Here is a 72,089-nt window from a genome sequence, read left to right on the forward strand (position 1 = left end):
CTCCATTAGACTTGGTCTAATGGGATGCGTAGTTATACGAGGACGTCTAACTCCATTAGACTTGGTCTAATAGGATGCGTAGTTAGACGAGGACGTCTAACTCCATTAAACCTAGTCTAATGGGATTCGTAGTTAGACGAGGACGTCTAACTCCATTAGACTTGGTCTAATGAGATGCGCAGTTAGACGTGGACGTCTAACTCCCTTATACTTGGTCTAATGGAGCACATCTAATGCCTTGCTTCAACAGCCGTCTAAAAAAACATACATCTAACCACAATCAACTAGTTGTCTGCTACTCCTTCTCCACTCACTTCAGTGCAGTCTGACAAGTCAGCTAATTGTATCAAATGAACAAACGTCACGTTCACAAATGTCCTTCCAATGGGTTGTCCAGTACAAGACAATATTAGGATGATATTCGGTGCACTACTAGTTCGGTACGGTCACGATCCATTTGCTCAGAGTCTACTAATTTTTTGTACTATGGGAGGCCTTCCAACGGACACTTACCACGTGTCCATAAAGAAGATTCGACCGTTGGTATCCTTCTACTAAAAATAGATGCTCAAGGACAATGGAGAAATCACCGGTTACCATTCTTACTTGCTTACAACCTTGCCAGTTTACTGAACTCACAAGTTTACTCTTGCACTTACTAATTTCTATCATTCTTCAAGTTTAAGAGAGAAAGAATCAATTACTAACTAGCTGTGAGAATATTGTTGAGAATATTGTAAGTTGAATAGAGGTTGTTCTGTTCAACAGAGAGTTAGCTAGCTCAGTAAGTTGTATTTGATTCAAAGTATTTAGTGGATATCCTTCCGGTTGTGGAAGAAGGGATGATGTGAGAGGGTTTGCTCCGAATATCTATAAACAACTCCATGTGTTCTTTACTTTATGTCATTCATCTTCCATTGGTTCAAAACTTCAAATCCGACGAACATTTCCACACTTGAATTTGTTTCAAGAGTTCGAAGAATTTGTGAAGAATATAAACAGATATTAATCCCTCACAAGATTATTATCGAATCGTTTATCATAAGTTGTTATCAATAGTCAGACCTTAGACCCTATTGCTAGCACCGATCCTATCAAGTGGTATCAAAGCCTCGTTTTCTATTCTTAAGCACCAACAAGAACCTGAATCATGACTAAAGATGTCAGCTCCTCCAAGATTCCTATGTTTTCAAAAGAAAACTACATCGTATGGAAGAAAAGAGTTCGTGCTCATATTGTGTCAATAGATGATGACATGTGGAGTGTTGTCACAGAAGGTCCTATCAAGATAGAGAAAGACATATCTGAGTGAACAAATGAAGACAAGAGGAAGAACAACCTCGACAACTTGGCCATGGATATCTTATACAGGTCTCTTGACGATAACATGTTTAATAACATCATATCTTGCGAGTTTGCCAAAGAAGTTTGGGAAAGACTTACTCAACTCTATGAAGGCAACGAGCAAACCAAAGAAAACAAGATTACGGTTTTCACCCAGCAGTTCGACAACCTTAAGATGCATCCTGGAGAGACGATGTCTGAGTTTGATGCAAGATTCAGCAAAATCTTCACCACTCTCTCTATTCTGGGGAAGACTTACAGCAACAAATAGATTGCTATAAAGGTCATGCGAGAATTGCCTATGGAGTGGGACATCACGACTATGGCGATGAGGAAGTCCAAAGACCTCAATGAGTTCTTCGAATTGCTTGTCGATCTGAAGGCCCATGAGTTTGAGTTGAACCCTAGGATTGAAGAGGAGAACCCCACATCCACCATCATAACCAAGGCTTTGGTGACTTCTGAGAAGCCACCAGTTGCCACTGAAGTAAAGACGGCTGCTCAGCAGCGACGCGATGTCTCTCTTCGTGAAGAAATTTGGAAAATTAATAAAGAAGAGCAATTTTAACTCAAACTCATCAAACAATAACAATGATGATAAGACTAAATTTAAAGCTAACGTGAAATGTTTTAACTGTGGTATACTAGGTCATTACAAATCGGAGTACAAGAAGCCAAAACGCGATGAGAAGAAGAAATACAACGAAAATGAGTTGAAGGCCCTCATGGCAGATGACAGCAAGGCTAAGTGGATGCAAAGCGACTCATATGACTCATCATCTAGTGATAGTGATGATGAAGAGGTTGCTTGATTCATGGAAAAAGAAGAGGAAGACTCTGAGGTATTTGATTTCTCTTCAGAAGAGTTTTCACAAGATGACTTAGTTACTGTACTCAATGACATGGTCATAGAGTACAGAAAGTTATCTGAATCTCAAAATGAAACAAGGTCAAAATCTGAAAATGATGAACCAAATTTTTTCTCAAACTTTTGAACCAAAAGTTTTTGAAAACAACATGGATGTGCTCTCATTTGAGAATGAGAAGCTCGAGAAAAAGATTCAAACTCTTTCTTCTGAAAATCAACGTTTAACTTATATTGTCAGTTCTTGGACAAGGTTTAAAGAATCTGTCAAATATTAGATTAGTTTGTTAAGGCCTACCGGATACAAATCCGATTTAGGATTTGACAATGATGACTCAGCAACAGACAAGCTTAAGCCAATAAGCTTTGTCAAAGGGAGTCTAACTGATAATGGAACTAATTCAAGTTGTGAGGGTTTTACTTTAAAGGATGAGTTATTTATGTTCCGTCAACTGTAAGCTGGTTAAAACCTAAAAAGGAAGCATCAGATAAGTCTGGCATATCAAAACCTGACAAGAAGTTAAGAGTTTTATACAAAAACTATCCTCGAAAGTTAAGGGATAAGCTGCTAGCAGGAAGACTTCTACTAAGCCTAAATCATACGCACTAATCACAACACAAAATGGGAAATCCATCAGAATAACTCAAATATAGATTTCTAAGAGACTGATTGACCGAGGACCCAAGTGAATGTGGTACCAAAAGCTGTAAATACATTTTTGTGTAGGTGATACAAGACAGCTGCATGGAGGAAACTTGGAGCACACTCTTTTGAGAATATGCTCCAGAAGATCAACAAGTGGCACATTTTCCACTCCTATGGACTAAGTTTTTCTTCCTTAAAATTATTTTTGGGTCTTGAGGACCTCAAATTATTTATTTGCTTTAAATATGCATAAATTGAGGGGAAATTTAATATTTAAAATGTTCAGACATATTCACGCGGACAAAAGCTTTAATCGGTCCATTAGACGAGAGAAAATCTAAAAGAAAAGCAAGTACTTAGACATATATTCGCTTATGGAGTCTGTGCTTCTAAGTTGGATAATTGTCTTGGTTTATAACCTACGCAGGTTAGACGTTTGAGTCTAATAGATGTTTAGACGTCTATAAGACAAGCGTAGTTAGACACTCACGTCTAACCAGACACACATCTAACATGTGTTGTTTAAGCGTAATTAGACGTCCACGTCTAATAGACGCTTGTAAGATAAATGTGATTAGACGTCTGCGTCTAATAGACTCTTATGTCTAATAGACGTCCATCCAACATAACGCTAGAATGTAGAAGCAAGTTAGACGTCTAACTACGTGTGCAGTTAGACGCTTCATCTTTGGACTAATTAAGGACAACTGTCAATATGCGTTGTCATCCAATCTTTCCCGCCCAAACATTAAAACCGTCATTTTCCAATTAGAATAACTTGAAGACACGTGTCTTTCAATGTTAAAGAAAATGACGTATATACCCTTAAATAGTAAGATATTTTTGATAAAAACTCAGTTAATAATGACTACTTTTGGGAAAAGGCGTCTAAAGTTAATTGATGAGTTTCTTTCTCAAAAAGTGACGGTTAAACATGTGACTGTTCGAATTCTATTTACAGACATTTTGCATGTGTTCTGGGTTCTTACGCTTCATATTTTCTTAGAACCCTAGTTTTCTCTCTACTTTCTCTCTAAGAAACTTTGATTATTTCCATACTAATCCATTTCCTACTCTCAAAATGACTGACAAGAAGCTTATCTCTCTTGCTCACAACACCCTGTAGGTATATTTTGATTATGTTTACTCTTTCGATCAACGGGATGTCGTGGATCTGTTTCGTTCTCTCGAGTACTCTGCCTAAGGAAATATCTCGACGGTCCTTATGTTTTCTATGAAAAGGAGGTCCGTGAGTTTTTCAAGACGGCGAATGTGGTTGGAGATTCGATAACAGTGACGGTGAACGGAAAGTCTACCTCCTTCGATGAATCTGTATATGCTAAGTTCCTTGAACTTCCATCAGAGGGTCACACCTTTAATTCAGCGCTTCCAGCCAAAACTATTTCAGAAATGTAGATCGTCTTCTAAAACGATGGGAGTTCTATCAGATTAAACGGGAAGAAGAAGGCCTTGAAACCACATTTTATTCTTCCAAATGACATTGTGGCGAAGACTCTTCGGGGCAAGGTAGGTTCGTTCGACCTATATAGTCAAGACCATTTCGATTACATGTCGGCCATATCAAAAGGTATGTCGATCAATTAGGCATCCACCTTATTTTCTAATCTCTACTAATTGGTTTATTCAAGGAACATGCAGAGTGCGGTCTTCGTAGTGCAACTCGGCTAGTTCTTGAAGCATTTGGGTGTTCCTATGGGCGAGGGTGAGGCTATTAACCTTAGTCGTATTTTCACTAACTTCTCCGTGAAGAGCACCCTTCCAAGACTGAAGCTCTCAAAGGAGATGAACTCTAGTTCATCTAGCCAACAAACGGGTGGCCAGTCGGTCACTTGGTCTAAACGCCAAGCTACATCCATCCTTTCTACGGGCGCTAAAAGAGCTAAATCAGTTATGAAGTCTACGGCTAGCGCAAATAGCTAAAAGAGTACATCGAAGAAGGATTCTAGAACAGTTGACTCTATTTCCGGAAGGGCAAGATAAGGAATTCCTCCCCTTGTCGCTATTCTAATATCGTCTCTTTCGCCCTCCCCTAGCCCGATGAAGAAGCATGTTAGATCTTTTGGTCATGCTGTTGATCAGACAAAGGCGTCTAAGGTGTCTAAGGAGTCTAAGGCATCTAAGGCATCCAAGAAGTTTACAAAGGTAACTTCTTGTATTCCTCTAGTGTAGTGCCTAGTATTGATGTTCCTGCGTTGGAACAAGCTGAAGGACCGACTGTTGAGCCAGTTGGTCCAATTATTGAATGCTTTGACAGTGATTTATCGTCTGTCCTTCCTAAATAATCAGTAGCAGTTGAGGCTACTAATAAAGGAAATATTATTGATGAAATAGAGCGGGTAATTGCTCCAACTCCTGCTGCTCTTATATGCTCTGAACAAGCTCCCATTCAGCCGAATTTTGAGCCGCCTATAAACAAAAATTTTGAAGTTCAACCCATTTCTAAGGGAACGGGAAGAGTGTCTATACTTTCAGAAGGGGCCATTCCGAAGGTTATGTCCTCTTTTGAATTATGAGAGCAGTTAGGGGGCTCCTGGCATAAACATCAGAGAACTTTTGCCCACTCCCAAACCATCCATAGTTCCTAGAAAGGGAAAAGGCATTGCTAAAGAAATTCCGGAAAAGGTTTCAGAGGCCAGTTGCATTGATAATCTTATCATGGAGCAAGTGGATGTGAAAGCGGCTGAGAAGATTTAAATCTTCGATACTTGGCTGAATCATAGGTTAGTCACTCAATTTAATAAAATTATCTCGGAATGCGAAATTGAGAAAGAATGGAAGAAAGGCAAAATTGAGAAAGAATGGAAGAAATTGATTAAGATGGAGAAGAGAGTCCTGAAATGGGCAAAGACAGATGAGGTCTTTGAAACCCTCAAAATAAAGGATCTCATGGTGGTTAATATCATGTGTCGTGCTCTCTTTCCCACGCTTGAGGCAAGAAAGGCCAATTTTAACCCGCTTGACAGGTATGCTCTTGCTGAGCAGAATGCTTTGAAGCGACTCGACTTGATTATGAACAACTATTGCTCAATAGTCATTAAACACGTTCACTGCACCGAGTCTTCCATGTTGAATTTGTTTTATGATATATCTTCTAGTCAAGACGAGTCGATGCAGATCTTTGAAGGTGATCAGACTATTTCTGAAAAAGAAAAGTAGGTTGTTGCCTATCTTGTTGATCTGGCCAATGTATCATTTGAAGAAAAGCGATTAATAGCCCAGCATATTTTTGAACAGACTCCGGTATTGGTTCAATCCGAAATCAACTTAGAAGAAGAGGTTATTGCTGTTGAAGCTATTTAGACGCCTAGTCCATAGAAGGAAACATCTGAAGTGGCTCCTCCTATTCTTGAAGCAGACAAATCTCCGCTGGTCGAGGAAGAATCATCTAAGTTAACTGATCAATCACCAAGGTAACAAGCTGAGGGGGAACCCTTGAAAGAAGTAGATTCTGAGAAGATTCCCTCTACTGAGGGGGAACAATGTGATAAAGATGAGTCATCCTCATCCTTAGAAGAAGCACAATTGGAAGAAAACTCTATTCCTTCTCCACATGTTCATCAATCATCCCCCATCAAGACACCGACTTACATTGTTGACAACGTTGCTGATTTACCTCTTCACTCTAAAGATATTTCAGAATATATTCATCGGGTATGTGCCGACATTCTAAATGAACAAGATCAGTCTCAGGATGCATCAAAGGCTCCCAATTCCCCTCCCAAAGATAAAGAACTAAAGTGTTCTTTACAATTAAATGTGCATGCTAGTCCCATTCGCACTGCTCCAACTTGTTCCCAAGCTGTATCTTCAGCTGCTTGATCTTTTGAAGAAGCTTCTCCTGGAGGAGAAAACTTTTGTAATTCTATCTTAGATGCGATGAATTCTATGCAGTAGAATATGCTAGACATATCGTCCAAATTGGCTCATCTTGAGAAAGGGTCTACTTCAAGTAAAGAAGATGTGTCTTTTATTCTTGCTACCCAAAGAGAAACGGAGAAAATCCTGAAGCAAAATACATATGAAGTAAACATCTTGAATACCTAGCACAAGAAGTTTGAAAAGAATTTATTTAATCGACAATCGAAGCATCATGCTGAAACCAAGACTTTCACCCTGGAGCCTCACCAAGATATTACATCAGCAATGGAACTTATTCGGGCACAAATGATGGAGATGTCAATTGCATTGAATAGAGCAGAGAATGAGCGACTGGAGTAGGCTGACACAGACGCAAGGCAATTTCAAGCTAGAGAAGAAGCTGAAGCTGCTGTTGAGAAGGAAAGAGCTTTTGTTGCTGCCAAACCTGATAATATTAAAAAAATGGGAACGAAGCACAAAAAGGGGGTCAACGTTTGCTAGAGGAACTAGAGGAACTCGATCGAAATCAAAGCGAAAAGTTATTACTACTGCTGGAGATGACGAAGACGGTTGTAGACCAATAAAAAGAGGTTCAGCACGAGGAGGCAATAGAGGTGGTGGCAATCGAGGCCGTGCGATCACTCATTTCTATAACATCCTAAATGGAGAATCAATGCTTGAAGGCGATGCAGATCTAGTGTTGAAAAGGGAAGGACCCTAAATCTTTCTCTCTGTTTTTTCGTACTTTAAATTTATGCTTGAATACTTTGGTGAACTACTTTGATTTCAATTTTAGTTTGATGAGTGTATTCTGCTTTATTAAGGTTGAATAGTTTTAACATCATCTAAAAAAGGGAAATTGTTGGGAAAAAGTAAAAACTAAGTAAACAAAATTGTTAATTAAGTGAGAAATAATTAACTTAGACATAAACAAAAGCTATGAAATATTAAACAACAGAATTCTAATGATGTTTAGAACGAAATTTTAATGATGTTTAGTTGTGAATAAACTTAAGTTGTCTATTTGGTTTTGTGCATGTGCATTATACTATGCTAACTTACACACGGTCTAAGAAGGCTAATTAGACGAAGTTAGAAGTGGTAGTCTAACTCTATTAGACTTGTTCTAATGGGATGCGAAGTTAGACGTGGTAGTCTAACTCCAATAGACTTGGTATAATGGGATGCGAAGTTAGACGTGATAGTCTAACTCCATTAGACTTGGTCTAATGGGATGAGAAGTTAGACGTGGTAGTCAAACTCCATTAGACTTGGTCTAATGGTATGCGAAGTTAGACGTGGTAGTCTAACTCCATTAGACTTGGTCTAATGGGATGCGAAGTTAGGCGTGGTAGTCTAACTCCATTAAACTTGGTCTAATGGGATGCGTAGTTAAACGAGGAGGTCTAACTCTATTTGACTTGGTCTAATAGGATACGTAGTTAGACGAGGAAATCTAACTCCATTAGACTTCGTCTAATGGGATATGTAGTTAGACGAGGACGTCTAACTCCATTAGACTTGGTCTAATGGGTTGCGTAGTTAGACGATGACGTTAACTCCATTAGACTTGGTCTAATAGGACGCACAGTTAGACGAGGATGTATAACTCCCTTAGACTTGGTCTAATGGAGCACGTCTAATGCCTTGCTTCAGCAGCCGTCTGAAGAAAGCATACGTCTAACCACGATCAACTAGTTGTCTGCTACTCCTTCTCCACTCACTTCTGTAAAGTCTGACAAGCAAGCTAATTGTAGTAAATGAACGAACGCCATGTACGCAAATGTCCTTCCAACGGTTTGTCCAGTACAAGACAATATCAGGAAGATATTCGGCGCACTACTAGTTCGGTATGGCCACGCTCCATTTGCTCTAAGTCTGCTGATTTCTGGTACAATTGGAGGCCTTCCAACGAACACTTGCCACGTGTTCACAAAGAATATTTGACCGTTGGTGTCTTTCTACTATAAATAGATGCTCAAGGACAACAGATGAATCACTGGTTACCAATCTTACTTGTTTACAACCTTGTCAGTTTACTGAATTCACAAGTTTAGTCTTGCACTTACTGATTTCTATCATTCTTCAAGTTCAAGAGAGAAAGAATCAATTACTATCTAGCTGTGAGAATATTGTTGAGAATATTATAAGTTGAATAAATATTGTTCTATTCAATATAGAGTTAGCTAGCTTAGTAAGTTGTATTTGATTCAAAGTATTTAGTGGACATCCATCCAGTTGTAGAAGAAGGGGTGACGTAGGAGGGTTTGCTCCGAATATCCATAAACAACTCCCTGTGTTCTTTACTTTCTGTCATTCATCTTCCATTGGTTCAAAGCTTCAAATCCGATGAATATTTTCGCACTTGAATTCGCTTCAAGAATTCGAAGGATTTGTGAAGAATAGAAACATATATTAATCCCTCACAGGATTATTATCGAATCGTTTATCATAAGCTGTTATCAATAGTCAGGCCTTAGTCCCTATTATTAGCACCGATCCTATCAAAAGTATTGTCTTTGTTCTATTGTGTGCTTCTAACTATTAAATAACGTTTCAAATCAATACATGCATGATTAATAAGAAGTGTCGCATCTAATCATTAGCATATATATATTAAAAACTGTGAATAAGATTAAATTTTGTTTCTTAACGTGTTATTGTCCAACTACATTCGAATGAGATATTTTGGAATATATATATAATAAATATTAAAATGACTTTTTGGAGGTAGCATATATGCACTCATGAGAATACCGGGTTTTATTTGAGTTTCTCGCGGGTATAATAAAATTTTGTTTCTATATCATTATAAAATTAAAATTTGGATAAGTTCTTTTCTCTAGATGCAGACTAGGTTTTATATTGATAGTAATAGAAAAAGATGGAGGGTGTCACCCACCTTCTTTTTCCTATTCCAAAGTAGCAGACATCCCAATCATGTTGGAAGCTGACGATATTGCATATTCTTGGGTCGGTAAATCGTTTCTCTTAGATCTTTCTATGTTTCTAGATTTTAATCTAAATGAATGTAAATTCACATCAAATTCAAATATGAATTTTTTGAAATTTTAATCCAAATGAAGTTGAAATACCAAGAGGCGAGAAAGGGTAACAGTTGGTTGAATGAATTGTTGACAGTTGAATTAATAAATGAATTTATCATGATAATATAATTTTCAGCTATATATATCTATTCACTCTAATTCTTTTAATATATTTTTTCATCTATCTCATTATCTCTCTAGATTTCTGAAAGTCCTTTCCTTATTTATTACAAATGTTCATTGAGTTCTTCACCCAAGGTTTTCCACTTAAACCTGGTGATTGTGATTCTGATATTTTTGTCTAATTCGTTATGTAGTAGTTTTATGTGCTAAATCATTGTAGGTTTGAACCTCACTATCAATATATTTTTTTTCTTAGATAATGTTGTACATGTAATAAATTCAAACCATTGATGTGGTGGTCTACTTAATTCTACAATGGCGTGGATATGTTTGTGGTTATGGAGAGTAGAATACTTGCTTGAAATCATTAGGCATGGTCCATGCAGGTTCAACACATGTTTTTATAATATTTTTTACAATTAGTAAGTTTAAACCGTAGACCTAGGTTCACCTAAATTATCAACATTGTTGATTTGTCCGAGTGGTTAAAGGGACGGATTTGAAATCTGCTGGGCTTCGCCCGTGCAGGTTTGAACCTTGTTGTCGACATTTTCCTTTATATTATATATTTTTATTATTGTCTACAAGGATATATTAGAGTGAATAATGTGAAAAAATTAAAATCTTGAGTGTGACCGCCCACTATTACTAAGAGAAAAACCTTCCACCTTTTTCCTTCGCTAAAGTTCAGTAAGCAACTTCTATTAGTGTCGGATCTTGAGTCGAATCTATCGTGTCATGTGCAATGTCAATCAATGATAGTTCATTAATGTCCATACTTTGACATGAGACTTGGAAACCTTCCAAACAACTAAAGGGGATGCTTTAGAATGTTCTCTTATTGTACTCCAATATATATATATATATATATATATATATGTCTACTTTTAGGAATGCCCTTATTTAAGAATCACGCACTTCAAGCGTTGAAAGGATAAACAAAGAGAAATAGCATCATCTATCTTTGAAAAAGTTGAGATCTTGATGCTTTTATGTCCCCTTTGGGTAAGGTTAGTTCACCAGGAGGATCGTCCTCCCAATTCTATAATTTGTCTTGGAAGTTGAAACCGACTATGACATTAGACGCAACAATAAATAGACTCGCAATTATGACAGGCGGTAAACTCTGCTCTCTTGTGACCCCTACTTTAAGAAAAAGACTAAAGTCTCCTTATAAAGATAAAAAAAAAAAGAAGCTAAAGATTCAGGTTGATTCATAAAGGCTTGGATTACTCTTTGTGAACATTAGGGAAAGGAGAGTGAGGGAAAGATGGGTTCCTTGTCGAGGTTCAAATTCTATTGCTCTTGCATATGTTGAAGTGGCTAAGGTGATAAATTTGAATATGTTGGGCTTTGCCCTAGAAAATTTAAACTTTGTTGTTATGTTTGATTCTTTTTATAATTATATGTGAAGGGCAAACCTTTGAGTTCGTTTTACCTAAAATTAATTAGTTATCGTTTTATCCGAGATAAGGATATGTCTTGAAATATGATGAATTTTCTCAATATGTCCGAATTATTTTATTGATAGCTAGATTAATAAATTAATTTATTATGTTAATTTAATTTTTCGTTATATATATCTCTATACTCCAACTCTTTTAATATATCTTTTTAATCCATCTCATTATCTCTCTAGATTTTTTAAAGTCATTTCCTTATTTTTTGCAAATGTTCTTTGAGTTCTTTACTCGATATTTTTCCTCTTAAACACGATAATCGTGATTCAGATATTTTTGTCTAGTGTGTTGTGTAGTGATTTTATGTGCTAAACTATTGTATAAGTTTGAACCTCACTATCATGTGAGGGATTTTAGGATAAAAGTAGGGGCAAAGTTAAAAACATTGTTTCCATCCGAGTAATATTCTCATAAATAAAATTGTGGTCCTCACAATGACTTCAATTTAAGAGATATCAATCAAAAGCTCTTATTCGTTTGTAAGCGATTATCCAAAGAGTAATCCTCCATAGAAGGTTTTTGTATAAAAGAACCGGAATAAACCCCTTAAAAGCAAGTCCCAGAGCCACAAATTGAGAAAGGACACTTCATTGCTACTTTTTTTAAAGTAAAAGAGGTTTGAAACTCGATGTTTGGGAAGAAAAAAACAAAAAAATAAAATGCCAAAAAGAAAACCAGAATAAACTCCAAAAATCTATGAAAAAATTAGAAAAATATTTTTGTGTTGGTTGAGGTATTGAAATCACCATTCGTGCTAACTAATACTCTAGTCTTGATTGTTATAGCAAAAAATAATGTAACGATTCTACCAGATACATCCCATAAACAAAAAAAAATTGCTCAAGTAGTTGAGGCATTGAAATCACCATATGTTGCTCATTCAGACTTTAATCTTGATTGCTACAATAAGAAAATGACGTATCGATTCTAGCAGATATACCCACGAGTCAACAAAAGAAAAAAAATGACAAATAGAAACCCAAATTAGAAAGTTTATAAACCTCTTTAAAAGATATTTTACAATGAGTGGAATTTCAAGAAATGTGGTTCAGGGCCGAGCAACCAAAAATAGTTACACTCTTGTCAAAACATCGATGTTTTGACTATCTTTTTTGAGGGTTATGATTATGGAAAATATTTTGTACACGAGATCGAATTTATATCTAATATCTCAAAAATTAGGGAAGAAGAAATCTTATTCCTTGATGAAAGAAAAATCATCACAAAGGAAAGGAAGAGATGTTCAAAGCCTAACCCCGAAGAAGTTTCGAATCCGAAAATGTCATGATTCATTTAAAAGAATCAAGGTTCATTCCAATCTCAAAAAAATGAGAAACAAGGATAGGAACTAGGGAACAAAAAAGTTCCCTTTATCCAAAAACAGGAGTCATCTGTTCGTAAAAGTTTGAAATCACTGTCTAACAGATTTCAACTAACTATGAAGATCATTTTAACAAAGTAATAGGGAAAACAATTATGTTGAAATATTCCCTTAAAGGCCAAAAGAACGAAGACCGATACTATAAAAGCAAATAAGCAAATCGAGTCTCTAAAAACTCTATATGTTGATAAGTACAAGAAATCGTTCGTACATGATTCTGTTTCAAAACCCTATTTGTTAATAGGTAACCTAAACCCTATATGTTGATAAGTATGAGAAATCGTTCGTACATGATTCCATTCAAATCCTTTTTTGTTAGTGGGTAACATAAACCCTATCCGTTGATAGGTACAAGAAAACATTCGTACATGATTCTATTCAAAACCCTATTTGTTAGTTAGTAACATAAACCTTATCTATTGATAGGTACGAGAAATCGTTCGTACACGATTCCGTTCAAAACTTCATTTATTAGTAGGTAACATAAACCCTCTATTGATAGGTACGAGAAATCGTTCGTACACAATTCCGTTCAAAACTCTATTTGTTAGGAGGTTCTGTTGATAAGTATGTTAAATCGTTCGTACATAATTCCGTTTTAAAACCCTATTTGTTAATGGGTAATTAAAACCCTATTTGTTGATAGGTACGTAAAATTGTTCGTCCACAACTTCATTTTAAACCATATTTATTAATAGTTAATCTAAACCCTATATGTCTACAGGTATGATGAATCGTTCGTACATGATTCAATTTCAAATAGGTAACCGAAACCTTATTTATTAATAGGTACGTGAAATCTTCGTACACGATTCCGTTTTAAAACCCAAATTATTAATAGGTAACCTAAATCCTATTTGTTGATAGGTATGAGAAATCGTTCGTACACGATTCCATTCAAAATCCTATTTGTTTGAAGGTAACATAAACCCTATATGTTGATAGGTACGAGAAATCGTTCGTACACGATTTCGTTCAAACCCATATTTGTTAGTAGGTAACCTAAACTCAATTTGTTTATAGGTACGAGAAATCATTCGTACATGATTCCATTCAAAAACCTATTTTATAGTAAGTAACATAAATCTTATCTGTTGATAGGTATGAGAAATCGTTCATTCACGATTCTGTTCAAAACCCTATTTTTTAATAGGTAACAAAAACCTTGTCTATTGACAAAGTACGAAACATCGTTTAAACACGATTCTGTTTAAACCCCGATTTATTAATAGGTAACCAAAACTCTATATGTTGTTGGGTACGTGAAATCATTCATACATGATTCTGTTATAACCCTGTTTGTTAATAGGTTTCCAAAACTCTATTTGTCGATAGGTATCAAACTGTGTATGTTGACAAGTACCAAGGTCATTCGTACATGACCCACCTAAATCTTATATGTTGATAGGTACGGGACATCGTTTATATATGATTCCACCAAAACCCTATCTATCGATAGGTCAAGGCATAATTTTTATACGATTCCGCCAAAATTCTATCTATCGATAGGTCGAGACATCGTTTATATACAATCTGCCAAAATCCTATTTATCAATAGGTCGATACATCATTTGTATATGATTCCGCCAAAACCCCGTCTATCGATAGGTCGAAACATCGTTTGTATACGATTCTATCAAAATCCTATCTATCGATAAGTCGAGACATCATTTATTTATAATTCTACCAAAACCTTATATATCGATATGTCGAGACATCGTTTGTATATGATTCCGCCAAAACCCTATATATCGATAGGTCGAGACATTGTTTGTATACGATTCCAAAACCCTATCTATCGATAGGTCGAGACATCGTTTATATACGATTCCGCCAAAACTTTATATGTCGATAGGTCGAGACATCATTTGTAAACGATTCTGTCAAAACTCTATATGTTGATAGATCGAGACATCGTTTGTATACAATTCCGTCAAAACCTTATATGTCGATAGGTCAACACATCGTTTATAAACGATTATGCAAAAACCCTATTTGTCGATAGTTCGAGACATCGTTTATATATGATTCCTCCAAAACCCTATATGTCGATATGATTCCGCATCCGAGATTAATTTTATATGATCCATACAAAAAACTTATCTCTCGATATGTATATGACCTATATGACCAAACCCTATCTCTCGATAGGTATCCAAACCATATCGCTAGAATAGGTATCAAAATCCTATCGCTCGAATATGTATAAAAACCCTCTCTTTCAATAGGTATTTCAAACCCTATCTCTCGATAGATACCCATCAAAATCCTATTTTTCGACAGGTGTTCTCCTTCTAATTCAAAACATAAAAATTTATTTGTTGATAGTACCATGAACATATGTATATGATTGCCTTCAACTTTTACCTCTTGGTAACCTACGTGGAAAGTGTGTAAACTCCCACAATAAACTTATATGTTGATAATACCATGATCATATGTCTATGATCGTATGATGCATTACTTGTTAGTAAGCCCTCTAATAAGTTTGTCACTCTTACCAAGACTTATTTGTTGATAGTTATTATTGAATTTTTTTATTAATAACTTATCATTAATATTTTCAAAATTATTTCAAATTTGGGCTTATTGTTACTCTTTTTATAAAACAAATAATTAAGTAAACAAAATATTCATTTTAATATTTCTGTAGGTACAGAAAACAAGTGTCTATACATATTTGTATACATTTAGTTGTTAATTATATGATGATGCAATTCTAAGTTTGTATTTTTGAGAAATATACACATTATATTTAAAATATTAAGATATACACACAAAATTATAATTATATTTTAAAAATCATAATTATTTTAATATTTATAGTCGTTATACTCTCCAAATAAAAAAAAAAAGTAGGGTTTAAATCTCACGTAGTTTGTTTTCTTATTCAAATTTGTTAAGATTATCATGCAGGTGTTTAGATAACATATCTTTTATATATTTTTGTAAAGAGTAAAGATAGGAATAGGATGATTAGGATAGAATGATTAATAAATACACCTAATTCAAAATATTTATTTATCCCTCTTTTTATTAATAATTTTTCTCACTCCTCTTTTTATATATTAATTTATAATTATATATTTTATTTAATTAATTTTTAATAAAAATATTTTTTTTCTCTTTTTATCTATTAATTTATAATTATATATATTATTGAATTAATTTATTTATATATTTTGAAAATTAATAATTTGAAAATTTAATAAATATATATATAAGAAAGAATAAAAAGTTAAATATAAAAATGATTAATTTTATTTTTAATTTAATTAATTATTTTTTTTATTTATTAAATTTTGTGGTTAATAGTTAATTAATTTATTTATGTATTTTTAAAATGAACAATAATAAGGAGAATAAATAAGTCAAATTAATAAAATATATAAATATATATTTTTAAAATATATATTAAATTATAAATATAAATATATATATATATAATAAAAATTAAATATATATATATATATAATTTTATTAAATTATTATTTCTTTTCTTTAAATTTATCTTTCTTATTTCTCCTTAAAATTATTTATTTTTTATAAGATATATATATTAACTTGTACATACTATTATAACCTTTCTCTTTTATACTTTAATGTTTCTTTGTATATATAAGTTGAATATTAGTAGTTTAAATTTTATTTATTATTTATTTTATATATTTATATATTAGTATTTTCTCTTTCCTCTCATTTTTCTCTTTTTTTTTTTTTTCAACCAATGTATGAAAGACAAAATTTTAGAGCATAATGCAATTAGGAAAAGGATGGTGAGTAATTGCAATATTAAATTCTCTTTTTGGTAAATATTAAATTCATATTGTAAAGATAATAATATTTAATTACTTTATATATTTACAAAAATAATGATATGAGAAAAAAAAATTACAACAAAGTGACAAACCATTGTACATGTCAACTTAAAAATATGATATCATATTAATTTTTCTCTTCAATTTTTAATTGTAAATATCATGAACCATATTTAATATTCACTTAATTTGAAATTAATAAAGAAGAGTCATAATGGGAATTAATAAAGAGGACTCGTAGTGGAAGGGAATGAAAAAGAGAATGACTTGAAATCGTGGAAGGGAATGACTTGAAATCACCTCATTTTTGTTGGAAAAAGGGAAAAGTAAGAGGAAATCATTTGTGCTTGTTCTTGAAAAAAAGGGAAAAGTAAGAGAAAATATTGAAGATAATTTGTGCTTGTTCTTGTTGGAAAAAGGGAGAGAAAATAGAGAAGATATAAATTATTTAATTTTTTCAGCTTATTTGATTTTTTAAGTCAATCATTTTTCAAGGCTTAATTTTTTTTATTATTTTTTTTGTTATTGAGTTTCTTCATCTTGTCTCATGTTTATTTGTTCATAAACCTATTGTATTATACTCATTTTTAAGTTATTTAAGTTAAATGTGTTATTTGCAAGGGTAAACAACAACAAAGTTCATGCAACCAACATTATTATTTATTGCTCACAAGCTAGTATTTTTATTTAAACCTTACAACAAAAACAACACATTATTGAAATTAACTGCTTCACAATCACTCACATTCCTCACTCTCCTTGCCTCTTCCCTTCAACATTGCCACCTCCACCACCGCCGGCAGTAGTAATAGTAGTAGTGCCAAGTGCTGCTTCCGACTGACCAGAGGCACCTGACCGGATTCCTAACCAAGAACCAACCGTTCCCTTAATCCTCTCAACCATGGTATCCGAAACTTCGGGAAGCTTCCCTTTCTTCTTGCCATCACCGCTAGGGTTTTTGTAATCATCACAAGAACCCAACCGATTCGCCACCTCATCCGACACAGTCACCTTCCCCATTACCTTTTCTCCTTCCTTCTTCTCTGGCTCTGCCTTACGCCACTCTAGTGCATCGGATATAGTTTCCGACAATGCCTTGTCTTCCTCCCCTGGACTCAGCTTTTCCGACATCAAAACTGTAAGTTTTTGCCCAGATTCTCTTCCCTCACCACCGCCACCGCCGTATCCCAACTTGGAAGCTACTGCATCCTTCGCTGCTATAGCTTTATCGGAAAAAGTAGATGCGGCCGATGATAACTTGTCAAGGTAATAACTTGGGGCGGAATCAGCGGCGGTAGCCGTGGTTGGATCATCCGGTTTTGGTGACAGTTCCGGGGAGAATTGCACATGAGTTCCTGTTTTTTGTTTTCGATCAGTCAATAGATCTGGGGTTTTCATGTTTGGTTTATGTTCTTCCTTAACCTTGTCTCCACCATGGATATTCATTCTGTTGAATGAATGATCAATTGATGTAACTCCTGCACAAAGATCAAATAGATAGATAATTTATACAAACAAATCACTAATCAAAATTTAAGTTTACCCATTCGAGTGGAGTCATTGGATGGCAAAAGATTTGATTTTGGGTAGTTAGAATCTTCATCCAAATTCATTGGATCATCTTTAACCACTGATTCCCTCCTTAATATCTTCGATCCGCTGATTTCGCCATCTTGATTCTTTTCACTTTCAGCAGGGGGATGATCACTCTGTTTGGCCATCTGGTGTGATATTTCAACATCGCCATGATCATCATCATCATCATAGTCTTCTTCTTCCTCGTCATGACTACTGTCATGATCATGGCCATGTTTTGTTAGTGTATTCTTAATCTTCTTAGCCTTGTCCTTCACTTTCTTAAATACCGATTTGATCTTTTCGGGAGGATGTTGACTACTACGTACATCTTCTTCTTGGCCTTTTGTAAAACAAGAAAATTTGATTAATAATACTATAGAAGTCAAAAATCAAAATTGGAAACTGAAATTTCTTGTCAGATGAGAACCTGAAGTGGGTATTTGATCTTCGTGGCCATGGGGACGTGCCATTGGTGATTCTATCCTTGTTGCTTAAGAGTTTATAATGAAGAAAATCTGATCTTTCTGATGAAGACAGAGAGATGAATTCAAATTCTTATAGGAGAGAAATAGAAAGAGGCGGTGAGAGAATTGGATAACCGTTGCATATGTTGCGCACACGTGTCAAATGGTTTGCTTCCTGGCATGACTCGTGTCGAGTGGAGAAGAAACTAGTATATATGATATAAATTATTCTAGAATTAATCTCATATTTTTTTTTATAAAAAAAATGTTATTTAATCAAACTTAAATTATTTGAAATTATTTAAATTAAATGATTGATAGTTTTGTATTTTATTTTAATAAAATAAATTTAACAATTGTGATAGGATATTTTCTTACTAATTATTATTTAGTAAATTTATTTAAAAAAACAATTAATTCATTAAGTTAAATTAATTTTAATGTTTAAATATTATACATCTATATAAATTTTTTTAAATGTTTAAAAAAATATATGTTGAAGACCTATCTATATCCAAACATATCCAAATATGGGAATGAGACAAAGATCAAAGTGAGGATATAGATTTGTAAAAATTATGCTCAACCGTTAGTTATTATAATCTACAATTTGTTGTCTTCATATCATTTGTTCTTTCTTATCTTCAACCTCCAAATTTAAATATTTGGTTAACTTTTTGGATTGTGTAATTGCAACAATGGAGTAAAATATTAGAGTTAAGACTTAAAGATACTTAAATTTAATATAAAATAAAAGAATTTAATGGTCTCTACATAGATTCGTCCATGGGTACTCGAATGATTGAGAGGTGATAAATAAGAGATGCAATTCCGTTTACTTCGAGAATTTTTTTGATAACGTTTTTATTATGTACTTGCAAAAATGGAATAAAAAATAGAGTAGAGGCTTAATATAATGTAAAATATAATAATTAAAGATATTTAAATTTAATATTTAAAAAAAAATTCTAAAATAAAAATATACTTGAAGAGAATTAAAATTTGGACATAATATATCATATTTATCTTAAAACCAAAAAAATTATGAGTATATTTTTACAATATTTAAATACATAATATATATATATAAAAAGATTTAACAAGTGATATATTTTTTTGAGAAATGATTAGGTGGGGGAATTTGGTGAGAGAATGACATGGCATAATCTTATTCGTTGAAAAAATCAAATAATTTCTCTATTTTTTCTCTTTCCTCCCACTTTTACATTTTACAACCAATGAATGTGATGCCAAGTCATTTCCTCACCAAATTCCCTCATTCTATCACTCCTCATTTTTTTTACTTAAATTAAGTGATTTTGGATCATCTTCTACCGACATCCCTTCTCATAGGGGAGGGATAAAATTAGAATAATTTTATTTTTAAAAAAAATTATTTTGTTTAGAGTCACTAGTATGTATCCCGTGCATTTGCACGAGTAATAATATAAAAAAACTGTAAAAAAAATATTACGGTAAAAATTTTATGACGAGTTAACCCACAATCCGACTCAAGTATTCATTTACTCTCACATATATATCCAAATTAACCACAGCTCTCGACCCGGAAATCCGGACACTTTAAAAATTAAGCATCATTATATATATATATATTAGTTAGTTAAAAAGGAGAATTTATATTGTTAAAATGTCTCACGTTCATCAAATTTGGTGTTAAATTTAAAATATAAAGTGTTATTAGCTTAGTTGGTTAAAGGATTGTACTTGTTTTGTCAGGTTGCAAGTTCGAATCATACCTATTACATTTTTAATTTTAAGTTTATGGGCAGGTCAACCCATAATCCGACCCAAGTATTCATTTACTCTCACATATATATCCAAATTAACCACAGCTCTCGACCCGACAATCCGGACACTTTAAAAATTAAGTATCATTATATATATATTTAGATTAGTTAGTTAGTTAAAAAGTTGAATTTATATTGTTAAAATGTCTCGCGTTCATCTAATTTGCTGTTGAATTTAAAATAAAAAGTGTTATTAGCCTAGTTGGTTAAAGGGGTGTACTTTATTTGTTAGGTTGCAAGTTTGAACCATACCTATAACATTTTTAATTTTATTTTTAACCGTTTTAAATTTATGTGCGGGTCAACCACAATCCGACCCAAGTATCCATTTACTCTCACATATATATCCAAATTAACCACAACTCTCTACCCAGCAATCCAGACACTTTAAAAATTAAGCATCATTATATATATATATATATATTTTTTTTTCCATAGATACTTGAATGGTCCGATAAATAAAAAATACCTGGCTAAGAATGACAATGGGACATCTCGAAGTAGGAAATGCGTTTACCAACCTAAAGATTGAATCATTCTCAACGAAAAAAATGCTCTTTGAACCAAACGTGAAAGTTGTTATTCTATCTCAATTTTGTAGTAACATTTTAAATTATGTACTTGCAACAATGAAGTAAAAAAATAGAGTTAGGGGCTTAATATAATGTAAAAATAATAATAATTAAAAATACTTAAATTAGTATAGAAAAAAAATTCTAAAACAAAAATAAATTCAAAGAGAATAGAAATTCGTACCTAATATTTCACGTTTATCTTATAACCGAATAGATTATTAGTATATCTTTTAAAATATTTAGATACACAAAAAAATATAAAGATTTAACAAGTAAGAATATTTGGTTTGGGAAATTGGCTCAAATGGGTTTCATAACCCTCGAAATTCCTCAAATGGCCAAAACCATAAAACATTGCTCAAATGGGTCTTCCAAACAAAAATACCTCTGATTTTCCTTCGCGTAATCATTGCTTCGCGTAACGCTTCGTGTAAGGCTTCGCGTAACACGTCTTATAAAAGGATTTTCTCATTTTTTTATCTTTTTTCTCTCTCTCTCTCTTTCGTGTAAGCCCTTTTCTTCTTCTTCAATCCCTTTGTTTCTCGATCCAATTTGTATTCCTCTCGATTCTGGTCAACTCCCTCGCCACCGTCGTCGCCACCGACGTTCCCTACATGTTTGGTAGTTTCCCGATTTACAGGTTTTGAAAATGGGTATGTCAACGTTCCTTTTTATGTAATGCTTGTCATATTAGGTTGGAAACGGTGAAAATATGTTATTCTCAAACTCTTATAGCTTTTCATATTGGTATCCTTTTGTTTTTCTCATTTCCGTCATCTCATTCCCGTCATTACGCGAATTGACTCATTACGCGAAGTGAATTAATGGCTCACTCTCAAATTCTAACTGTTTCATATTTTTTAGTATTGAGATTAACAGTCAACAGATCTTTTGAATGAAAGAGTATATATATACAGTTAGTGATTTTGCATATATAGGGATGATAAGATCATGAATAACTGGAGTTGTAAGTATAATTCCCTTGCATTTGGATGCAAAGTTACAGCAAACTTATAATTTTAGTTAGGGTTTAAGCTGAATTAATGTCTCACTCTCATTAGCCTTCACGTAATAGTTTATACATAAATAAAAACAACAATTAATGGACTTTGATGCATAATGCTCCTCAATTGTCTAGCTCAATTTCAGCTGTTATTAGCCTTCACGTAATAGTTTTTATTTGACCTTGTACTGTTTCTAATTGCAGCGGAAGTAGTCGAAGTGTTTGTTATGTTTAAAGGAGAGTGGAAAATTACTGATGGTGCTAGTTCTTTTGTTGCAAACTCATCCAAAGCTGAAGTTGTAGCTCAAGTTGAATCAAATTCATGCAAATACAAGATGGTACCTCAAAATACTACATATGCAGAATTACTTGATATCATCTATGATGCTCTTGTAGTGGACAAATCTAGACATGATCTAGTTCTTCAAGTGAAGTATAATGTTCCCGGTATGCAAAATCCTCCTACTGTTGTTATCAATCAAGATAAAGATGTGATGTACTATTATTACGGTTGATTTCGGGTCGCACTCCACCTCCATCACCATTGTTTGTCTCTTTATTAGACAAGTCACCAAGTCAAGAGCTGAAACCACTTCAGTAGGATGTGTTTGAAAGTCAGAACGATGAGCATCAGGTTACTAACTGAATTATTAGTAATGTTAATGCAACAGAAGCACATACACCCATTAGTAGGAAAACTCGATCATCAAGGCGTACTCCTTCGACTGATCCATCATCAATTCCTACTCCTACGACTGATCGATCATCAATTCCTACTCCTACGACTGATAGATCATCGATTCATCCTTCGACTGAGCGATCATTCGCACTTTCAAAGACATTAACTTGGGAAACACAATTAGAAGTCGGTGCTTTGTTTGAGAATAAAAAAGAACTTCAATTGAGGTTGTATAAACATGTTGTGTCTAATCACTTTGAATTCAAAGTGGCGATGTCAAAAAAAACATATCTGGTATGTGAAATGTATGGATGAGAAATACAAGTGGAAATTGCGTGCTGTGAAAGGTAAGTTATCGGATATTTTAAGATTCATACATTTGAACAATTTCACACATGCTACATTTTGACAAGGCAAGAGAAAAAGATGCAAACACCATCCTGGGTTATTGGGGAGTGCATGAAGAGTAAGTACATGGACCATCACCATGACCATTTTCCCAAGAAAATCATGGAAGACATGCAGACCATTTATGGGATCAATATGACTTATAATAAGGCTTGGAAGGCCAGGGAAAGTGCCTTAATGGCGGTGCGAGAAACTGTAGAGGATTCCTATGGCAAATTGACATCATACCTGTACATGTTGGAGAAGAATAATCCGGGCATCATAAAAGACATCCAAACGGATGAGCACGACCACTTCAAGTATATGCTTATGTCCCTAGGAGTCTCCATTAGGGGTTTCAAACGCTGTTGTCGTCCGGTGTTATGCGTCGATGCTAGTTTTCTGAAGCACAAAGTCGGTGGTCAGCTATTGGTGGCAATAGCTTTGGATGCGAATGAGCAATTATATCCTGTTGCTTTCAGCGTAGTTGATGCGGAGAATAATAACTCATGGACATATTTCATGCGAAAATTAAGAGAAGCAATTGGCGAAGTCCTGGATCTCATATCCGTATCCGATAGACACCAAAGCATTGCCAATTCCATGTTTGCCATCTTTCCAGAAGCACATCACGGTGCATGCACATACCACATCAAGATGAATATTATGGCAAAATACAAAACTGATAAATGTCACGCTGAGTTTGATTTGGCTTCTCGTGCGTACACTATCTCAAACTTCAACAGACATTTTGAGAGGATCAACGTTAAAGACCAAAGGATTTCCGCGTATTTGGAAGAAATTGGGTTCGAGAGATGGACTAGAACTTTTTCTCCGGCAAACGATACAATCAACTCACAGGCAATTATGACGAGAGCTTTAACAGTCAGAGCCGAAATGTCAGAAAGTATCCCATAACAATATTGGCTGATTATTTAAGATACACAATACAACAATGGTGGCATAGTAGAAGAGAAAGAGACTCGAACCACAAAGAACGTTTATCTCCATATTATGATAAGTTATTATGTGACCAATTCGAGAAGGTCAAATTTTATAACGTTAGTCCGATTAGAAGATTTGAGTATTATGTGCAAGAAAGTGAGTCCAATTTTGTAGTCCACTTGAAAAACCGCACATGCACTTGTAGAGTGTTTAAAGTATCAGGTCTTCCTTGTACGCATGCCCTGGCTGCTGCCCGTCACCAGAATTTGGATCCCTATGATTACTGCTCAATTTATTACTCATCTAAATCGTGGTTAAATTCATATGCAGAAACTTGTTATCCAGTTTTGAACGAATATGATTGTGATATTCTAGAGGATATCAAACAACATGTGTGCCTAAAATCACCTATGATTGTTAAGACAGGGCGGCTAATAACCAAGCGTAGGCCATCCCAAGGTGAGCAGAGAAAGGTCTGGAGACGATGCACCTCATGCGGAGGTCAAGGTCATAATAGGGCAACATACTATGCATGCACCAACTACACAACCCTCACAGCCTTCAACATCTACACAACCTTCACAAGCTTCAGCCTTCAGCCTCTACACAATAACCTTCTAGTTGTAATACACATTATTCATTGGGTTAAATTGTTGTGATTGTTGTATGTGTTGTAAGACATTGAATTGTTGTGTTGTGTTTGTTGTTTTATGAATTGAATGTGTTGTAAGGTTTGGATTTTAATTGCTGTGATTGTTGTATGTCTTGTAAGACATTGAATTGTTGTGTTGTGTTTGTTGTTGTATGAATTGAATGTGTTGTGAGGCTTGGATTTTAATTGTTGTGATTGTTGTATGTCTTGTAAGACATTGAATTGTTGTGTTGTGTTTGTTGTTGTATGAATTGAATATGTGTTGTAAGGTTTGGATTTGAATTGTTGTGATTGAGATTTGAATTTTTGTAAGGTTTGTTTCAAGTCTATGTTTTGTTTTGTGTTGTTTTCAAATATATCAAATATTCCAAGATAAACACCATATGCATCAAATATTCCAAGATAAACATCATATATATCAAAAATTCAAATTGTTTCATCACAAATTCAAATTTAAACACCACATACATCAAGTATTCCAAGATATGATCCATTTACATCAAACAGTCAAAAATATATGAAATTATAAGTCTATGATTTGATGGAATAGCCTAACTACCCACTTCTTCCTCAAACGAATCATGATATCTGAGGTCACTTCGCGTATGTACAGGTTATCAGTCAACCATTCAATGTACGACATTACAAACACACCATAGTTCCCAGGCTTCCCACATTTGGGGACTTTGGGGTGTGGAATTCTTCTAAAATCCATGGGGTCCAAGGTGAACCGTGGAAACCGGAGTAATTGTGGAGGAGACGGGGTCTTATGAAGTACATATGGAAGCATCTCACGTCTTCGGATAATGTTGAATTCGTTTCCTGAGGATATAGCAGCAAGCATCTATGTCCTGCATAATGAAGAAAACTCAATTAGTGTAACTTAATAGAAAACCTTGTTGTTATTATCATCAACATTGAAGTTGTCATCCACCATCTTCTCATACACTTTCTCCACTGCATCCTCATTTATTTGCTTCTTCTCATCCACCTTTTGTAGTTTGGCTAATAATATGGCAAATTTGTTCTCCATATTATCATCCAGCTGCTTGATCTGAAGAGATATTTCTCTTTTCAGCTCCTTCATGTCCTTACTGTGATTACATGTACATACAGCAGGTGGAGGCGATGCCGCGCTGGGGACAGAGGCTGAGCTACTAGGTCTATGTAGTTTCCTCCTCTTCGGAGTACGTTTGGTAGTGGATAACATCATCCTCTTGCCAGTCTTGGGAGTAGACAATATAGAATCTTCATCATCAAAATCTTCAGCATCTTCAGCTACTACATTCTTTGACTTCTTCTTCCCATCTGTAACCCCCTCAAATAAGTGATCAAAGGAACATTTTGTCATATCTACAAACTTGGCACCACTGTATATATTCTATTCTCCTCTTCAGTGGCTTGCATACTCTTCAACACTTGGCTCCCCAGAAAGGCATTCACTATCTCTGCATTATTGTTCTTCCTCATCGATTTATAGATTAGGATCCTTGGGCAGAAATGCTCATTTGGTGGTGTTCTTGTCACAAATGGGGCTAAGCCTCTTATGACTTCGTACGTCCACACTTGGAAGGCAAGTGCGAAGCCAATAACATTATAGGTCAACGTATCTGTTCTTCCTTTCTCATCCTTCTTCATCTTCTTCATATTTTTTGAATATGAATTATAGTAGTAATTCATATCCTTGTTAAGGCCCTTCAGGGTGGCTCTAAAGGACACCTTACCCCAAGGAAACCGAAGGAAGGCTTCAAGATCATCCATCATTCGAAGTATTCTTACGGTCACCAGCCTCCTCGGGTCAAAAGTGAATAGGGACTAGCAAACCAAGCATATCAGCCCCATCTTGAAAGTGTCCTCCTTGTTAGAGCATCCGAGAAATGTTTCTTGGAAATCACTATATCTAACAAAAGAAGATGCAGCGAAATATTTCATCAGCAAGGTTGGAAGAGGTCCGATGCATTCCTCCTCCTCCTCATCATCATCATCATTAGGAAATTCACCAAAATTGAGGCATGTGATAAGAGCATACTCCTTCATGCCGAAGGAGATGTCTTTACCATTGACCCTGAAATTCATCCAGTTCAAGTTCAAGTCATAGCTTGTTTTCCTTAGCAGCATTTGGTGAATAATGGTCCCAGAGAACTGCAAGTTTGGGGCTTTCAATAAGAATTCAAATTGCATTTTCAAAGCCTTCTTCATCAGCCCAAGACTCTTAAATTTCTCAACAATCTTGGAAATTGTTAGGGTGGATTTCCAAGAAACCCTACCAGGAAAATCATTCACTGTTGTAGCCATCTTCTGAAAAGGAACAACCAGACAAACAATCAGAAAAACCCATATGATAATTAAGCATCACACTGCATACAAAATGAACAAATAACCAGACAAACAATCAGACTGCATACAAAACTATTTAACAGCATACTAACTGCAAATACCAATTCAACAATCTTAACTAATACTTACAAAACTGCATACAAACAATCATACTGCATACAAAACTATTTAACAGCATACTAACTGCAATACCAATTCGACAATCTTAACCAATTCGACAATCTTAAAATGAACAAATACCAATTCAAATTCGACAATCTTATAAATACCAATTCAAATTCGACAAAACCAAATGTGAAAAGGAACAAATTCATAAAAATGAACCAACTTTGAATCAACAAGAACTAGTGAACTAAACCCTAAACTAATACTATACTAAACTAATACTATACCAAACTAATAACCTATAAGAATCAACAAGAACCAATAATACATTCGCGTAATACTATAAACTAATACTATAAACCCTAACTAAGCCCTAAACGAATATTATACTAACATGTAAATGCACAGATAGAATGCAGGCAACGGCGGTGGCGACGGCGGTGGCAAGGAAGTTGACCGAAATCGAGAGGAAGACCAACTGGAACGATGAATACAGATGGAATGAAGGGTTATGTGAAGGAAGAAGAAGAAAAGAGCTTTACGCGAAAATGAGAGAGAAAGAAGATAAAAAAATAAAAAAATCCTTTTGTAGGACGTGTTACGCGAAGCAATGATTACGCGAAGTGAACTGATTACGCGAAAGGTACGCGAAGGGCTAAGTGTTACGTGAAGGAAAATTAAGGGTATTTTTGTCCGGGAAACCCATTTGGACAATGTTTTATTGTTTTGGTCATTTGAGGAATTTCGAGGGTTATAAAACCCATTTGAGCCAATTTCCATTTGGTTGGTGACTTAAATTCAATAGTATTACATTGGTGGGTCACATATGCTGTAATATTAGTTGTTCCTTAATTTTCTAAAATCATTCTCTCTCTTAATGTGGAATGGAAAGTTAATTTTTTTTCTAAAATTTGAAAGATTTTGAATAAGGAACCAGTTAGTGTGACACATTGTGGTACAGCAAATCCTGACTTGTACATAAGAGAAAACCGGCTATGAAGTGCAGTGGGATATCTTGGGATTGAGGATGCGTTTATCATTGTGATTTTATTCGGTTTTAGGAATTCCCGCTTAACATCGTTTATTTTTTAATTTTCAAAAAAATAAAAATTGATGATAAAATTATATAAATGAATATTTTAATATGGTATATATTAAAATTTTATATTATTATTAAAAAAAAAATAAACTTTATAAAATATAAAGAATAAATATATTTGTGATATTATAAATTTAATTTTGTTTATTAATGTTTGGGACAGAATTGGGCAGAGTCGTGACATTGACACAAATACCATCTTAGTCCATCTCTGATCAACTGTCGGTTAAATTGGAGAAAAATCAACTCAGACTTGGCAATTTAGATCGGACATCACAAGTCAATTTATAATTGACATCTTTATATTGCTTTTCCCAAGTTCGCTCTAATCCTGAAGTGAAAGTGATGATCAATGGCAGACGATCGATCTTCTTTTGTCGCACTATAATTAAAATGTAGACGATCGATCTTCTTTGGTTGCAAGGGAAGAAGAGTCTACGACTATGGTTGATTGGCGTTGTTGCTGCCATTTGGAATGTGGAAGATGAACGTTCTTGACTGACAATGCAGAATAGAGGACCATCACCCATGAGGAAGTGCAAGTGTCAAATCTTTATAATCTTATACCACAATTATTGGAGTATATGAAATAGAATATTTATCTCTTAGGTGGTGTTATGCTAAAGGCTCAAGATATTTATTTTAATGAGTATGCATGAATGTCGTTCGATTTGGGTCTGGTTGATGAATTATAACGTGCATTTTTTGTGTCTATTGTCTGTTCACACACTCTATTTTGTGTGTGACTGTATGAGAGAGAGAAAATGTGAGAATTTACGGCATGCAATTTTTTTATCAAAAAGAAGAGAGAGTTTAGTCTTTTACAGGATAGAAAATAGAAATAAAGTGTTTGTTTGATCTTTGATTATTTTATTTTTATAATTTTGTTTCATATATATTATTGTAAAGTAGTGAATTTAAGTAAAAAGAATATTAGAGATATAAACCGTGTTTGATTCATGAATTTAAGGTTTTGTGGACTTGAATTTTGTTTTAATGAATTTAAAAAATAACTAAAAAATATGGATGAAAAGAGTGGATAAATATGTTTTTTTCCTAATTTCTATAAATTTTGAAAATAAATTTGATTTGTGTTCGAGTTTCGAATCGAGCCGAGCTTGTAGATAAATAGTCGAGTCGAGTTCGAGCTCGAATTTATAAACTCGTTCGAGCTCGAACTCGAGTCGAGCCAATATATACTAAATCGAGTCGAACTCGAGCTCGAGCTCAAGCTGATTTGAGCTCGGCTCGGCTCATTTGCAGCCCTACATCACTAGCATTCAAACCACTTTTAGAATTAATCTTTTAATTGCTTTTTTATAAATAACATATCTAAACAAATGATGTTGTTAAGGTTAGTGACATTTATCTTATAAAGTAAAATATCTATGCGTACAATAAAAATATATACATTGAAATTCACTTAATTGAATTTATTGTTAGTTTATATTAGTTTAATTATTTATTTTATTTTATAAAATATTTTAATTTGTGCAATTTTTAATTAATTTTTTATCCTATTTTTAATTTGTTTAATATATTTATCCAAAATATATCATATATTTTTATTGACAATCAGCCATGCACAATTTATGATTAAGCTTCACCTAATTCTTGGGACACCATTTATGTCATAAATTCAATTATATGCCTACAATTCTTTAAAAATACATGAGGAACTAAGTTAGATACATTCCTTTACATAACAATCATTGTCTATAATTGACAATCTTATGAAAATATAGGATAAAATAGTGTATGAAATTCTGCCCATGTATTTGTTAAAATTATAATTGATTTTTATAAATAAATATGATTTTAAATTGCACGGCTATTTATAAAAATAAGAGTTTTGGTGGCAGAGTTTAAGAATTTCAAGTTCATGCATGGAATTATGATCTCAGGTATATATTTCAGGACATATTTGAATATTCCCTTTCTTTCTTTATTTTGACGTTCTTCTTTCAAATTAATTAGTTTATTTTTTTAATTTATTTAAAAATTGATTTTTTTTAGAGGGGAGGGTATTAATATATAATAAAATATTAAAATATAGAGTATTTTAATATTTTATTTAATAAAAAAAATTACTTTAATAAAATAAAATAATTATTTAAATAACTAAAACTAAATATATATATATATATATATATATATATATATATATATATATATATATATATATATATATATATATATATATATATATATATATATATATATATATATATATATATTAGAGTTCATCTCATTGTTTAGAATAAAATAAATAAAAAAATGAATGATAAACTCTACCAAAATTTCAGCAAAAACAAGTACGTGAATCTGACTTTGCTTGGCACGTTGTTTCCATGTTCTGAAACGCGTATTTTAGGTTCCGAAAACGTTCATTTTGGGACCAACTTATTTTTTTCATTTTTTTTTTCTCGAAATGACCGTTTTGATACAATTTTTTATTTTCTCTCTTCTACCACACGGAATTCAAAATAAATGTTTCGAGACATTTTTAAATATTTTTCTCTTCTACCCACCTAACATGTCACATCGATTTATGTATTTGCTTCTTTTGAAATTTTCGGTTGAGTTTATCATTTTTTTTTTTCGAAAAAAATAAAGGAAAAATGAATTGTTTGTTAGGAATTCGCAGCAAAAGCCAAAAGCACCTTTAAGGCTCAAACTCCAAACCCAAGGTTACGGGTCACGTGATTCCATCGTTTATCATGGATTTCAAGCTCACTTGTTGAGAGCTGTAGAGAGAGAGAGAGTGCGCGCGTGTGTGTGAAGGTGTTATTGATCTTGAATTCTCAGATCGAGGTACCAGTGGAATGAGATTGAGAAAGAAAGAGATATAGAGATCCTCGCCTGAATTTGACTTATAATTATGGCGGATTTAGATTTTCTGCCGGAAGGTTGGACTGTAGAAGTGAAAGTACGGAAAAACGGGAAGAAGGACAAGGTGAATCACATAGACTCCTTTTCACTAAGTCAATTTTCATTGTTAGATATACACTTAACTTGGTAGAACTACGGTTTGTTTCTGCTACTCCCTATCGTTTCATATTTTGGATAGATTAAGTAAGTTTTGTTGTTTGAAATAAAAACGTTAGATTTGTATTGCCTTCTTTGGTTAAATTAAATATATATATATGGGTACTGCTTATATGCTAATTTTTTTTTCCTTTTTTAGCAAATTTTGTGAATTGATGTCAAAAGCTAACAGTTTATTGATGATTGAGACGATTTTGTTGTGCTAAACTTGAACTGAAAGGGGGTATTTGTTGGAATACCATATTGTGCTTATGCAAATGTAATACTAAAAGTACAAGATGTTTAATTTGGTTCATATAGACAACCGGATGCTGATCTCACTATGAGAAACCTAATTGCTTTGAAACAAGAGATTTTATTTTTAATCTTCCTGTTGGGGATTGACAGATCTTAGAAAATGAAAAAGATTGAAAATTAGGGTTCATGTGTCTAGCTTGTTATATCTGGAGGAATTAACTGCTTGGTCCAGTTATTAAGGTTACCTAGTTTGTGATTTGAAGAAGCAAAAAGCACAATTAGCTTTAGAGGTTGTTTGCTTTCTCTTTAAGTATGAAATAACAAATATTACACAGAAAAAGTTTGATGAAAGTCCTAAGAAGATCACTTGGGTTATCATGGACTTCCCTAACAGAGACAAATTTGGAGGTTCCCAACTAGGGAAAGATGATACAAGGTGAAACAGTTTTAGGGTTATGCCCTATGGTGGAACTGAACGGTTGGAAACCTAGCTATTGGAAAGCCTACCGGTTAGGATAAGTGGCGAGAATAAAGTGGTTGTTATTAGTAGAGTAGTATAAATAGAATATTAGTTGTTAAGTGTACTATGAAATGAATTAGTTAAATACTCTTATTAGGCTTCCCAACCGCATACTTTTAACCATACTGTTAGGTTTCTAACCATTCACTTCTACCATAGAGCATTAACCCTAAAACCGTTTTCCCTTATATCAGAATCTTGCTTTGTCCACTTGTTAGGTCTCCTTATGGACATTTTGAATGGAGGGAATTCAAAACAGGGTTGCAATCTTGAATAAAGGAAACAGAAAAAAATAACAACCCATTTGGAGATGACTTCTAGGATTTTGATCACCTCCTTCAGTTTTGTTTCAATATGGAAACTGTCCACTCCAATGTCCAATTGTAGGATATTGATGCTGAAAAAGTACTAGAGTTCCAAAGTATGACATGTTAAAAATAGGTTTTGTATGATTGACCATTCAGAACCTTAGGTCTCCGCCTATATCTGTTACGGAACAGGGATTAGGGTTCTGAATGGCCAATCACACGAGGACATGTGGCTGGAAAATTAGAAGAATTATATTCTTATTATTAAGTAGGATAATTATGTTAGCCATTTAGAACCCTAGTCTCCATTCTGTATCATATACTACATGATTAAGGACAATGGAAAACTGAGATGCCTTTTCCTCTCCAGTGTCTGTGTGGTTCACCAATTTAAGCCGAAACTATATATTTTAAGAGCATAACATATATATAATTTTTTTTAAAAGTGAGACTCTTTTTCATAGATCCACAACACTTCTAAGGTCGCATGTCCCGTGGGAAAACCCAAGCCAGTACAGATAGATTATGATATGTGTAATCATGATCCACCAAAAAACCAAATCAGTACCAAATAGAGCATAGAAACAGAAAAGAAACTCTTAAGAGAGCAATATCAAAATACTCAAATAGAATCATCAAAAGGGAAAAGAGTAGGAGATCGGAACTCAACAACCTAGTGATACTTCCTTTTACAGGGCATCTCATGATTTCTTTCGGTTCTAATTGATGTTGTATGTAAAAGTTTATTTATCCAATAAGAAGCAAATTCTGAAACTTGGTAGAGTTTCCCTTAATTGTAAATATAATTCATGTTTTGCTGGAGAATTCAGTTCAGCCTGTTTCTATAACCAGTTTGCAAATCATTAAGCTCTGGTGAGAGTTTCCTTTTGGGTTTTTGGTATTAAATAAATTTATCTTGCTTGTCAATGCCTGTTCGTTTTTTCTGAAAAAAAATCAAGTATAAGAAATCGAGAGGATCAAAGAGATGCTCTGAGAAGGCTAAGATAATCTTTACATCACAGAAGATCTATTAGGACAAAGGAACAATGAGTAGTTGAGTTTGATCATCATTTATATTCATGTAATTTCCTTTTTATTACCTACCTTCTTCTCTTGACGCACCTAATCCAAATTTCCATGAATCTGCTTGGAGATGATCACAGGTATTCATAATGTTTAGTATATTTAGACAAACATAATATGGTAATTGACAAAAATCCAATTTTATGCTATGGGTATATAAAGTATTGAACTTAAGGAGTCTTTAGTTTACTCCTATAATCTTTCTTGTTGATGTTGTTATGTATTTGTCGCTCTTCATGTGACAACTCTTGTCATGACTTGTTCTAGATTGTATTTTTGTTTGATTTCTATTTACAGACATCACTTTCCTCTTAAAGCACTCTTTTACTCTCTTTTTTGATTTAATCATAAAAAAATAATATATGTTTCAAGTCCTTGCTTTGTTTTCTCTTTTATTAATTCAGTTTTAGTGCCATTTGATGGAACTGTCAATGAAAACTAAGTTGGCGTTATTTTTGCAGTACTACATTGATCCTCTAAAGGGATACATATTCCAGTCTAGAAAGGATGTATTGCGATATTGTGAAAATGGAGAACTGGGAAAGTATGTAAAATCCAAAGACAAAGACATTGCTGATGGGGAAATGGAGGATGATAAGGTTTGTACTGGCTGTCCAAACATGCTAATCCTATTCATTTTAACTTTTCAGTTGTATGTTTAGAAGAGTTCTGAAGTTCTTGGTTACCAATCAATCACAATGCATAGAACATCCTTGCACCTGCAGTTCAAATACGCAATTAAAACATTTTCTTAGTGAGAAAATATCAGTGTTTCGTAATTCAAACCTACAAAGTCTTGATAGTATGTTATTTTTGCTGAAAATTTGTGGTCACTTGGTGAATATTTCTAATCCCCATTTGAAAACACTTGAAAATATGTTTCTGTATTCCGATATGGATTCAGATGATAAACAACCAATAAATTTCATAATTTGTCTACGACTAATTTTAGTTTTCAAACGTATCTTGATCCAGATACATTAACAAAAATAAATAGTGTTTCCAAATGGGAATGATATTTTTCCTTTTCCTGTATATATTATCTAGAGTGTAGGTTCTATTGCAACTTGGTTCATTTTCAAATAATTGGTCTTTTCCTGGAATGTTAGACAGTTAATTTACTTCTATGTGGTATTATATCACCTTTTTGCTTATAGGTATTAATACCAGTTGCCAAGGAACAAAGTTTATCAGATAGCTCACCAAAAACAGAGGTATCCCTGAACCGGGATTCAATTCTGAACGAAGCTGTAGAGAACAAAAAGACTTGTGAATCCACCAACCCTAAAAAGAGTTCCCCAGATGCAGAGCTCATAGAAAATCAATGTACGCTTTATAAACTTCCTATTCACATAAAACTCTTATTGTTGCTCGGAGTTATATTGTGCAAATTCCCCACCTTTTCTTTCTCTACTTTAATGTGTCACTTTCTTTCTTAACTTTCAATTGATTTCTAGAATATATATGCGGTTTGCTGGTTTTGTTACAAACCCTAAATTGGGTTTGTAGAATTCAATTGACAAAGGAGAAGACTTAGAGAATTTGAGACGACACTTTCATAAACTTCCTTCATATTAATCGAGAGCAGTTTGTCATTAGGGGACTAGTGACTATTTTTTGAACTAAAACCTAATCCTAATTGAAATCAAATACTAAGAAGATAATCTAAAATACTAACATAATTATCCCAACCAACATTAATATAACTAGGGTTTATTCCCTAAAGGTGGCTAGCATAGCATCCCACCACCATAACCCTCACTTCATTTGAGGTATTTATAGTGGAAATCCTTATACCAATAATATCTACTAATAATTATTATAATTATCTAATACTTCTAATCAACTGGTCACATGTCATTGTGTGATTGGCCATACACAGATTAGGTGAGGATCTAAGCCTTTAGATGAGAAAACAAAGATGAGAGACCAAAACTCCTTTCTTCATTCAATTCATTTGATAGATATCTTTCATGGAAGGCATTACATTCTATTTATAACATAATAATATATAGTTAACTATTAAAGAAAGAGTAATATGTAGATCAGATTTATTTTTTTTGTTGAGAAAACGGCGAACCATATTATTAAATATTCCCAAAAGAGAGTTTCAACTTTGCAAAGACAAAACATGCTTTGTCTTCAACACAAATTGAAAGCAACATCAATTTTGAAACAAACACTATGAAATGATTATCTTCTCACATGGCTGATATCTTTCATGACTTTCTCAATATCGATGCTCCATTCTTTTCAAATGAGCAAATTCTGATACTGTATAATATCTAGATCAGTTATCCTTTGGCCAATGTTCCTTTAAAGGAAACAATTATCTGCCGTTGATGTGGGCATTATGTGTTTGAATTCATGAATACCTTTTCACAAAATTATGGAGATTCTGAGCTCTTATAACTTTGTACTTTAATATATAAATTGTACTTCATGAATTGATTAATTTGACTTCATATTATCTAGTTATTTGAGGATCTTTCTTGTGATATGATTAATACAGGTAAACAAAGCTCTGTAACGTCATGCCCTATCTCATCAGAAAGTGGGCAGAAGGGTGAGTCTTCCATGCACAATTCAATCACAGATCTTTTAGGCGAAGAAATTCCAACCGACGACAAGCGAGGAAAAAATGTAAATGGAGATAGCAAGCCCAGACTTGTTGGTAAGTTGAAATGCAGAAAACCAACTGAATTTCCTCGCCGTTCTTCAAAGCGACTTGCAGGCCTTCAAATTGACCAACCACTGGAGATTAAAACCAAGACTCGAGCTGGTGGCAATTTAGAAACCGAGAATACAACTAAGAAGTTAGAGCCAAATTGCGAAAACCAGACTGATTTGCCTCGACGGGCTTCAAAGAGACTTGCTGGCATCGATATCGGTCCACAACTGGAACAGAAACCGACCACTCGTGCTCGTCAGGTTTCATCTAAATCGTTAATCGACGAAAAAGTGCAAGAATCATCTAAGGTCATGCCAGCACCAGCAATCTTATCTATTCCTGGAAACGATAAAACAGTTGAAGAATCCGGATTACCATCCGAACCGGTGTTGAGCGATATCTGGATGGATCCGTGTTTTGAGTTTGCGGTAAAAACTCTTACAGATGTGATTCCAGTTGAAGATCATCTAAAAACTCTACAACCATCCGAACACTTGTGGGAAGAAGACCCGTGTATTCAATTTGCTGTCAAAACACTGACTGGCGATATCCCATTAGTAGATGATTTTGGTGTTGAAGAATTCCTCAGAAAACATATGACCAAGAATCAGACTGGTGGTATTCAAAACACACTCTTTCCAGCTTTTCATTCAGATTCTAGCTCATATCTTGATTCTATGGAGAAAAATGCATCGAAGCAACCAATTATGAATCATTCCCGAAACAGTTCGACGAAAACTCCAGTTGAGAACAAAATAAATTGACATTTGCTAACGGAATGGAATGGAAATATGGAATGGATCATCAATGAAAAGGAAAAGCAATGTTGTTGTACAGGTTAGACATCAAATTTAGCTAAAATATGTGACTCCCTTTTATTAACTTGTTTATTTGGTTGGAGTTTTCTTAGTCTTTTCAATAAACAGATGAGATATAGGCGGTTTGACTGTTGAAATTTCAGATTAAACTTCTTTTTAGGTGAAGAATGGTTGATGAGGGATGATTTCTAGAAAGAAAATATAATCTGAATTTATGGGTCAATCTTCTTTCCATCACATGTATGTTGTACTCTTAAATATTGCTGGATTTTGGTGCATTATCAGATTTTACAATTAATGTAAATATGTTCTTAAATAAAACTACTTCAATTGGAAGTATTAGTTGCTTATGTTCTTATATCTCTCGGTCCTAATCTAATTTCAAGAACTTATTTGAACCAAAAGAATAGGGAAAACTTAGAACTTCTTTCATTTACCTACCTTATCTTAAAGCTGCCTTGTTGGTCCATGTGATAGAATTACCTACAAGAATGAATCCATTCTTGGAGGCAAAACTATACCTCTTTAATTTTGGCTAAGCTTTATCCGTCTTTGCTCCACCAAAATCATTTCGTCAATCACTTCAACTAAACTGTACAATTTTGATAAAAAAAAAAAAAAAATACTTGACCTTGGCTCAATGCTTTGTCTTTTTTTAGTTTGAATTCACGCAATGGAATATATATATATATATATAAGAAATGATCGAGGGAATTTGGGTGAAGAAATTAAATAATTTCTCTATCTTTTCACTTTTTTTTCGTTCTTTTTTAAATTTTTTTCTCTTAACACTCATCAATATATATTTATTGAGTGGGGTAAAAAATACAAATCCACCACACAATTTATATTCTTGATTCTCAAACTTGATAAGGTGTTCTTAAATAATTAATGAATTAACTTAAAATTAAAATAGCTATATTATTATTATTATTATTATATATATATATATTTTAGGAATTAGTTCTCATTAATTTAATTGGGATGGAGTATAGGTATAAAAATCAATTAGTAAATAATATTTAAAAAAAATCTATAAAATAAAAAAAATAATAATAATCTAGATATCAAATTATATGATTAATTTATAATAGTTATAATACTCCTTGTATATTTATTTTAATTTGTTATTTGCATATTTGTTTTTGTTTGAAATTACTCTTTATATATTTTTTATATATTTATTTTTGTTGGAATTTATATTTTAAATATTAAAAACATATAGAATTGTATAAAATCGTTAATTTGTATTGAAAATAGGTACATATTTCTCTTATAGGTGGATATCTACTTTTTTTTTCTTAGTGTTATTATGGGCACAACTTTCATCTTCATCTTAAAATGATTTCTTCAACTCTACTTTTAAACGACGACGCATCTGATTTGTTCTATTTCCAGACAAAGATCGATGTTGCAGACTAAGGCAGTAATGAGGTTGTTTACTCATTCGTCTACTCAATATTTAAATATTGTGTGTGTGATATGTCCCCAAAATCATCATAAACAATAAAGAATATTGATATTGAATGAAAATAAGATGTTTAACATGCATATAGTTAAAATATATATAATATGATATCGAAATACAAAACTCGTAATATGTTTGAATCAGTTTGCTAAATAGGACTTACACTAAAATAGTGGATATCTTCTTAGTGAGAATGAATATTATTTGATTTGAAGACGAAATGAGTTTATTAATTAAAATAAACTATAATCTAAATCTAAGAAACAGAATCTAGTTGGAATTTTAGGCAATCGATTGTTGTAAATTAGTATCAAAAGGGTTCAAATTTCTACCATAGAATAAGAATTGTTCATACTTAAAGTTAGGTTCTTTATTTGTACTGCTTGAAAGAGCCTAACTATTTTAAACCAAAATAAATGTAAAAAATAAACAAAATAATATAAATGGAGATATTTAAAACTTAGTTAGATGTATATGGAGTATTATATCTATTACCCCTTATAAAAATATATTTTTCAATAAAAAATATTTAATTAATCAATTTGTTGAATGTCACTCTAAATAAGAACTCATTTGATTTCCTAAACAATAAATAATAAGGAATAATGTAGAGTAAGCATGAACGAACCAATAAAACATGTCGAAAGAATCTCTACAAATATTTTGAACACAATTAAATTATTATTAACCGATGATGGGTAAACTACATCAGAAAGTATCCAATCAAATAAAAATTAATCATCTACCTATATTATCGAAATAATGAGAAACTCTTTAAATCATAGAAAAATATTTATGAGGGAGCATTCATGTAAAAGATAAGTTCTACTAACTCTTGTTAAAAATATGAAAAATAATTTTACATTCGATAATTTCGTCTCATTTGATATTAAGAAGAATGCGGACGCATACTTAATAAATTATTATCAACACAATTAGAGAGTATGCATCAATAACTGTGTAACCCCCGAGGATGTTTCCTTGGTCCATAGCTTAACACGTGGACACGTGGCAATACGGAGAATCGCGGGTTGGCTCGAAGTTCGATGTGTTTCAACCTTAGGTTGCGTCTTGGTTTGCGTGTCAGGTCTCTTTACAAGAAAATATTATTTTAAAAGATTTTGACAGTAATGGAAGTTTTTTAAAATTAACTACGTAAAAATAATTAATTTAATTCAAATTTTTATAATTTGGGGATTAAAACAACAATTTAATTAAAGTCATGTTTAAATTAATCAAATATAATTAATTTAACAGATTATTTATTTGAAAACAGAGTCTCCAAATGATTTTAGAAAAATTAGTAAAAGGATATGTGTATGTTTGTATTTTATACTAGAGTTTGGGATTTATTTCTTGGTTATGCTCGGGGAAGAGTTTTCGCACTATGTTTTCCGCGCCCATCCGATTTTATTTTTAAAGTAAAAATATGATTATCAAAAATTTTATTTATAACATTTATTTTTTTTTAATTATTAGTTCGGGGATCCTAAACGGGGATAAGTTTATATTATGTAAATAATTGTACAAAATTATTTAGAAAGGCACACATACGATTGCATTGATATAAGATTAAGTATAACTAGGGGTGTTTAATATTTGGTTTGAACCGAATATCCAACCGAATTCGAATTCACTGAATTCGAATTTTATTTTCGGTTTTCAAATCAAATTTCAAACTAATTTGAATTCAAATACGGTTTTCGAATTGGTTTTCGAGTTTGGATTTCAACTCGAAAACCGAATTCATTTTATTATTTATTCTTCCAAACTTAGCTTAAGAAGAAGTTTAAAATAATCAAATTAGAATATTTTGAATTCAAGATTTAATAATAAAAGAAAAAAGAAAGAAAAGCACTAGTGGTCTAGTGGTAGAATAGCACTCTGCCACGGTATAGACCCGAGTTCAATTCTCGGTTGGTGCAATTGATTTTGAGTTATGCTAAAAATAAAAATTCAAATAACCGAACTGAAGAACCCGAAAACCGAACCGATGAACACCCTAAAGTATAAAACCTACAAAATACCAGAAAAGTGTTAGAATTTAAAATAAATTCCAAACGGAGCCTTAGCTAAAATTCTTGTACGGAAAATATCCCAAAAATATTTAAAATTTACTTTCTGAACTTTCGGAATTATTTGAAAATGAATTAGGGTTCAAAAATTATAAAAATAATTTTGGATTTTGAAAAGGTGGAACCAAACAAGCCTTAGAACTGAAGTCCTAAGGTTTGGGTCCGTTTTTACCGATCTAGGCTCGGACGTGTTCGGTCTAGATCAGGGTGGTCTAGACTAGGGTGGTCTAGATCAAGGTGGTCTAGATTGGGGTAGTCTAGATCGGGGCTCAAGACACTTGGTCAAGGGACTGGAGGTTTCGACCTTGGGGTTCAAGAGGCTCGGTCATAAAGTCATGTAATTCGGTCCTATGTGTGGGAGGCTCAGTCCCAGGTTTAGCTTCCTCGTTCATGGGACTTGGGAGTCTCGGTCCCAAATAAGACCTCTCGGTCCTATGTTAAAATCCTCGTTCGGATTCCTTGGTCATAACTCAATAACATCGGCCCTTAGTCTCGGTCCTAACTTAAGAGCATCGGTCATTGGTCTCAGTCCTCAGTCGATTTTCTCGGTCCTATTTCTTGGTCCCGATCCTACATGACTCGGTCGTTGGGGACCGAGTGTTCTTCATTTGATATGAAGAATTGTAAGTTTGTATCTTTTGATATAGACCATGAAATCATGATCTGTAAATTGCAAACAACTCATGTGAATGTAGGGATCGTAATCTCTAGCCCTAAACACGATCAATCAAACTCTATAACAATTGATTTTAAAAAAGATTTTTAGGGCAAAATTTGAGAACTTTTGATTTAGGTCATTTCATGACCTAATTCTTGTTTCAACAGCTTCGAAATGATGTTTATAGTCAAACACAACAAAAATAAGAACATCAATCAAGCTCTATAACGACTTTCAAAACTGAAATTTAAACTTTTTATTTCAAAATTTTTAGTTGGATCAAACATGATCAGAATGGATGTAATATGATCTAAAAATCATCTTATCATGTTTACAAACGTGTTTAGTAACTATTTAAATAAAAAAATCAAGCTTTAAAGCTCAAAAACACAAAATTCAATTTTTTCAAATTTTTAAATCAAATTTAGGTTTTTTGGAATAAGGTTGAATTGATCAAATCTATTTCGCAGAAAGCTTATAAATCATATTGGGATTGGTTTCAAACCAAAAAAAAACACAAAATTGAACCCTAAATATGATCAACCCGATCAAACTTGGAAAATTCAATTTCAAATCATAACTCAAATTAGAGTGAAACGGGAAGCTTACAAGTGATTGGAGAACACTTCAATGATGTGTAGGAAGTTTTTCTCAAGCCCTAGATCGAAGTTTGAATCGCCGGAGAAGATTTCTACAAAAACCAGTTCGTCGAAGTTCTTGTAATGTTTGATGGGTCAGAAAAAGATCATCTAGGGGCTATTTATACCAAGCTAGGTTGGTTGTGGTGAACGAATTCAACTTCAATTTGGCCACTGAAGTTCTTCTTCCTCGTTTCTCTTTTGTCCTTAGCCGCCTAGGTTAGTATAGGATTTGACTTCTAGATGTAAACTAGGGTTAGTTGTAAAAGTAAATAGTTTATGACTAAAAAAATGTTTGATGTAGTTTTTAGAAGAAAAAACAGTGTATTTGGATCTTTTATTAAAAAATAATATTTAAAATTTAAAATATAAAAAATAAATAAATTAAAATATTTTAATTGATAATTTAAAAGTGTTTAAAAAAATAAATTTATATATGATAAGAAGGTAATTTATTAAAGGTTCAAAGTTAATATAATTTTCTTCCTACAAAATTAGTCAATGTCAAATATATTATTAATTTAATCCTTACACGAAAATGCTTCAATTTATTTTTTTAAATCTGGAAGACTTTTACTAAGATATATCGATATATAATTTTATAAGCAAGTTTAAGTATAAATAAGTCTTATTTTATACATTAAAAGTTTAAATTTAATTTTAACTATGAACTTTCTAACTAAAGGGATGTGAGATTCATGCTAGTTAAAAAATTCTCAAATACTTTGTAAAATTTATTTCTCAAATACTCTGTTAAGTTTCATGTGTGTTGTTAATTAATTGTAGAACCACTTTAAATTTTAAGAAGAAGGATTAAGTTTACACATAATAAATAAAACTATCTTGGTTTGGATTTTATTTATAAATAAATTGTAACAACTTAATTGTTTAAAAATATATTAATTGATAATGATTTGGAGATAATAGTGATTTTTTTTATTTTTTTGTGTTAAAAGACTTAAATGATATTAATATATATATATATATATATATAATGATAAAATAGAATGTAATTTGATTAATGTATTGAGTAATATGATTAGACAGAGGAATGAAGTTATAATTATTTTATTTTTTGTTTAAATAATTTAAACTAGTGAGGCCTAAATTTAAAATAAAAAAAATTAATATTTGATTAATAAATTAATTTATTTGAAAGAGGGAGAGTGGATAATTTTTTTTATTCAAATAATTCAAATCACTTCTCAACAATCACACTCTTTTGAATGAGAGTGTTCATCGGTTCGGTTTTCGGGTTATTCGAGTTTTCGGTTCGGGTTCTTCGAATTTTTATTTTTTTTAAGCAAATTCGAAAACCGAACTGATTTGAATAAATTCGAATTCGGTTTATTCGAATTCGGTGAATTCGAATTCGGTTCGAATTCGGTCGGATATTCGGTTTAGACCAAATATAGAACATCACCTACCCATAAGATAATTTTTTTAAAAGAGTTAACAAAATAAATAATTTGTTAAAGAGATCTTATATACTTAAATTATAAAAAAATATAAATCACGCAAACTTAGTGACTAACGCTAATATATATTCGATAATTAAACGACGAAAATAAAACAGTATCGACGACGACAATATATGACGGTTGAGAGGTGTGGACAACTAGAGAAAGGGGAAAATGAAATAGGGATTATGGATTTAATGTAGGGATCTAATAGAAGGCCCATGATAATTTAATATATAATATGTAATAAGTTATATAATATATAATAAAAATAAATAATAAAAATGAATTCGGTTTTCGGTTTGGTTTTCGAGTTAAAACTTAAACTCGAAAACCAAACCGAAAACCGTATTTGAATTCGAATCGGTTTAAAATTCGATTCGAAAACCGAAAATGTAATTCGAATTCGGTTTATTCGAATTCGGTGAATTCGAATTCGGTCGGATATTCGGTTCAGACCAAATATTGAACACCCCTAGGTTCTTCCTCTCTCATCCATCAAATCAATCAATTCATTAACTAAAATATCTTATATTTTAAATTATTATTATTTATTTTATTTATATATATATGAATACCTTTAGGTCTTTTTATAAAAAAAAAACATCATCATTTTCTCAAAATCATCACATATAATCATTATTTTCTCCTTCTAGGTTATTTAAATAACCGAACAATGTCAAATTGAGTTTTTTTAATCAATCACTTCTCAACAATCACATCACTCATTTCATTAACCAAAATACTAAAATACTCTATATTTTAAATTATTATTTTTTATTTTATTCATATATATCAATCTCTTTAGGTCTTTTTACCAAAAATAATAATAACCTTCTCAAAATTATCACCTATCATTACTTTTTTTTTTTTTCTTACTATGTTTTTTTTTTCTTTTGTAAAACTTCAATCCGAATCGGGCCTATGAATTGTAAATGTTGTTATAATTTTAAGGGATATATGAATATTATTGAGCAAGTTAGTAAAACAAATTCATATTTTTAAATAGAAGGACTAATTTGTAATTTTATAATAATAAAGTAGAGAGTAAAGAAGATAGGAAAAGCATGACATGATTGACAGTTGGAATTTGGAAAAATTGTTTAATATATAAAAAGATATCGGGACAGCAGCTAACAGAAAAGTGTGGAAGGTTCGGGAACCATTCATTTATCTTTTATCATTATTAATATTTTAAATTTGTAAACATTAATAATTATATCATAGTAATTTAATAATTATATCATAGTAATAATTTTACTTGCAAGTTAAACTTTAAAGTAATTTTTTTATTGGCTTATGATTATGTTTTTAAATATTATCTAGATTAGTTTTTCTAATCATAATTTTATTTAAAAAATATTTTTTTTTATGATTATATAAATTATCGTAATTTATTTTATTTTATTCAAAATTATTTTGTAAATTTCTAAATTAATTATTTACTTTAAAAGATTTTGTAAATTTTTTTATATCAAAAATTAATAATTGTATTTGTTTAAGTGATAAAAAATATTCTAATTTATTTCTAAATAATCATGTTAGTTTCGAATTTTGTGATCATATGAACTAGCATAGGGGAAAAATCAAACTGTATTTTTTTAATGCAATTAGAAATATAGAAATATTTCAAAATAAAGTTTTCATACATATTTTCATTTTGAAGCTGCTTGAAAATAATATGCAACTACCCTGCATATTATTTCATATAATCTCCTAATCAATTAAATAATTAAATGGTCGGCAAAAATAACAAAAATATATTATGATACTCAGTCAACACACGTATTCCAACAACGAGCTTTTAATGGAAATCATTATTTTATTAAAATTATTTACACTTAACTATTTCAATTAATTTTAAATAATATCTTTAAAAAAAATTAAAATTATATATTTAATACTATTTAAATCTCTTTATCCAACTAACTTTAAATAATTTGGAATAACTCATTCAATATATATTTATACTATTATGGATTAAAAGAAAATAATCTTGTCACTTAAAATAATACATATTAATCAAAATGGATTATTAATTTTTTTTTAAATGATCATTAACATTATAAAATAATTAATCATTTAAGTACTCAACAATAAAAACATAATAATGGTAATCTGAAAAATAAAATTAACTCATACTAAAATCCCTTAAAATACAACTTAAAAAAACAATTATTATATAATATATTTTATATGATACAATCTCCCTCCAAAAAATATAAAAAATAAAAAATAATTTTTTTTCACTCTTCCTCAATTTATCTTCTTTTATCATTATTCTATTTGAAAATCTAATTAACTGAAAAAATAAAAATAAAAAATTATATTTTTTTCTTTTTTTTATAAAAAATGATTTTATCTATTAAAAAATTAAGAATAAAAAGTTAAATAATAAACAAACATGAAAAAACCTTTTTCTTTCTTTTTAAATAAGATAAAATTATTTCTATACCACAAAATTTATAATAAAAAATATTTCTCTAAATTTTATAATAAACAAAAAAAAAAGTGTGGACCCAAAAATAAATTAATCATAACTAATTATGTGACTATTAAAATTAAAATAGATATAAGTTTATAAGAAAAAAATTTAATATTTTTGAATTAAAAAGAGAATAAATAATACTAAATTTGTCTATGAAATTTAACAAGATGTCAGATACTCATATGATATCCTTTGAAATATTCTATTTAAATCAATTAAGTTGTCAAAATGTGTATATTTAATAAATTAACTAAAAAGAGTTTAATTTTTTACATTAGCAAGTTTCAAACACTAAATCACACCAAACTAAAAACTTCTACATAAACTCATTATATTGTTAAAATATATTTATTTAACCTACATAACTTCAATTTTTAATAAATAATTAAATACATTGAAATTATAATTTTATTTTAAATTTTAATATATATATATACTTATAATTGTAAATCAATCAATATTTTTATTCCCAATAAAAAAAACATTGACTTGAAAATATGGTTACTGCGTCGATTGCGGAAAACTGGTTAAACCGAGAGTCGTCGGAGAAACATTCCGATCACAATCTCCGTCTGATTTCCAAAAATGGTATCACCTCCACCGGCAGCACAATCTCCTGGTGCCGTAGAAAAACAAAATGCTTTCTTCAGCTTTAATGGCGGTTTGTTTTCATTATCATACGTTATACATTACAGTTCAAACTGCAAAACTCCTGACATCAAGACATGTCTTTTCTTTCACCGCAGACACTAATTCTCTTCTGTCTCTTCACACTAGCTATACACACACCGAACAGTTTCGTACTAATCGCTTCTTCTTCTTTTTCCACCTCCACCGGCAACAGATCCAGCGGTTTCATCGCCGGAGAACAATTTCCCGACAATTGTTGATGATTATCAACATAGTTCGAAGTCAAAGATTGTATTGTTTGAAATAAACTTGTAATCTGACTCAAATCCCTTTTAAGTTTACAATTCTCATTCCTTAACCTTTCGTTTTCTTCAATCAGTTCCGAATTATTAACAGATATCGAAATCGACGAAGGTGCAGAACTAGATCTACATGATCCAGAAGAATTACTTACTTGTTCTTCTTCACTCAACGGTGGTAGAGTTACAGGAACCATTGTAACAGACTTCCGTCGTGAAATCTGACTGAGAAGATCTTTCTTCCCTCTCCGGAAATTCTCATTCGAAAATTCCCATTGATCAGGCGATATCTTTCTAAATTGCTACAAATCAGAATGAACAAATAAGATTGATTGTTTGATTAAACATACTGATATTGTAAATACTTACATAGATGTTGAGTTGACGAACGAAACTGGAAAAGTTTTCGTGTTTGAAGAACTTTGGAAGAAGGGTTTTAGCGAATTCGGATTGATCCCATACTATGAAACTGGATCCATCTTTACTCCATGAAATTATTCCGTCTGTTGAAGGATCATCGACTAAACTGTACGTTTTTGATAGAAACGGGGTCGTGGAATTTGAGGTCGTCGGAGCTCCGGCTGCCATTGCTCCGTTGAAAGAGAAGAATCGTGGAAAGATCTGGAAAGAAATTGAATAGACTCAATGTATTTATATATATTTGTTGATTAGGGTTAGAAAATACAAATTTGACTCTCTAATTTCTATTGAAATTTTATCTTGATTCTCAAACTTTTAAAGATAAAATAAGAAAAAAATTAAAATTTATTAATGTTTTGTTTTAAAATTAAAAGATAGGGAATGACTTGTATATGAAAAAATTATATTTTTTAAATGTTTAATTTTGGAAGAGATCTAGAAAGTTCCTATATTTTCTCTTCATGTTGAAAACTTAAATTAGTCCCTTAACTTATCAACATGTTACATATTTAATATATTGTATTTTTAGTTTATTATTTAATTAGTATGATGCAGATGGATTCAAGAGATTCTTTGGAAAGATCTGGAAGAAGATTGTTCAAGAATGGAAATGGTAAATATCCTTTGGGAAATTATTAAATGGGAACAAATTAAAATGAAAATAAAGAGACTAATTTAGTAATTTAGCATAGTTGTATAAAAGTTTAAAGGAAACATTTGTTATTTGGAGACATTTTAGTGAATTTTATAGAAAGGGTTCTAACCTAACTTTAAATAGTGTGGTATAAGTTTAAATTATTATAATTTTAATAATTTAAAAAAAAAATGTAAAAGAATGAAGGATTGTTTACTTATTTTTAACCTAGCCAGTCTATTTAAAAATACTTAAAATTAGAGAGAAGTTGGATTTATCCAAAAACTATATTAAATTTAGATATATTTCAAAACATACTCATATAAATCAATATTAGATGGGATTTTTTTAAATAAAGTTTTTAAATTCATAAATATATAGAGAGATTCAAACACTAATCTAATTTTGAATTTATGTCATTTTTTTAATTAATTTATCATATGAGGAAAAAAGTTGTAATTTTTTTTAAATTATTCTCCTATATTATCCAGTATTCAAATAGTATTTAATTTTTTAAAGATATATATAAAAAATTATCTCTATTCAATTTTTTTCAAATATTATCTTTGCATATTTTTTAGTCACTTAAATTAATTTTGACACGTGTAAATCCTAAAAATAATACTCAATTTTTAAAAAAATCATTTAAAATGTCTCTAAATATAATTTTAATTTAAAAAAGTGACAAATTAATTAGAAGAAAAAATTATCCGTTAAAAATAGACTACAGACATTTTGTTAATTTAGAAGAAAAAAAAACTCTAATAACTAAAATTACAATAATATAGACCTTTATTTGATACAATTCAAAGCTTAATTCTTTTTTAAGAAACAACACAAATTCAAAAAATAACAGTTATAAAAAAATTTAATATCCTTAACTTTAGAACTATTAAAAAAAAAAATAGAGCCTTAATTATCCTTCCCTGTTTGTCGGTGAGTTCAAATTTAAATTTACCCATAATAATTCACTAAGTTTCACATTTAATAGTAATAGATAAAAAGAAATTAAAAATAAAATAAATTAATTGAATCATTTAGTAAATAAGAATACCTAATACATAAATAATAATAAAAATTGAATATTTTTTATTCATATATATTTCTTGTATTTAAAATAAAAATATTATAATAATAAAAAGTCAATATTTAACCACTTAAATATTATAAATATTTATTAAGAATAAAATTTATAAACTATAAAATTTTAAATTAATATATGTAAAAGAAATAACAATTATAATATTAACTAATATATTTTAATTGTGAATAATATTTAATTAGATTATAAATAAAAATTATTTGAATAATTCATTTGAGTTATTTAAATAATTTATTATCTTCCTACTTTATATTTTAATCAATCAAATAAATAAATTTATTAATTAAAATATTTTATATTTTTTTTAATATTTATTTTTCAATAAATATTTATTTTTATTTTTTTCAGTAATAACTTAGTTTTTTTATAATAGTAATAGATAAAAAAAAATTAAGTTTTTAATTGAATTATTCAGTAAATATAACATTTAAGAAGAACTAATACATAAATAACAATAAAAATTGAACTTTTTTTATTCATATATTTCTTATATTTAAAACAAAAATATTATAATAAAAAAAATCAATATTTAACTTCTTATATTATAAATATTTCTTAAAATTATAATTTATGAACTATAATATTTTAAATTGATATATCTAAAAAGTATTTAATATATGTTATATATTAATGAATATATATATATATATATATATATTATTTAATTAAGAGTTGTTTGAATAATTTATTATTATTTTTATTTATACTTTTATTAATTAATTTAATTATTTATCAATTAAAATATTTTCTATTTTTTTATTAAATAATTTACTTTATTATTAAATATTAATATTTTTTAAGTTTTTTCAACACTAACTTATTTATTCATAATCTTATATTAAATAATTCAAATTTAAATAAGGTGTTAATCATATTTTTTTATTAGTTATGCAGTTCAATTTAAATACTAACCCCTAATTTTGTTAGTTTTTTTTTTAAGAAGAAAAAATGATAAAAGCTTCAATATTTAAGTGTTCAAAGTTGTTTTAACAAATACAATTATCATTAACAACCGGATCAAAAACATAACAGAGCTAATTTTAAATTGTAAGATAAAATAAATGTAAAGAGAGAGAATTTATGATATGACATGACAGTTGGAATTAATTGTTTAGAAAATAAAATATATGGGGATTGGGGATAGACGATAATAGAAATGTGTAGAATGTTCTTAGATAAAAGAAATGTGTGGAAGGTTCACGAATCATTTTCCCGATAATATAATATATTTTTCTTAATGGCTTGTTTGATGTTGGTTACTTTAGACTTGTTCGGTATTATTTAAAAATTTAGAAATAATTTTTTTTAATTATTAGTGATAATTTTGAATAAATAATGATTTTTTTTTTAATAAAATGTATTAATAATATAAATAATAATTATTTTTTTTGTTAATAAATTTAATGATAGATGTGATAGAGTGAAATAATGTTTGATCAGGTAAGGTTTGAATTGATTTTTCATTATTTTAATAAAAAATAATATTAAATTTATAATGGATTAATTATTATAATATTTGATTTTTATTTAAAATTTAAATATTATAAAAAATAAAATAAGACAATTTTAATATTTGGAAATGAAAAAGATATGATATAAGAAATGTGTATAAAATCTTTCAAATAATAAAATTGAAGTTTGTATTTTCTTCTTCAACATACTTTTTTATATTATTGATTACTGTTTAATAAATAAAAAAAACACTGTAAGAGATCAGTTTCACGTTTTTTTTAGAGTTTTTATTTTTTAATTTTATTAAGACTTTCTAAAAATTCTTTTTATTACATCATTTTATTTTTTATAAATATTATTCATTTTATCAACCAAAATACATTCACTTTATTTTAACAAATTTAAATACTAAAAAAAGTTATAGTAATAACATATATTTTTAATAAATTATTTGTTTAAAAAAAATTTAAAAATAGACCAGCTCTATATATACAAAATCATTCTGAAAAAACTAAGATCTGAAGAAGATCTTATCAACATGCATGTAATAAGATGGAATAAAAGATTAGCTAGGGTCTATTTCGATTATGTCTTATAAATATAAATAAATTGCAATTGCATAATAAGATTGTATACTTTCAACGAATAAATTATAGCTTATAAATAAAATCAAATATATTTAAATATTTAACAAATAAATTCATAAATTATGTGACAAATAAATTATAACTTATAAATAAGATTGTTTTGTGTTTTTTATCCACTTCAAATTATGTGACAAACCAAATACGTTTCAACGAATTGAAAAATTCATACATAAATTTAGATTTTGTTTTAGTAAAAAATAAATTGGGACTCTTATAATATTTTTGTTGCATTTGGTCAAAAATTATTGTTTAGGGAAATTATTAACGATCTTTTTTTTTATTTCCTTTCATTAAGTTCTTTTATTTCATCCTTCTTTTGTTCTTCTTAGATTAATATCAACTTGAAATATGAAATAATAATACTTTGAAAATATATTTTGTGCCTTAGTTGTTTAAGCATGAAAATGTGTTGATTTTTGCAAACAACTATGTTATTGTGTTAAGTAATAGTAAGAAATTAGTAGTTAGATTGTTAGAATTTATTTGTGATGGGAGCAATTCTCAACCCATTGTTGTAATTAATGGTGGTGTTACATTATTATATTATTGTTGTAATAGATTAACCCATCATAGCAAGTTTACTATGACTTCAACATTTCATCATTTGACATGTCATTTTCTAATTATTTTGCTGAAATAGTTGAAACCATCAAGTTAGTTTAGGATGGCTTCCACATTTCATCTTTGACATTTTATATAAATTGAGTGTTTTATTATTACTGTTTTTTTTTAAGAAATGATAAGATAGGGAAGTTTGAAAATAGAATGTGAGAGATTACCGCTAAAAAAATCATCTCTCCTATCCACTATATATTTTATTTATGAACTAGTTTCTTATTATAATTAACAAAATAATATAATTTAATTGATTATTTGTTATGTTAATTTTTATTGTGGCTAAAGATTCAAATCTTTTATTGTACTTTTTTTATTGGGAAGAGTGTCATATGCAGAGTCTAAAGCCACATTTGATTGTATTTATACAATATTTAATCTTATGTTATAATAATTTTGCTAAATTAACTCACACAACAAATTATAATCAAATACATGTTTAAACTGAAATTTCTCTATACCATATCGTTTAAATTTTTTATAATTTTAACATTTTTCTCTCTTATCAATTTTAAATATATTTTTATTCATTATTTCTCATTTATTACATTCCTTTTTAATTATTTTATTATTATTTCTCATCTATTTCATTTTTTTATAATCATTTTATTCAATCTCTCATTTATTTAATTTATTTCTAATTATTTTATTTATTATTTTTCATTTATTTTATTTTAATAATTTCATTCATTATCTCTTATATATTTTTAATTTTTTATATATTAATATAAAATTATTATATTAAAAATAAAATATATATATATATATATATATATATAAATGAGAGTGGGAATAATAAAATTTAAATTAGGGACAATTTGATAATAAATAATATTATTTTATATATATATTATTAAATCACTAGTAAAACCCTTCTATGTAGATCAATATGGAAATGAGGAGTGTTGAGTTGGTTTGATTTTAAGGATTTTTAGTGTAAATACATTTATTTTTAAATGTTTTGATATCTTTTATAAAAAAAATAGTTTTTTTTTAAAAAAAATTAAATTTTCATAAATATCCTTCTACAATTCATATCTCATCCTCACTAAAAATCAAATATTAATAAATTATATATATATATATATATATATTTAAATTTTATTTGATAGACTTAAAAATTTATGAATATCCAAATATAACTAAATGCCTTTTATGTGAGAGTAGTGAGGAGATTTTGATTCATTTGTTTGGTTGTTGTCCTTTACTTTGAATTTGTAGAGTAAATTTTTTAAGTTCATGGTTTTTCATAATTTTCCTAAAGAGTGATGTACATGAAGGAAGTTGTTATTATGGAAGGAGGGTGATCAATTCCATTCGAATGTGTTTAAGTGTGGTTTTTGTTTATATTGTTTATCATATTTGTGTGGGACGGAATTTAAGAGATTTTTTTAGGCGGTGTGGTGTTGATAAAGTTTGGAGGAGCATCACGACTGCAACTCCCTCATTCGTACTTGGAGGCTGATAAAGTATTAAATAAATAAGAGAAATTATTTATTTATCTCCTATTAATTAGGCTAAATATAATAACCAAATCCTATATTTTATCTCCTATTAATTAGACTAAATATAATAACCAAATCCTATATTTCTCTATTACTATTATAAATATATAAACTATTGTAAAGATTATTCATTCAATCAATAACATTATTTCAATCTTTCTCTTCAAGAACTCAATCAAATAGTTCTTGTTTATTTTATCAATTCAAGAAATTTAACTTGGTATCAGAGCGTATAAGGGAAAACTCCCGAAAACGATTTCAATGGAAGAACAATATCACTCCTCAGTTCTACCAATAATATCTGGAAGCGTAAAGCTTGATAAATATAATTATATCTATTGGAAATCACAAGTTACTCCAATCATGATAGGTTATGATTTTATGGATATAGTAGAAGGAAATCTTAAAACTCCTCCCAAATTTCTTCAAGAAACAGATGGTCAAAATAATGCAATTCAAATCAAGAATCCAAAGTTTAAACAATGGCGTATCCAAGATCAAAGGGTACTTGCATGGCTCTTTTCAACATTGACCGACGAGATTCGTCAACAAGTCTCAAAATCATCTTCGGCACAAGAACTTTGGAAAACCTTAGAGAAAATCTATGTTTCTCAATCAAAGAGCCGACTATTTGAGTTACGGAGTCAACTCCTAAACGCACACAAAGGTAGTGATTCTCTTCTTAACTTCATTCAACACATCAAAAACCTATCAGATGCACTTATTGCTGCCGGACAATATGTTTCTGATCAAGATCTGCAACTAACTCTACTCAACGGGCTTGGAGACGAGTTCGAGCCGATGATATGTGCTCTAACTTCCGGACAAGATCTATTGTTTAATGAGATGACAAACATACTTCTAAATTATGAACAACGACTCATATTCAAGAAAAGAAAATTCCATTATGAAAATATTTCGCGCTCAAACGTTTCGGCGAATGTTGCTTATATTTATATGCATGGAGGCGGAAAGAACCAAAGACAGAACCGAGACAATAATCGTCCGCAATGTAATTTTTGTCATAAAATTGGTCATCGCTCCGAAAGTTGTTTTTATAATCCATCTTGTCAAATATGTAATGTACAAGGACATAGTGCTCTCGAGTGTCCTCGTTTTAATCCTTCTACAAATCCTACGACAATGTTAGTTACATCGTCTACTATTGTAGATCCCACTTGGTGTCCAGATTCAGGTGCTACCGACCATATTACTTCCGATCTTAATAATCTACATGTACATGCTCCTTATATAGGTACTCAAACTATCAAAGTCGGAAACGGTATGCCTCTGAATATTTATAATATTGGTACGACTAAAATTTTAAATCAACAAAAATCTCTCTACTTACGTAATATCTTACATGTTCCGAATATTACTAAAAATTTGATGAGTGTCGCGAGATTTTCATCAGATAATAACGTATTTTTTGAATTCCACCCAAATATTTGTCTTATTAAAGACCGAGATACGAAGATAGTGCTTCTTAAGGGATTACTCAAGGACGGACTTTATTGCGTTGAACCTACTGAAAGTTCGTTTTCAACATGTTCTAATAAACAAGCATTTATTGGTATTAGATCTCCGGCTCAAATTTGGCATTCACGACTTGGACATCCTTCTAGCGCTACTACATCTTTAGTTATATCACACTTTAAATTACCAGTTTCAGGTAGTAATACTATTTCTTTTTGTGGATCATGTCAATATGGGAAAGCACATAAACTACCTTTTTCAGCTTCGAAATCTACATTTATGGCTCCTTTAGACCTAATTCATTCAGATGTTTGGGGACCTGCTCCTGAATTTTCATCTAATGGTTGTCGTTATTTCGTACATTTTGTGGATGATTTTAGCAAATTCACGTGGATATATCCGCTAAAGAAAAAGTCGGATGTTTTGAATACGTTTATCAACTTTCTTCGACTTGTTGAAAATTTATTTAGTCGTAAAATAAAAATATTGCAAACTGATTGGGGAGGAGAATATAGAAATTTCAAATCATTAACAGATAATCATGGTATTTTACATCGTTTATCTTGCCCACATACTAGTGAGCAAAATGACATTGCTGAACGAAAAATTCGTCATATTACGGAAACTGGTCTCACTTTACTGGCTCATGCATCTATGCCACTACATTATTGGAGTGAAGCTTTTGAAACAGCCACATATCTTATCAATCGTCTTCCTACTCCGACATTACATCAACGTTCACCATTCGAGACTATATTTAACTCTTCTCCTGATTATGGTTTTTTGAAGACATTTGGGTGTTCTTGTTATCCACTCACACGGCCGTACAATCAACACAAACTCGATTTTCATACTACTGAATGCAGTTTCCTTGGTTACAGCTCATCTCATAAAGGTTATAAGTGTCTTCACATTCCGTCTGGACGAATATTTATCTCTCGACATGTCACTTTTGACGAACTCACTTTTCCTTTCAAAAATAAGGACCTTGTGCGCTTGTCTAAACCACAAGAAGATAACGAGACATTTCTTCTAACAACTATACTTAATTTACCAATACCACCTCTATTATCTCATATCACTTCACCGTCTTCATCATCACCATCTTCGACCTCAACAACATCACCAAACACTATAACATCTTCTTCTACTACTATTACTGTTCCTTCAACACAACCAGTTATCACAACAGTTAATGCACCTACATCTTCTACTCATCATATGATCACACGCAATAAAGCACAGTCTATGTCCTCATCAGCTCTCATTGCTACTTCTTCCGCTACTACACCTACATGTTTTACCAAAGCTAATAAGGATCCGCAATGGCCTCTTGCCATGACAAATGAATATAATGCTCTTATTCAGAATAAAACATGGTCTCTTATTCCTCGTACACAATCTCATAATATTGTTGGATGTAAATGGGTTTTCAAACTCAAGCATAAAGTTGACGGGTCTATTGATCGACATAAAGCACGTCTCGTGGCTAAAGGATTCCATCAACAACAAGGTATTGATTATGAAGAGACATTCAGTCCTGTGGCAAAACCCACTACTATTCGTGTTATTCTTTCTTTGGCAATATCTTATCAATGGTTCATTCATCAACTTGATATTAGCAATGCATTTCTTCATGGGTCTCTACAAGAAGAAGTTTACATGGCACAACCACCCGGTTTTGTCCATCCAGATTTTCCTAATCATATATGCAAACTTCATAAAGCAATATACGGTCTTAAACAGTCTCCTCGTGCCTGGTATGCTACTCTCCGGACTGCTCTACTATCTTTTGATTTCATAGAATCAAAATCTGACACGGCTCTCTTCACGTATCATGCACCTCAAATAACAGCATACTTTTTAGTATATGTGGACGATATTATTCTCACAGGTAACTCTAAATCGTTTCTAACAAAAATTATATTTCAATTAAATAAATTATTCCCTGTTAAAGATTTAGGTCAATTACATTACTTTCTTGGAATGGAAGCCACTCGTACCAAAGATGGCTTATTTCTTTCTCAATCCAAGTATATTGACGATATTCTCACTCGGGCTGATATGATTCAAGCAAAGCCATTACACACTCCCGTCTCTGCTGGCTCATCCCTTTCTAAACATGATGGTGATCCTTTATCTGATCCGTTTCTCTATCGTAGTATAGTAGGGGCTCTACAATATCTTACACTAACTCGTCCTGAGTTAGCCTTTGCTGTCAATCGAGCTTGTCAATTCATGCAAACTCCCACATCTTCTCATTGGGGAGCGGTTAAACGTATTCTTCGATATCTTCGTCATACTCCTCGTCATGGGATCTTTCTTCGTCCAAATTCACAATTCACTCTTGCTGCCTACTCTGATGCTGACTGGGCAGGATGTCCCGATGATCGTCGTTCAACAACTGGATTTTGTATTTTTTTAGGTGACAACCTCGTTTCTTGGAATTCTAAGAAACAACAAGTAGTTGCTCGCTCTAGTACTGAATCTGAATACCGTGCTCTTGCATATACAACTGCTGATCTTTGTTGGATTCAATCTCTACTTAGTGAACTTCGAGTTTCACTTTCTTCTTCTCCGGTTCTATGGTGTGATAATATTGGTGCCGCATTCTTATCAGCAAACCCGGTATTTCATGCTCGCACAAAACATATTGAAATCGATTTTCACTTTGTTCGGGAAAAAGTTGCTCGTAAACAACTACTCATCCAATATATTCCTACTGAAGATCAAGTGGCTGATATCTTCACCAAAGGTCTTTCTTCTCATCGATTTGCTCTTTTACGTAGCAAGCTCACGGTTTGTGCCTCACCTTTTCGCTTGAAGGGGATGATAAAATATTAAATAAATAAGAGAAATTATTTATTTATCTCCTATTAATTAGGCTAAATATAATAACCAAATCCTATATTTTATCTCCTATTAATTAGGCTAAATATAATAACCAAATCCTATATTTTCTCAATTTAGTTATTTCTCTATTACTATTATAAATAGATAAACTATTGTAAAGATTATTCATTCAATCAATAACATTATTTCAATCTTTCTCTTCAAGAACTCAATCAAATAGTTCTTGTTTATTTTATCAATTCAAGAAATTTAACTTGGTAATTCTCAATAATGAGCAAAATTGGTGTTTATGTCAAAATTGGAGCATTATTATGTTGAAGTCACGCAACCTATATATCATTTTCAAGGCGAGATTTAAATTAATTGTTGTTTGAGTGGTTGATTGTTGTATTCATTTATTTAGCTCTATGTTTGGATTATTCACTTATTTAATTCAAAATTAAGACAAATGTTTGTTTTGTTTTGTTTTTGAAGTTTAAAAAAAAAAAATTATAATAATAATAAAAAATTAAAATAATAATTTTGTTTTATATATTTAAATTTTGTGTTCTTAAAGATATAAATAAATTATAATGATTTTTTTTATATATCTTCTTATATTATATTTATATTAAATATATATATATATATATTAAAAATTATATATTAATAAAAATTAATATATTAATATAATATATTTTTAATTTAATTTAATTATTAATATTTAAAATGATATATTAATAAAAATTTATAAAAATTAATATACCCATTAAATTTATTTTCTTAATTTAAACAATTTATTAATATTTAAAATTAAATTAATTAATAAATATATATAACCATGTATATATATATATATTATTAATTATTAAATAATATTATAAATATAAAAAATAAATAAGACTGATATATAAAATGAATCAAACTTACCTAAGGTATTAAATAAACAGATTCTTATAAATATACACGCAATTAACTGAATCCATCTAACCATAATTAACTTTAACTTTACCTAGGTAGGGTAATAGTTGTATATGCTTTAGCGTAAACAAAGAGTATAATCAAAATATATTTCAACTATATTAAGATTTTATAAAAAACAAATCCAAACCCATTTTATATAAATATTTTAATGTCTTTTTTATCTAAATTCAAACCATAATCAAAAATATTTTTTCTTCATTTTATATTTAATTGTAATTAAATACTACTTTATTCACTCTTATTAATTTTACATACTTAATTTATTAACAAAAATATTAAAATATCTTTTATTTCATTAAAATAAATATTTTTATTTCCTGAAACCTGAATTGTCCATTCTAATGCTGAACATGAGACTTTCGTAACATAACAATATCAAGAGGAGTGGTTAACTACCTCTTTTTATTTGGTACCCGGTTATAAACAGTGTTCAATTATGAAGATAAAGTCAATTTTATAACTAAACTAAACTTTGAATTTAATTTATATATTTTTTTACTAAAATTTAAATTATTATTTTTATTAATTTTGTAAGGTACTGAATATTTTAATAAACATTTCAAAAGTCTTATCTAGTGTTAAGTTTAACAATTATCACTTTAAAAAAAATTAAAGATATCCGTTGGAGCAATTATTTTGTTGCCCGGTCACAATTTAAAATTCTACATTACATCTTTAATGTCGGTATATTGATTTATTTTTAGCAGAACTGTTATTATTATTATTATTAATTTAACTATTAATAATATTAATAAATGATAATACTAGTAATTAAGTTACAAATACAATATTATATTAAAATTTATATAACTCAAATCCAATAAATGATAATATCTTAAAACTTGTTTGATCTTGTATTTAAAAAATATTTAAAAGAAAGTGATTATGATAGCTTTCGCCATAAATTATTAAAAAAAAATATATATTTATTTAAAATTAAAATTTAGTAAAAGTAAACTAAAAGATTCTTAGTTAAAGCAGGAATATATAGATATTTTAATTATAAATTTAATAATTAAGATGATAATTTATTTGATAATAAACTTTATTTTAAAAATTAAAAGAAAATAAAAATTTCAAGCAAGATCTTATTAGTTTCTTCATTTCTAATCTTAATTTAATTATATATATATAATATTATATATTAGGTGTCATATAAAAGAAAATTCAAGAAAGTAACGAAGATAATTTCCCGAACTTTCGTACATTTTCTTATTAGTCGGTTATCGCCCATATCTTAAATTTTCTATACATTTATTTACATCTGTCACATCATATCATATTTTCCCTTTTATGCTGAAATTGCATATTAGCCTTTCAATTTAAAATATATTTTTTTACCCACTTGCTAAATAAAATTTATAAATGGCCATTATATATATTTTTTCCATTCTTCGTTAACGGTGGAAACACACTTAATTCTGGATCTGGATCTGAGTTTAAAAAATAATATAGTGTATTTAACAACTTTTTTGTAAGATGGTATTGAGAGAATGATGTAGATAAAACAATATTTTAGAATAAATTTTAATTATATAAATTAATAAATTAAATAATTTTAATTGAACTCTACTCCATTCCAAATGTTTTTCAAATACTTCTATTATATTTATTACAATTTAGAAATACCAGAGATTCACGTGAAACTGAATTTGAAACGAAGAAATTTAAATAACTAAAATATATTATAGAATATTATTTAATCAAAATTGAGATATTATTATTTTTTAAATAAATTAAAAATATTTATTTTGCCCAAAATGGTCCAATTTCATTATTTTTACTTTTAAAAAATTAAATTAAATTTATAAACTTGTAATACAATTCTCTAAATTCATAACCCTTCACGTATAATAAGATATTTCAAGGTTCTGAGATTTTATATGTAGCAAGCTTTGTCATGTTTTTATTTAGGAGGTATTTTAAAATATATATATTAAAAACTCTATTGAAAATAACATTTTTGTTTTGTTTAGTACAGTATAGTCTCTCTCAAGATATATATAGTTTAAATAAAAGAGTATTATTTAAATAAAAAAATATTTTAAATTTATTTTTCATTAAAAAATAATAAGACATTGAAGTGATAATATTGAAAGGCCAAACCAACATTTTATAAAGAATAAAATTAAATTAAAAAAACACATCATATTAATCATAATGTAATTTTTACATTATTTAGTAATAAAAATAAATTTTGAATTTTAATTCAAAGTTCATATTTTATTTCATTTTTATGAAAATAATTTCAAATGAGGATTCATATACCAAATTTGTATACGCTAAGTTCTAGAGGTAGATATGAGCTTGGAACAAAAAATAAATAAATTTTAATATGTTATTTATGTATTAATTTACAAATTTAATAATATCTATTAATCAAGGATTAACCCATCAATGTAATAAAATAACAAGAATTTAAGAGATCAAAATATCAAATTCACTCTGAAACTTTAATATATAATTTTTTTATTATTTTTATAAAAAAATATTAATGTATAAATAATTAAGGCTTTAGGTTAGTTTTAAAAAACTTAAATCAAATCAATTTTTCAATTAATTATTTCTCAACAAATCAATCATTTATTTCATTAACAAAAATACTAAAATATCATATATTTTAAATTATTTTTACTTTAAAATGATCAACAATAATTGTTTTTTCTCCTTCTAGATTCTAGAATTGGAACAAGTTTATTTAAATAACCCAGAGGATAAAATAATAATCATGGGTGATGATTTTGAGAAAATAATGATATTTTTTTGGTAAAAAAACTTAAAGGGTATTTATATATGGCCTTATTCGTATTTGGGTTTTTAAAATAACCCAACCAAATCAATTGTCACTTCACTCCCTTTCTCATTATTCAAATCAATCAAGTCATTAATCAAAATACTAAAATACCCTCTATTTTAAATTATAATTATTTATTTTATTTATATATATCAATACCCTTTAAGTCTTTTTACCAAAAAAAACATTATCATTTCCTCAAAATTATCACCAATCATTACCAATAATCATTTTTATCTCTTTCCAGGTTATTTAAATAATCTGGACCGAACAAGCCCTATATAAATAAAATAAATAATAATAATTTAAAATAAAAAGTGTTTTAGTATTTTGATTAATGAATTAATTGATTTAATAGATGAAAAATGGAGTGATGTAATAATTAATTTTGTTAGGTTATTTGAAAAACAAGCTCCAAAATTATAAAAAGTTTCCAAACGGACTCTTAAAGAAATTTCTAGAAAGAACAATAAACAAAAGAGAATGAAAATTATTTCTCCTTCCCGAACTTTCTACACTTTCTTAATAGCGTCAGTCCCCACATTTTCAACCCCCACTCAATAATTCTCAATCTTATAATACTCTCAAATCTCTTCCATTTACAGTCACAATAATCATTCCAGATCTTTCCAACAAGCTTCTTCCATCACTATCAGAAACAAATTAACAATGACCGCCGGAGCCGCCGCCGATGCAAGGTCAACTTCTCCGACCCCATTTCTATCAAAAACATACAGTATAGTCGATGATCATTCCACCGACGAAATCATTTCATGGAACAAAGAAGGATCTAGTTTCATAGTATGGGATCCATCTCAATTCGCTAAAACCCTTCTTCCCAAGTTCTTCAAACACGACAACTTTTCCAGTTTCATTCGTCAACTCAACACCTATGTAAGTATTCAAAACAAAACACTACCCAGTACCCATCCATGTCTTCAATTACAAAAAAGATAAGATTTTGAAATGTTTTTTGTCCATTCTGTTTTACAGCAATTCAGAAAGATCGTGCCTGATAGATGGGAATTCTCAAATGAGAACTTTCAAAGAGGGAAAAAACATCTTCTCTGCCAGATTTCTCGGCGGAAGTCTGTTATTACATTTACATCATCACCTGATCAAGTTCTACCATCGAGTGAAGAAGAACAAGGGACTAATTCTTCGTCGATTTCGAGTTCTGGGAATAATTTGGAACTGATTGAAGAAAATGAAAGGTTAAGGAATGAGAATAATAAACTTAGTAGGGAGTTGAGTGAGATTAGAAGTTTGTTTCAGACTATAATCTCTAAGACTTCGAACTATGTTAATAATTATCAATTGCAAGAAGAGAGTTCTTTGCCGGCGATGAAACAGCTTGATCTTTTGCCGGTGGAGGTGGAGGGAGATGAAGAATCGGTTAGTACGAAACTGTTTGGGGTTCGTATTGGGGCGAAAAGACAGAAGAGAATTAATGGCTGCGGGGAGAAGGCAGAGGTGTACGGATGTCCGGAGTTGCAGCTTGGACAGTATAGTGCTGTTTGATGATGATGATGAGGGAGATGGGTATTTTCGTAATTTAAAGAAATTCTAAATTTGTAAATAAGTTTTGAGAGAGTTGGTGAACTAATCGAGGTTTATTTGATGTACTTTTAGAGATAGTTTGACTTTTAAAAATTGGAAACATTTTTTCAATTCTTGGCACCAAATGAACGTGTTGTGAGACAAGCTATATAGTGATGCATAAAGAAATCCATTAGTTTTTATACTTGTAACTAAGAGGGAACAAACTTTTCTAATCCAAATTATACAAATTATAAATTAGTCAAAATTGAAAATTAAATTGAACTTTGGATTATTCGAATTTGAACTATCATTTTATGCTCACACTTACTTGTGAGGAACAATGAAAAAATGAAAAAAATGATAGTCTTATAGATGCATATTTGGTTACAAGATCAATAGTTTTGGATTTTGGATACTCATTTACATATAATGAGATTATGTGATAGTGTACACACATAGGAGTGGTAACAAAAGAAATAAATAGTCATAATCTAGTTGATTTGTGTTGAAGAAATAACTATTGTTGAAAAGATTACGTTTATCTTTTTGAGCTCGCCAAAAATTAAATGTTAGAGATAAATATGTCTAAATGGTATGTGAAGAAAAAAACTCCAAATTATAGTTGGGGATATAAATAATTTTTTTTATTCTTCTTCCAAATTCTTTTGTAATATTTTGAATTTGACTAAGCAGATTTTTAACAACTCAAACAAAATGTTGATATATATACATAGATTCATTTAAGTGTGAAAAATAATAAGTGACGTGGTTTTCAATATTGACACCATCCAAACAAATAAATAGTACTATTATGAGTAAAACTAATTAATAATAAAAATTTGATATAAAGTATGGCCAGAAAGATGTATGAGTTGTGAATTATGATATTGATCAATACAATAAATAAAGTCGGGTACTTGAATAGTCTATTAAAAAAACACTATCTTCTTATCTGGTATTTAATCTGGTATTTAATAAGACAAACATTTAAGTAAAATTAATATAAAATAAAATAAAATTTATTCTATAAAAATCTCGGCGACATTAATGAATTTTTAATAATATTCGAAACTCTAGGATATTATGTAATTTTTTTTATTATATTCCTATACATTTAATAAAGGTAATTATTTTAAATATCAAAGGTGTTATTTAAGTAAAAACTAATAATTTTGAAAACATTGTTATTTAAACAATAATAAAAAGAGCTCAACTCTATTATTAGGCCTTGTGTTCAAAAATCACATAATTAAGTCTACATTATATATTCTAATTAATTATATTATTTAAATTATTAACAAAATAATAAATTATTACAAATATAATAATTATTTTACCCAAATAATTGTAACAAACCATCAAAGTAATTTAAAAATAATATACTACTAAGAATAAACTGAATAAATGGACGGTAATAAGTTGAGAATAAACTGAAATGAGCAGTTTCGAGATTCGAAATGAGCAGTTTTGGGATCCGAAATGAACGATTTCGAGATTCAAAATGAGCGTTTCGGGATCCAAAATGAGCGGTTCCAGGACGTGAGGACAACCTGACAGGCCACGTCAAATTCGTGAACTTACTTTAGTTAATTTTTTTTGTTGTTGAGTTTATACTCTTCTTATTTTAAATATCATTGTTATTTAAACTATAATAAAAAGAGCTCAACTCTATTATTAGGCCTTGTGTTCATTAAATCATATAATTAAATCTATACTGAGAATAAACTGGATAAACAGGCAGAGCGAATAGGCTAAAAATAAACTGAATCAAACTAACCTTTAATAATTTAACTAAACTTATCTAAAATATCCAGTTTTCATCCATACAATTTAAATATCTTCTAAAACAACCATCTCGAAGCTTCTTTCTTCTGGCAAAAACACTCCCACTACTCTCCCATTATGACATTGTTTAAGAAATCTAGAAAATCCTTTATTTAATTCAGCTTCACCTAAAGTCCAGAACTTTCTTTTCTTTTTTAAATGTTAAAATTTTATTTTAACTTTTTGCTAAACATCAATTCTTTTTCTTTTATTTTCATAGTTTTGCCAAAATTCCAGAACTTTCTCATTTGGTTTGGTAAATTTTAGTTGTTATTGAATCGAATCTATTTTTTATAATAAATTTAAATTTAATCCTAAAGAGTGGTAATATCTGAATATAACTATATTCTATCTTATTTTCCACGAATTTGATACGACCAATATTGATAATTTATATTTAACGTTTTAAATTATTTAAATAAAATGAAGTACAAAATTACCAATATAATAATAATTTAAATATTTTAAAAGTTAATATATATTTATTTTCTTATCATAATTCATATAATTTGAGTGATATTATATCAATTTTTTTTTATATCAAGAGTGATATTATATCAATTTTTTTATATCAAGATTGTGCCGACTAACTTGCTGATTGGATATTTTTCGGTTCTCATCACTAATAAATTATGTGATGGTGACAATCATATTTAATTATAAAAATCATTAAATATTTAAATAACTCTTACTTTCATAATAAATTATATTATTTTTTTTTAAGTATAAACAAAAATAAATTTTAATAAAATAATCAATTTAAGAAACTAAATTATTTAAATTTAAAAAATAATTAAAACAATTACAAATAATTAGAGATAAACTCCTTATTTTATCCTTCTTCCTGTCTTTAGCAGCAATTCCCCCACTTCCTTGAAGAGACGGTTCTAACGAAAATAGTTTCGCTTACCTGAATAAAAATTAAGTATATTTACGGGTTATATATTTAAGTATTAGTCGCATCATACAAAAAAAAAAAATTAAACCAAAATTTTATTTAAACTGTTAATTATTTTGTTAAGAGAGATCTATTCATAGGATTGACCACCGAGATATTACTTCCAGCTAGTCAATATGCATTAACTTTATTGTCAAACATAAGGAAAATATAAGTAAATATTCTTATTGACATATTTTTGTAACTAACTTATGTCATTTTTTATTGTGGTTATTTAAATAATTATAATTAAAATATATTAGATCATTCTTATTTTTCTTGTCAGATCATTTAATTTATTAATTAAAAATACTAAAATACAATTTATTTTAAATTATTAAATAAATCATTATCTATTAATACTATTTAAATATTTTTTCTAAAAAAATACCTATATTATAAATCATCACATATTATTTAAATAACTTAAATAAACCGAATCTAAACAGGCTATAGTATTTGTTGATTAACTCAATATCGGTTGTCAACTCAAATATTGAATAAGAGAGTCATAACAATATTGAGAAGTGTGACTTACTACTTCTTTCAAATCAGTAGCCACTTTTTAATGTTTTAAAGTATTTTTTTTTTGTTAGTGATTTAGTTTGTAAGAGAATATTAATAATAATAATTAGTTATATTTTTGTTAGTAATTCATCTAAGTTAATTTTACATTTTTTTAAATTTATTTAAAAAAAATTAATTTATCTAGTCTCGGTTTACTAATAATATTAAATAATTTTTTAAAAATTAAATATTCATTTTTTCTCTTTTTTTATTAATTAATTTAGTTCATTTTTATCTATTTCTTCTTTCTTTATTCTTATGTCTTATATTAATATTTGATATTTTATTATTATTATTTTTTTAAAAAAATTTTGTTTTTTTTTATATTAACATATATTATTTTAAAATTAATTTTAAATATTATCTGAAAAAATTGAATATTTTTCAAATATTAATTTTAAATATTATCAAACTAATTCAAATATTGAATATTTAAAATAAAGATGTTTCTATTTATTAATTCAATTTTTATTGTTAGATATTTAAGTCATTAATCTGTTTGTTAATTCAAATTTTATTTATTTATAAATATTTTAAGTAATTAAGTATTTAAAATTCAGTATTCAGATCTTCATTTTTTTTTGTTTTATCAAACAAAGCCTCAGTAAGACTCCTCATTCTTCAAACTTCTAAATCTCGGGTGATCTTTGTCAAAATTTGACATTGTTTTTAATAGAACAGATAAGAGTGTAACTAATTCATATTTGATTGTAGTTTAATCATTATTATTTTTTATTTAGTTTGGTCATAGAGGTTTCAATTACGATCAGAATGTTCAAAGATCACTCTGACAATTATTAAAACAAAATATGGCGATTTTCTTGCTAACTTATTTATGTGTGTTCATAATTCTTACTACTAGTATCAATTTTTGTAATGAGATGTAAATATATACAATTTGATTTGATAGACAGTTCTTCCAAATCAATAGATAAATAAAAAGCATAAACTAAATCTCCCAAAAACTGTGAATGTTTTGATTTTTGTTTAAGTTATTATATATGATTTATAAAGTTGTATTAAAAAATGTTGATGATGTATATGTATATGCTAGTTTGAACTATTTTTTATACCGTTTGGATTTTTCGTTAGTTTAAATCAATATAATACATTTTTCTAAGTTAGTATGTATAAATAAAATATTATCCATTATTTACACAAGTTTGAAATTCTAATCAAATTAATAGATAAGTATGATATTTTCTGCTATAATACATATAAAAAGATATAAGTCCAATCATAAATATTTATTAATTTCATAAGAAGATGGGTTTGCATCTCTTAGAAACTTAGAATAGACAAACAAACATGATACATGACATTATGATTAGAAAAAGAAAAGAAAACAGTTAATATGACAAATTGAAAGTAACAATTAAGCCACCTCATGAATCACATTATTGAGTTTAATTATCCTCCATCATTCAAACGGTAATTAATCCTTGAATTACCTGTAAAGAGTAGAAAATTAATTAGTAAAACTTCTATAACGATATCATAACCGCGCACAGTCACGCCCATTTAAGTGTTCTTATTGAAAATCGAATATTAAATCTAAAGTTTTCTTTTGCCATTTCTTAGAACTGAGTTGATATTAAGTTAAAGGATGAAATAATTACTGGGGGCAAGTGAGAGGCGACAGTTGGCACAAAGCTGGGAGTTGAGCAGTGATCCTAAGGGTGTTACAAATACAGTCATGATCAACGGACTGGAGAGCAGAGCAGCAATCGGAGGAGGGGTTATTGGAACCGGGAATAACAAACGGGGCACAACTGTTAAGGTTTCCAAGTTGTTGGGTACAGCCCAGTCCAGCCACCGGAGCCACTGGAGTTTGCGCCACTGCAACCATCATCAACATCATGATCATAGAGACGATAGAAACCAAAGAACCAGCCATTTCTAGAGTATATAATAATTAACTGTTTGATTATTTAATTTATAGGAGTAGAAATATGCATGCATGCATGCATGATGATAGTGAATTTGGTCATTTTTATTTCATGAGGTAACTGAAACTATAGGAAGTAGTTGATCATCCTAATTTATATGCTTACTACACTTAATTAGAAGAAAAAAAATTATATATATTTAATATAATACTAAGTATTTTTATAAATAAAGTTGTTTTTGACTAAATAGTTGTGAAATTCATTTTGAAAAAAAGAAACATTTGTTTTGAAATAATCTCTATTAAAACCGAGAATTCCAAAGCCAACGCTCTAAAACACTGTAAGCCGATATCCAACTGTTAGATGCATTTGAAAATCTAAACTAAACTCTAACTAGAGTAAATAGCTAAATCAAACCCTAGACAAAGTAAAAAACTAAATCAAATCCTAATTTGAGTAAAACCTAAATCAAACCCTAATTTAAAAGTAAGAAAAAAACTAAATCAAACCCTAGCCGAAGTAAGAAACTAAATCAAACCATATCATAAGTAAAACACTAAATTGAAACCTAGTCGGAGTAAAACACTAAATCGAACCTTAGCCGGAGTAAAACGCTAAATCAAACCCTTATCAAAGTAAAAAGATGATTAGTCCATAAACATGGACACTATTTATTGATAATACACATTGGATACGATCATGCATTAATAACAAAAAAAAACTATTAGTTGATAGTATACGTGATTATTTGTAGATGATCACTTTAAAAAACGTTATTTGTTATAGCATACACGAATAATTTGTTAATGTTCGTGTCAATCAAAAATACTATTATACACATAATTTATAGAGGATTGCCCTAAAAACCGCTATTTGTTAATAGTCTACACGAACAATTTGTTAAAGTTTATGTCAACCAAAAATACTATTTTTTGATATTATACACAAACATCGGTAAGTTATTGCCCTACAAACCGCTAATTGTTAATAGCCTACACACACAATTTGTTAATGTTTGTGTCAACAAAAAATATTATTTGTTGATAGTATACACAATCTTTTGTAGATGATCGTCATTAAAATTTTTATTTGTTAATAGCCTACACAAATGATTTGTTAATGTTCATGTCAACAAAAATACTATTTGTTGACAGTATACACTATCATTTATAGATGATCACCATAAAAACCGTTATTTATTAATAACCTATACGGACAGTTTATAAATGTTCGTGTCAACCAAAAATACTATTTATTGATAGTATGCATGATCATCTGATCGCCCTAAAAATCGTTATTTATTAATAGCCTACACGAATAATTTGTTAATGTTCATGTCAACCAAAAATACTATTTGTGTATAGTATACAAGATCATTTATAGGTGATCAGCCTAAAACCATTACATGTTAATAGACTACACGATCAATTTGTTAATGTTCGTGTTAACCAAAAATATTATTTAGTATACACGATCATTAGTAGATGATCGCTATAAAACGATTATGTGTTAATAGCCTATACGAATAATTTATTAATATTCGTGTCAACCAAAATATAATATTTGTTGATAATATACACGATTATTTATAGATGATCGTCCTAAATATGTTATTTGTTAATAGTTTACAAGAATAATTTGTTAATATTTGTGTCAATCAAAAATATTATGTGTTGATAGTATATATATACGACCATTTATTAATGATCTCCCTAAGACCGTTATTTATTAATAGCCTACACGAATAATTTGTTAATATTCTTGTCATTCAAACTAAACATACAATTTAGTGATAATATATACAATCATTTATAAATAATCGTCCTAATAATGTTATTCGTTAATAGTTTGCACAAACAATTTGTTAACATTCATGTCAACCAACACTGGTAAAAAATCGACTTTTACCGACGGTTTTTACCGAAGGTTTTATAAAACTCTCCTAAATACTCCCGAGAGGAACAAATCTTTCGGTATTAAAAATAGATTCCGAGAGGGGTATAAAACCTTCGGTTTTACTAATTAGTACCGAAAGTTCTTTGTAGAACTTTCGGTTTTTACCTTCCCAAAAAACCAAAAATAATTTTAAGTGTTGGATGTGGGTTAATTGCGAAGGTTTTTCGAAAAACCTTCAGTTTTGCAATTCCTAAAATTTTTAATTGCGAAGGTTATTCAAAGAACTTTCGGTTTTACCTTTTATGAAATTCTTTATTGCGAAGGTTTTCCAATAAACCTTCGGTTTTGACTCACCCCAAAACAATTAAAATTAATTCTAAGTTTGGTGATGGTTATTTCCGAAGGTTTTTCGATAAACCTTCGGTTTTGACTAATATCAAAACCGAAAGTAATATAAAACCTTCGGTAACTACCTTTATAAATACAAACCCTAACCCTTCTCCTTTTCATTTGGCTCTCTCCTTTCTCTCTCTTCCGCGCCGCAGCCGCCTCCTCCACCGCCGCTTCTCTTCTTCGTCTTCTCGCGTTCAGGTTAGATTGATTTGTTTTTTTGTTGTTTATTATTAGATTTAGATTTCTTATCATGTAGTTTATATTATCTAGATTTAGGCTAGTTTAGATTACTTGTTTGGTAGTTTGATTTAGATTTGTTATTTGTTTAGATTAGATTTATGTTAGTTTGTTAAATATATATGATTTTGTTAGATTTGTTATTGTGTTTGATTTAAGTTATATTAGATTTAGGTTACGGTTATTTTGTTTGATTAATATATATATATATATATATGAAATGCATTTAGGATGGGTGAGTCATGGCATAGTCTTCGGCGTACACTAGAAAAATTGTCCCGGACATACCCGAATTTGCTAGCAGCATCAAAAAGTGCGACACGTGAGGAAGAGGTGAGAAATATGATGTTGGAAATGGAGCAAATCCGATTGAGGGATGCGGAAAGAGGCCAATTGCTTAGTGAAATTAAAGCGGACAGGGCTGAAATGGCACAAAAATTGGAGAATCTCGAACATCAACTTGAATTGTTGAGGAGTCGACAAAATCAACCACCCCTTCCTCCCCCATCTAATAATTTCTAGATTATATCGTTTGATTAATTATGTGTTTTATTTTCCGTACGAATGATGACATTTTGATGTCTTTTGTTTTCATAATTATGAATTATTATTATTATCTTTGGTTTGGTTTTTAATATGTTGTTCATGAATTATTTTCCTTTGGTTTGCTTTTCACTTTTATTTTTAAAAACAGCATGGCCAAAACCGAAGGTTTTCAAATAAACCTTCGGTTTTGACCCTTGTTTAAAAAAATCAGAAAAAATTCTAAGTGTTGGGTAGTGTCAAAATCGAAGGTTTATTTGAAAACCTCCAGTTTTGACTCTTGTTTAAAAATATCAGAAAAAATTCTAAGTGTTGGGTAGGGTCAAAATCGAAGGTTTTCAAATAAACCTTCGGTTTTGATCCTTGTTTTAAAAAATCAGAAAAATTCTAAGTGTTGGGTAGTGTTAAAACTGAAGGTTTTCAAATAAACCTTCGGTTTTGACCCTTGTTTAAAAAAATCAAAAAACATTCTAAGTGTTGGGTAGTGTCAAAACCGAAGGTTGTCAAATAAACCTTCGGTTTTGACCATTGTTTAAAAAAATTAGAAAAAATTCTAAGTGTTGGGTAGTGTCAAAACCGAAGGTTTTCAAATAAACCTTCGATTTTGACCCTTGTTTAAAAAAATCAGAAAAAATTCTAAGTGTTGGGTAGTGTCAAAACCGAAGGTTTATTTGAAAACCTTTGGTTTTGACCCTTATTTAAAAAAATCAGAAAAAATTCTAAGTGTTGGGTAGTGTCAAAACCGAAGGTTTATTTGAAAACCTTTGGTTTTGACCCTTGTTTAAAAAAAACAAAAAAAATTCTAAGTGTTGGGTAGTGTCAAAACCGAAGGTTTATTTGAAAACTTTCGGTTTTGACACTTGTTTAAAAAAATCGGAAAATTCTAAGTGTTGGGTAGTGTCAAAACCAAAGGTTTATTTGAAAACCTTCGGTTTTGACCCTTGTTTAAAAAAATTAGAAAAAATTCTAAGTGTTGGGTAGTGTCAAAACCGAAGGTTTATTTGAAAACCTTCGGTTTTAACCCTTGTTTAAAAAAATCGGAAAAAATTCTAAGTGTTGGGTAGTGTCAAAACCGAAGGTTTATTTGAAAACCTTCGGTTTTGACCCTTGTTTAAAAAAATCGGAAAATTTTTCTAAGTGTTGGGACAAACCCAAAGGTTTTCAAATAAACCTTTGGTTTTGACCCTTATTTAAAAAAACAGAA

General features: G+C 29.9%; 4 protein-coding genes across 5 annotated transcripts; 2 read left to right on the forward strand and 2 right to left on the reverse strand.

Annotated features, from left to right (window-relative positions):
• Window positions 1–17,259: 17,259 nt before the first annotated feature.
• LOC124943997 (low-temperature-induced 65 kDa protein-like) lies at window positions 17,260–18,500 on the reverse strand (the record flags this gene model as incomplete). Its single annotated transcript, XM_047484459.1, has 2 exons — window positions 17,260–18,057; window positions 18,099–18,500. Coding segments are annotated over 2 exons (1,146 nt in total), but the record flags the coding sequence as incomplete, so codon positions are not given.
• Window positions 18,501–30,868: 12,368 nt separating this feature from the next.
• On the forward strand, window positions 30,869–37,238 carry LOC124919828 (methyl-CpG-binding domain-containing protein 13-like). Of its 2 annotated transcripts, XR_007097608.1 has the most exons (5): window positions 30,869–31,151; window positions 33,853–33,990; window positions 34,549–34,717; window positions 35,904–36,899; window positions 36,973–37,238. XR_007097608.1 is itself a non-coding variant. In XM_047460169.1 (4 exons), the coding sequence occupies exons 1-4, from the start codon at window positions 31,077–31,079 to the stop codon at window positions 36,824–36,826; spliced, it is 1,305 nt and encodes a 434-aa protein (XP_047316125.1). In that variant the 5' UTR covers window positions 30,869–31,076; the 3' UTR covers window positions 36,827–37,238. The 2 variants fall into 2 exon arrangements, 1 of the variants encoding a protein (XP_047316125.1); XM_047460169.1 differs by having other exon boundaries at window positions 35,904–37,238.
• Window positions 37,239–46,196: 8,958 nt separating this feature from the next.
• On the reverse strand, window positions 46,197–47,212 carry LOC124936284 (heat stress transcription factor B-2a-like). Its single transcript, XM_047476774.1, has 2 exons — window positions 46,966–47,212; window positions 46,197–46,898 (listed from the first exon to the last, which is right to left on the reverse strand). The coding sequence occupies exons 1-2, from the start codon at window positions 47,182–47,184 to the stop codon at window positions 46,386–46,388; spliced, it is 732 nt and encodes a 243-aa protein (XP_047332730.1). The 5' UTR covers window positions 47,185–47,212; the 3' UTR covers window positions 46,197–46,385.
• Window positions 47,213–61,654: 14,442 nt separating this feature from the next.
• On the forward strand, window positions 61,655–62,679 carry LOC124936303 (heat stress transcription factor B-2a-like). Its single transcript, XM_047476795.1, has 2 exons — window positions 61,655–61,951; window positions 62,051–62,679. Exons 1-2 carry the CDS (start codon window positions 61,727–61,729, stop codon window positions 62,576–62,578), a joined length of 753 nt encoding a protein of 250 aa, XP_047332751.1. The 5' UTR covers window positions 61,655–61,726; the 3' UTR covers window positions 62,579–62,679.
• The last annotated feature ends 9,410 nt before the right edge of the window (window positions 62,680–72,089 follow it).

The sequence above is a fragment of the Impatiens glandulifera genome, chromosome 1, assembly GCF_907164915.1.
Source record: "Impatiens glandulifera chromosome 1, dImpGla2.1, whole genome shotgun sequence".
Taxonomy (NCBI): Eukaryota; Viridiplantae; Streptophyta; class Magnoliopsida; order Ericales; family Balsaminaceae; genus Impatiens; species Impatiens glandulifera.

Bases quoted from the DNA above. Each gene is read 5' to 3' on its own strand.
- LOC124936284 (XM_047476774.1), bottom strand. From the start codon at position 47,184: ATGGCAGCCGGAGCTCCGACGACCTCAAATTCCACGACCCCGTTTCTA. The intron at 46,899-46,965 runs GTAAGTATTTAC...TCTGATTTGTAG, and splicing joins TTCGTCAACTCAACATCTAT to CAATTTAGAAAGATATCGCC.
- LOC124936303 (XM_047476795.1), top strand. From the start codon at position 61,727: ATGACCGCCGGAGCCGCCGCCGATGCAAGGTCAACTTCTCCGACCCCA. The intron at 61,952-62,050 runs GTAAGTATTCAA...TCTGTTTTACAG, and splicing joins TTCGTCAACTCAACACCTAT to CAATTCAGAAAGATCGTGCC.
- LOC124919828 (XM_047460169.1), top strand. From the start codon at position 31,077: ATGGCGGATTTAGATTTTCTGCCGGAAGGTTGGACTGTAGAAGTGAAA. The intron at 31,152-33,852 runs GTGAATCACATA...TTATTTTTGCAG, and splicing joins AAAACGGGAAGAAGGACAAG to TACTACATTGATCCTCTAAA. The intron at 34,718-35,903 runs GTACGCTTTATA...TGATTAATACAG, and splicing joins AGAGCTCATAGAAAATCAAT to GTAAACAAAGCTCTGTAACG.